Genomic DNA, 72,089 nt, shown 5'->3' on the forward strand with positions numbered 1-72,089 from the left:
TTGGCCTGGCAGAAGGGTTACAGTTTTATATGGAACTTTATGAGTACCTATCTCATTAACACAGTTATTTGATTTAAAAAGAGTTGTATCATTCAGGCTAAGCCGATTTTGAATTCAGAAAAGATCGTGCTTTGGGTTTATTTAAAATGATATAAATATCAATAGGCTTTACAGGACAGTGGCCATTGGTAATTCACTTTTTCAAGCTGGTACAGTTGAAAAGCAATATCTTGCCTTGACAAATTAGATCTCCCAAGAGATCTTAAACCTAGTTGGAGTACAGGATCAGGGTCAGGTTATGTTCATTGTATCCTTAGAGATGTCCCTCATTCAGAATGTGCTGCTTTTAAAGTAAAAGCTAATAGAAGATAGTTACAATCCTCTATTCAATAATCCTGAACTCAAGAGTCTAGTGCCATAAGTGCCAAGCAAACCAAAATGGGGGGCAAGAGAAGCAAGGATATTTCATTTCTAAGATCACTAACAGCAGTCAGTAACATTTACCCTAAGAATAAGGGACATTTTTTTTTTCAAATCTCGCATGACTTAACCGTATATCTTTATGGAAAGCTCTAGCCGCTATTTCAATTCAGGTAGCAGTTAATGTACAAACAAAACTGGTCTTGGACCATCAGTTCTACACAAAGGCCAAATTAAAATTGCCAAAAGCTCCTCTATACCTTTACCTCCCATGTTGCACTGGTTTATAGTGCATATTTCTTTTTCCCCCCTCCGAAAGAGATCCTTATCATGTACATTGGAGAATGTCTGAGTTTTTAAAAGCCATACTCTACACTGACAATTTAAATTTTATAGGGATTAAGGGGAGGAGGATGCCCTGGGACATTAGTTTTTATTAAAGATAAGCCAGAGCCTCAAAGATCAGATCTGGATTTCAAATATGCCAATATTCCATGTCAGAGAAGTGGGCTTGGGTACAGCTCCATCATTTCAGTTTAACCCTTCTGGAAGCAGTTTGCCAACCTGAAATACTTATCGTCAGTCAGATGGGGCAGTGGAATAGTGGAGGGACTCTGGGTTTCTATTCCTGGCTCTAGCCAAGTCGCAATTAGTGGCCATCACTTTTATCTTTGCTTCCCCTACTCACTGTGTCTGTCTAGTCTATTTAGATCGTAAGCTACTTAGGGCAGAGATAATCTTTTATGTGTATGTGCAGTGTGTAGACCAGGGGTCTCAAACACACGGTACGCAGGCCACATGCGGCCTGCAGAGTTATTTCCTGCGGCCCACCATAGACACCAACTCCACTGGCAGCCAAGCTCCCCTCCCCGCCACCACCTCCCCCCATCCCCAGCATGCCGCGTCCCCGCTTATCCGTTTGGCAGCGCTTAGGACTTTCCAGGAGGGAGGGGAGAGGAGTGGGGACACGGCGCACTCAGGGGAGGAGGTGAAGAGGCGGGGCCGGGGCAGGGATTTGGAGAAGGGGCTGGAATATGGGCAGGGAGGGGATGGAGTTGGGGCGGGGACTTTGGGGAAGGGGTTGGAATGGGGGCATGAAGGAGCTAGTTGGAGCTACCCTCTTCCCAAGAGATGGTTGCTTTTCAGTTGACACTACGTGGGCTTGATTCTTCAGCTCCTCTATGGGTCTAGTGCACACCTAAGAGTTTCACCTGCTACTTACTTGAATGGAGCTGCACCTGCTTACATGAGATTCTAATTTGGCTCTCATTGCATTGACAGATCTGCATGCATACAGACTGCAGGACCAGTACCTATAGGTATGGATGGGAAGTCCATCAAGGTCCGTTTCATAAATAAAGACATGTTACCAAATGATTTATTGCATCTCAGCGTCTCCTGTATATGAAAGGACAGATGCTTATTGTACTTTCTAACAGAATTTATTCAACTGCAAAAAGAATTCTCTGTTGAAATTTTGAAATTTTGCTACCTGCTGTATTCAATAGTCTTTGATATGCAGCTCCTTTTATTTGCTTCTTTCTGGCTCCTTTGCATAAAAGTTACAACAACATGCATGTATGTTGGCAAAGCACAATGGTGGCATACGTTGCCTTTGAATCTGGCCTTAAGATTGCCATTTTCCTTTGCATTTTGGGGTAAAGGAGAGGAGAAAATTAAGCGATGCTTATGCAATTGACTCTGTGCATGCATTGTGGTCTACACACAGAATCATAATATTGGGAACTAATTTTTTTAGTATTAAGGACCAGATTCTGATATTCTTATTCATATGCTGAATAGCGTCTTATTCAATTGAATGGTTCCACTGACTTCCAAAAGACTGCTAATTCAGTAAGGGCCCTTACTTACTTGTTGAATAGTACCTATGCATTAGCATCACTCTTTCAAGGCCTGAATGTCCTGTCTTCAACGTGATTCAGAAGTAGCTCCACTGAAGGCAGTGACATCACACTGGATCAAGTGAAAGGAGATTAAGGAGTTGGTATTTCAAGTGAGTTTTGTACCAACTTCAATTCAGGATCCATAGCCTGGGTATGACGGAAGTACAAGTATTGTTCTTACTTGATTCATTAAGTCTATTACTTAGGCTTTATTTGCTATTACTTAAGTGAGCAGACATACCAAATAGGAATATCATAAGCTCTGCAGCAAAATTTACTACATGCCATTAGATCCAGGTAACACCATATAGGGTAAATCTACTGGTCATTAACCTAGACACTGAAAAGTTTAGAATGTCCATACCAATTAAGTGTGGCCAGATGCTGCCATCATTACCTATATTGACTTGCATCTGACTCCTCAAGTAGCCCCCTTTGAAACATTGGGCTGAACTTACATTATGGTGCCACTCAACTGAAGTAAGGGTATCTGAACCCAACCCTTAGCCTGAATGCTGAGGAAGACCCCAGATATTGCCTACACAACACAAATGCAGCAGTCCTACAAATTGCAGTGCATGGTTTCAGAACTATCACTTACTAGACAGCCTGTGGGAGAGGCATTAATATACCAACAGGGAATCAGTTACTGAATAATAGCCATCTAGGGAAAGGTTAAGAAAAGGATAATTGAAAGATCAGCATGGCTGTGTAACTATACTTTTCCGAAAGTGATTCAGCCAGAAAACAAATAGAGTAGGCAAATCAAAGGTGGCTAGGTTCCTATGGAGCACAGTGGGTAGATCTTGAGCTCCAGGAAGTAACACTGTCCTTGAGCACAATGAATTTTTCCCCATCCCCGTCAGCTGTGCAGTATGGGCCAAAGTTCAGCTCCCATTTAAGCAGCAGAAGTGGCTACAATTTCACAATAGCACAACCCCTGGCAACACCAAAGGGAGCCAGTATCTGCATAAACACCAATGGGAACTGCCATTTGCAGTTGTAGCCATGTCAGTCCCAGGATATTAGAGAGACAAGGTGGGTGAGGTAATATCTTTTATTGGTCCAACTTCTGTTGGTCAGAGACGCAAGCTTTTGAGCTTACAAAGAGTTCGTCTTCAAATCAAGGTGGTCTCTTTCGCTAATAGAAGTGGTTGACTAAAAGATATTACCTCACCCACCTTGTCTCTCTAATGGGAATTTGCTAGCAGCTGAGCACTCTTGAAGACTCTCGGGTTTCAGGGTTGGAGTAGCTTTTAAATGTGGTTATTTTATATATTAAATTCCTTATGTTTGCATGGTGCTTAACAGACATAAGAGTGACAGGTTCCTGGTCCAAGGGAGCTGTGATCAAAAGGGTTGATGAGCAATCTACAGATGACTTTCCCAGGTACTCATGCCATAAGTAGTCTGGTATTAGAGAGCAAGCACTGCCACATTAGCCAAGTAACATCATGACAAATGTACTACGATTGCCAACTCAGACTGCCTATGTTACATTCCTCCACAAGAAGAATGGTTGATAGATCTGGTTGAAAAAAATGTTTCAAACTTTGGGGAAAATGTTGGAGTGGTGACTGTTTCCTAGGGTTCAAGATGGACCCTTTTTTGCATTTAAAAAATATCAAAGTATCTTGACAAGTCTATTGAAACTTATCAAAACTCTGCTTACTAAAACCAGGCTCAGTGAACAAAACTTTAATGACATCTGCAATAAAAAACCTGTTGCAAATGTTAAATAAGTGTTCCCATATGGCTTGACATATCCTGTAACCAGCCTCAGTCAAAATGTGTCAAGAATTACTGTTGTGGGCATATTAAACAAGGTGGCTGGTATTTACCCTTAGGGGAAGATAGCAGGGAACAGAAAGCAAAAATCACTGGAGATTAAAAGTTTACAGGAGCATTGAATCCTAAGAGATGCATGGGCAATAAGTTACAAGACAACCTACATACTACATTAAAAGAACATACCATTGCAAAGTCAAGCACTCAAAAGTTAGGAAGCATCCGATTTAAGGTTGCATATGCACACAATTAAAACCAAACTTTCACAAGTGGTTACAAGTGACTTGCCAGGATCACACAGGAACTGTATGACGAAGGCAGGGAAAGAATCCAATCCTTCAGAGTGGCATTCAGATTCCTTAACTCAGAGACTCTATTTCCCTCCTTATTTACTACACACCTTCCAACTACTGCAACAAATGAGGCAAGGACCTACAAACATTCTAATTACCAACCAGTATTCCAGACCATCCAGTATTCATTCCCAGAGTACCGTCCATCCTGTGCACTGAGACAGGAGACGTGGAGAAATCTAGTGGTAATTGTGTAATTAAAGACTAACAGAATGCCAAGGCACAAGGAGGGTAAATCAGTGCTGCACGGGTACCCTTAATTCTGGCATTTCCTAACCTGAGTGCTTGACTTTGCAATGGCATTGTTCTTTTAATGTTGTTCTTGTGTAACTTTTCAGGCTTAAGAAACCAAAGTGAAAATCCCATCATATTGACACCCACATGGTTCATCAGCAGGGTTGTAACCTTGAGATCCACAGCACAGACCTCCACCACTTAAGCAAATGTAACCAATAGCAGTAGTATGATTCTTCCTCTATGTAGACCAGCAGTTTAGGGCAATGTGACATTTTGCCAGCAGGTTTCACAGATTTTTAATGACAGCAGAGGAGTGGTGAGCCTCTGGACTCTTGGGTTCCATTCCAGGTTCTAGAGGCAAGCATGCTCCAATGGGCAGACACTCCCCTCCAGTCTGTCCCTGTCCTAATCCATCTCTATTCCCTCAGACTCCTCAACCCAGTCCTAGTCTCCTCATGCAACAATCCCAGTCTTCCCCTCTGGGCTCTTGTTCAAACACCAGAATTTCTCCCCACTCCAGGCTTCTTGCCCAGCCAGCCTCAGTCTTTCTACCCCATCACCCACGTTATATGAAGCACTCTTCAAACACGTCACTCCTGCCCAGGTACTGGTGGGATAATTTATACCCCACACTGCTGACTCTCAAGTCCACTTCCCAGGTCCTGCTCCACCTAGGTTGATTTCATACACATCTCATTTCCTTGTGAGTTTGGGCATGTGAATCAAGTCCGACCATCTTTAGGAAATGGTGCAAATCCTTCCTCTTTGAGGAAGCCTTTCCACCGTAGGTGACACCCAAAACTCAATCCTAGCAAAGCAAACCGTACCTCAAGCAGAGTTAACCCAGGAGAGAGGAGTTCCAGAGACTCCCTGAAGTCCTTTGGGTACTTTGCTATTGGTTTTATGTGGAAGGCCTCAGATACTGTGGTGATGGGTAACAGTATTAAGCCTTAGATGGATAGTTTCTGTATTTCTCCACTTCCAAAGTTGCCTGAATTATCTTGGACAAAAAGAAAAAATTACTTGCCAAAATTAGGCTATCCCATCCTACCATCTCCTCCATAAACTGATCAAGCTTAGTCTTGAAACCAGATATGTCTTTTTCCCCACTGCTCCCCTTGGAAGGCTGTTCCAGAACTTCACTGCTCTGATGGTTAGACACCTTCTTCTAATTTCAAGTCTAAACTTCCTGGTGGCCAGTTTATTATATCCATTTGTTCTCGTGTCCACATTGGTACTGAGCTTAAATAATTCCTCTCTCTTCCTGGTATTTATCCCTCTGATATACTTATAGAGAGCAATCATATCTCCCCTCAGTCTTCTTTTGGTTAGGCTAAACAAGCCAAGCTCTTTGAATCTCCTTTCATAAGACAGGTTTTCCATTCCTTGGATCATCCTAGTAGTCCCTCTCTGTACCTGTTCCAGTTTGAATTCATCCTTCTCAAACATGGGAGACCAGAACTGCACACAGTATTCCAGATGAGGTCTCACCAGTGCCTTGTGTAATGGTACTAACACCTCCTTATCTCTACTGGAAATACCTCGCCTGATGCATCCCAAGACCACATTAGCTTTTTTCACGGCCATATCACATTGGTGGCTCATAGTCATCCTGTGCTCAACCAATACTCTGAGGTCCTTCTCCTCCTCTGTTACTTCCAAGTGATGTGTCCCCAGCTTATAACAAATTTTTTTGTTATTAATCCCTAAATGCATGATCTTGCACTTTTCACTATTAAATTTCATAGTGAAATTTATCTACAAGATCTAGGCTTGATACTTATTCTCTGCATTTTATGTCGCCTTCCTATGCTTTTGATCTTTCCCATACCTCCTAAGTTTACACTCTCCAACATAGTCAGAATTTAACAGAGAAAACCAAAACTGTGACTAAACCTCAGAACTATAGAATAAACAAACTAGGAAAATGCAACCTAGATGGAGCTACTATAAGGTGGGTGCATAACTGGTTGGAAAACCATTCCCAGAGAGTAGCTATCAGTGGTTCACAGTCATGCTGGAGGGGCATAACGAGTGGGGTCTCACAGGGATCAGTTCTGGGTCTGGTTCTGTTCAACATCTTCATCAGCGATGAAGATAATGGCACAGAGAGTACACTTATAAAGTTCGTGGACAATACCAAGCTGGGAGGGGTTGCAAGTGCTTTGGAGGATAGCATTAAAATTCAAAATGATCTGGAAAAATTGGAGAAATGGTCTGAAGTAAATAGGATGCAGTTCAGTTAGGACAAATGCAAAGTACTCCACTTAGGAAGGAACAATCAGTTGCACACATACAAAATGGAAAATGACTGCCTAGGAAGGAGCACTGCGGAAAGGGATCTGGGGGTCATAATGGAGCACAAGCTAAATATGAGTCAACAGTGTAACACGGTTGCAAAAAACATCATTCTGGGATGTATTAGCAGGAGTGTTGTAAGCAAGACACGAGAAGTAATTCTTCCACTCTGCGCTGATTAGGCCTCAACTGGAGTATTGTGTCCAGCTCTGGGCACCACATTTCAGTAAAGATATGGACAAACTGGAGAAAGTCCAGAGAAGAGCAACAAAAATCATTAAAGGTCTAGGAAACATGCCCTATGAGGGAAGATTGAAAAAATTGGGTTTGTTTAGTCTGGAAAAGAGAAGTCTGAGAGGGGACATGATAACAGTTTTCAAATACATAAAAGGTTGTTACAAGGAGGAGGGAGAAAAATTGCTTCTTGTCCCATCCTCAGAGGTTTAGAAGAACAATGGGCTTAAATTGCAGTAAGGGAGGTTTAGGTGGGCGATTAGGATAAACTTCCAAACTGTCAAGGTGGCTAAGCACTGGAATAAATTGCCTAGGGAAGTTGTAGAATCTCCATCATTGGAGATTTTTAAGAGCAAGTTAGAAAACCCCCTGTCAAGGATGATCTAGATAATACTTAGTCCTGCCAAGAGTGCAGGGGAATGGACTAGATGACCTCTCGAGGTCCCTTCCAGTCCTGTGATTCTATATAAGACCAAATTCACCACTGATATCGGTGAAGTTGTACCTGCTTATGCCAATGGTAAAACTGGCTCATCTTTAAAAAGATATACAAGTTTTGTTTTAGTTTAGTAGCCAGTGGAGTCATTGGGTACTGCTACACCTTGATTATGGCTTTGGATTCATAACCTACAGAAACACAGTGTTTATTCTGATTACTTGTAAGCAGCCTCCTTTCCTGCTCCTCCCCTTTTAAGTAGCTCTTGCACCAAACAGAGAATAAAAAATATAAGCTAAAACATATGGACTAGAGCTGCTCACACATTTTCTGTTGAAACATGAAATAGTTCTCTTTTGGAAATGTTGCCACAGTGTCTCCTGGGAGTTGTGATTTGGGTGCATCACGTCCCCATTCTTGTCTATGGGCCTTCCTGGCTGGACTACATCTCTTATGACCCCTGTCTCCACTCTCTAAGACGTGTAGTTACCTTTTTTTAAAAAAGGCCACAAAGGCCATGAGCTCAGTGGGGATCAGTGCTTTTATATCTTTACACATGCATATTATCGCCCATCAACATATACCTATGATGTTAATGCTGAAGTGACTATTAAATATTATGACACCTTTTTTCACTCACAAGTGAGTAAAATATAAAGATACTGATGCTGGAAGAGACATTATCTCATGGGAACTGGTTCTAATCGGTATGGCTAGAATGCTGGAAATTTCAGTAGTGCCAACCCTGTGGAATTTTATGCTATAAAAACCATTCTCCAAGAAACATGCAGTAAAAAAAGCTGTATATCGGGGGGGTTCAACCTTTTTCTTTCTGAGGCCACCCAACAGGCAATAAAAACTCCATGGCCCACCATGTGCCACAATAACTGGTTTTCTGCATATAAAAGCCAGGGCCGGCATTAGGGAAGAGGCAAGCAGGGCAATTGCCTGGGGCCTCATGCCACATGGGCCCCCACAAAGCTACATTGCTCAGGCTTTGGCTTCAGTCCCGGGGGGTGGGTCTCAGGGCCCGGGCTTCAACCCCATGTGGCAGAGCTTCAGCTTTCTGCTCTGGGCCCCAGTGAGTCTAATGCTGGCCCTGCTTGGTGCCCCCCCCATTCCGAAACCTGTTCACGGCCCCCCAGCGGGCCTCAGACCCCTACTTGAGAACCACTGTTGTATATGGCACATTAATACAACCCTGTTCAGCAAGTGCACTTGTGCAGATTGCAAGGTCTTCATGGCTGTAATATGGAGTTTTGTCTGTTAGCACCCCTTTGTGGCAAGATAGAGAGTTACACCATCCTGGCTCCATCCCCTTATGTCACCACACCCAATTCCGCAGTAGTCAACTCTATACTCCAATCAGCCCTAGGTTTCTTGGGTTTAGGACCTTCTTCTCAAAGGCCTGGCTGGAGTAGGTAGGGGAACCCAGGCACACCCACTCCACTCGGTGCCAGCTCCAGGTCCTTGTCTGGGACAGCCAGAGCCTTCTCTGTCCCTTGCTGCTCCCTGAGCTACTTCCTACCTCTTCTGCTTTGTGGGCTTCCCAGCCTCTTGTCCTGCTTCTCCCTCTTGGGGGTATTGGTTTATCTGGCAGCGTCTCATCAGTCTGCTGAACGGATCCTTTCTCAGCAATCCCTCTGCTTCCCTGGCAGCCACCCCATCCTCCTGCCTTGCAAACCTTTTATCCTCACAGTGGCGGTGGGGCTACCAATCAGCTCTGGCTGAGAAGGTAGGCAGTTGCTTCTTAACCCTTTGGCTGCTAAACCAGCATGGGGTGAATAGACCCCAAGACAGGGGCACAAACTGCTTTTTGTTGTGTGTCCAATGTTAACCCCAAGTGGAACTTTAAGACATTACATAACAGTAATAAGTACAGAGGCAGCCACTAATCTCAATGATGCTTTTCGGGGTAAAGTAAATTACAAAGGTGTCATTGAAAGCAAAACTTATTCTAGTTTCAGATGGACCAAAAGCATTAAGGACTGGTCCTTGTAGGTCTATATAACAGACATCCTACCTCTCTGGCATGGAGATGCATCTTCTCCCTTGTTTACCCTCCAATGGTTTTCCTACAAGATGTGTGACAAAAGTCACCTCACCCACTGTGCTTGTATGGTCCCCAGTTTTTTTCTACTTTGATTATAAGCTTTTCGGGGAAGAGTTGTGCTTTCTTACATGTTTATAAAGTACTTAGCACACTTTGGGGGTCTGAATATATAATAAGCAAGTGATGTGCAGGTTCTCAGTGCCTTGGATTCAGGCCCAACTAGGAATATCCTGAAAGGAAGCAAAGAGATAAAGGAAAGTAATGCAAGACTACCTGGATTGCTAAAAGTTGTTGTGATTTGTTTTTTTTTTTTTTGTCTTTTGTTTTAATCTGAAGAGTGTTGCTGGGAATTAGATGCCCTATTGATTTCAGCAGCTTTAAGTGCTATCAAGCCTGCAGTATGAGTGTGTGAAGTCAGACCTGAATACATCTCTGGAATGTGCTAATGAGATGGGGATTTATACAAGATTGTTGTAGTGTTTTTTATGTAAATGAATACTTGAATTCAAGTCCACTTATTAATCAGAGACAAGTGTGACTTTTCCTTAAGAGTCATGGTTAGAGCGCAAGTGGAACTGATTTACTTACTCTAAAATCGAAGTTTTAATTACTGAGTGATCCACTTCATTCTTAGGCCTTGTATATTTCAAGAAAGTTTTTTTGGTATAACTAGTTCAGTTTGGGTTGTGATTTTTTACTGAAATAGCTTTACTGGTCTAAGCCCTAGTGCAGATGTGGTTGTACCAGCATGATGGTGCCTTATACCAGTTTGGGAAGGAGAATTGGCTATGCCAGTATAACTGCATCCTCACATTTGGGGATGGTTATGCCACTTCATACTAGTATAAATAGATCTTTCTACTGTGGTCTAGGCCTTTCCCCCACTTTGTGCCATGCAGAATTTGATCTTATAACGCTAGAGGGGTGATTACTGTTATGATAAATAAAGATTTATCCAGGGAGCAGTGATGTTTCTAGTTATTAGTACCCATAATGGATATACTCAGACACTAGGTTTGATTCAGATAGCCCTAAAGGCCTAGAAACTTGTCTAAAGTTTTCCTAGAACCTTTTCTTATTCAATCCTCTTTCCTCCCAGTTCTGTGAGGTTCCTCTTCCCACCCATCCCCCCAAATCATTTTAATTCTCACCCCTCCTTTTGAGCACCCAGTCCAAAACTCACTTAAGTCAAAGTGAGTCATTCCATTGAGTTCAGAGGTCTTCGGATCAGGTCCTCGAAGAGGATATCTTTGATACATGGGGCAGCACGGAGGTGTGTTTACTGACACAGCAGATGCCCAGGGTGCACTGAAATGATTAAGGTAGGGCCAGTCAGTACACTGGTTTCAATGAAAAACTACTTGCCAGCCTGAGCATCACAAAATCCAGCTGAGATAATGGAGAAAACTTGTCAGGAGCAGCACGACCTGGTTGCCAAATCCAGAAACCATCGAGTGCTTTCAACAGTTCACCAGGCTTGCTTTACCATGTTTTCTTACCAAACACAATGCAGCCTTACAGCTGGTTTTTCTTTTACATGGGTCATTTTGCTAAGAGATTGGTTTAGTCTGCAGCCCCTTGCCGCTGTACTTGCCAACCCATTTAAACACACACATTTCTCGGCCGAACACCTCTGGGTCCCCAATCCTAGCCCTGTACATGGTGTAACTCACAGAATCATTCTTAGAATGGCGGATGGTTCATAAAAGGAGCACAAGTATTCTCTTATCTTCCCATCAGGTGCATCCATGCCTCAATTTCTCTGCCTCAGCAGAGAAGGACTGTTTAAGAGTGGTGGCAAGATTTAGTCTTTTGGCCAAATCAAAATTCCTTCCCCTTTGGGTTAAGCAAGGGTTGAAATGGAAACCATCACAAGTCAAATCTTCTCCTCTCAGTTGCAAGGGTTCTGCAGATAGTTATCCTTCTCTTAGTCACAGGGACTCTCCATGGCCTTCTCCTTAGGGACTGCAGATCATCCTTTGCCTCTTGCAGCCAGGCTGTCCTCTTGCTCTGCAGACTGGCAGGCCTCCCTCTTAGCCTTCACTCCAGACCTTGCACAAGTTTCTTCAGCTGAGAACAATTAAAGTAAAGGACAAAGAAACTACAGAGTTAGCTGCAAGTTTCAGGTCAGCAATATAGTCCTCTGCCAGGATTGTGCAGGGCCTTGAAGCTTCTGCTGTATCTTAGTTCTGGTAGCTGCTCAGCACAGATATTTTCCCAGAATGGGGAAAGAAGGAACAGGACACACCCCATTAGACAAAGGAGCAAGCTGTGTCCTCTTCAGTCATAACCACCTGTCTTCCTCAGCCAAAGAGGAATCATCACTGATAAAGTTTGCAGATGGCATGGTTTATAAGTACCTACACAGGGAACAAATATTTGATAATGGGGTCTTCAATCTAGCAGAGAAAGGTGTAACATGAACCAATGGCTGGAAATTGAAGCTAGACAAATTCAAACTGGAAATAAGGTGTAAAGTTTTGATGGTGAGAGTGATTAACCAGAGGAACACTTTACTCAGGGTCATGGCACACTTACACATCTGCCACAGGTTAGTGAAACGCCCACAACCCTCAGTAATTACCAAATTCTGGTGGGGTTCTCGAGTGGTACAGCATCAGCCTTCTGATGGCCAGTCTTCCGTCTGTTGGTGGGGACCCCAAGATGTGTCCACAGAGTGATCCAACTAGCCCAGACTTATTTATTGTTAGTATGAGAATAACATGCCAGTCAAAAAACAACTTGTTAAGCATGCAATTTCAAAGATTAAGCAAGAAGTTTCGTTAGACCATTAATTAGACAGATGTGTTTTTGCAAAGTCTGCCATGACAAACGCTTCCCAGAGAGCAAATATATTCCTATAAAAACACTTTTCTCAGCAATTCCAACAGAGATCTTATCAGGAAGGATGCAGAGAAAGGCTCCCTTCTTGTGATCACTCAAACCCCCTCCCCTGCCTCCTGAGTTATGCTAAGGCTGCTGCACATGCCCACTAAAGGTCTACTGACTTGGCTGTTTTGGGCAATAAGCATGATAATCAATATTCCACCTACCAGTAGTTGTCCAGAAAGTTTACTGATCCACAGAAATCTCCCTATACCCCTGCACCCACACTCAGCCACCCCTCCTCCCTGTCCTCATGTATCCCTGCACCCCCACTCAGCCACTTCTCCTCCCCACATGCGGGGGACATGAATTTTGCACATGTGCAATGGCACAGAATACCCCCAGGAGTAGAAGATGGATGCAGCCTTAAGTAAAATATATTTCTTGCAAGAAGGAATTATTGCTCTTTCACAAACAAACACAAACTTGGGGCAAGAACAACACATTTGCTTTGTGTTGCTACTATAATATGTACCGAGGTTTCTACATCACACGCTGAACTTGCACGAGTGTATAGCACATATATAGCACTTTTCAGCCACAGATCTCAAAGTGTTTTCCAAAGGAGGCAAGTATTATTATCCTCATTTTACAGATAGGGAAAGTGAAGTGACTTGTCCACGGTCACACAGTAGTCTAGTGGCAGAGATGGAATGAGAACTCAGGTTTCCCAGGTGCTAAGCCAATGACCTCTCCAGTGGGATATATGTCTTGAGTGTACAGAAAGGTGAATGTGGAAACCCTGCATGGGTTTTGTGCATTCAGCGACTTGCACATGGAAAACTGGCAGGCACAATTTTGGAGTCCAGTTTTGAAGCTGCCTAAAAATGTTGGCCTTATTTGTCTACTGTCCGTGAACAATTAAAAGCAAGAATATTAGGCCTCAAACTTTCAAAAACTTATAACATGCTTAAACTTATGCACATGAGTAGTCCTGTTAAAGTCAATTGGACTACTTATATGTGGAAAGTTTATCACTTGCGCAAGTCTTTGCAGGACTGGGGCCTTAATAAGCCCAGTATGTAAATGGAAAATAAAATAAATAAATAAATAAATAAATAAATAAAAATAGAGGAGTGATCATTATTTTTTTAGCAGTTCTTCTGGTATTTTGACCATCCATTTCAAGATAATTTTAATAAACATCTATTAAAACCAGTAAAATATTCACGGGCTTTCATATAATTCCTAGTTAACCCTCCCCCGGAAAAAGAAAAAAATCGTGCAACTGACATCACATTTGCTCCCATCACATTGTTCACTCTACTTACGTATTACAACTCTTCCCTTCATCCTTTGTCTGGCTTGTCTGTTTAGATTATATACTGATCAGAGAGCAGGGGATTGTCTATTACTCTGTGTTTGTGCAGTGACTAGCACTGATCTTGATGGATCCCTAAGCACGACCATAATAAACTTGATTAATATAATCAACATCTATGTATTTAGCTCCAATTAAATACAGAATTGTACTTAATTCTACAGAAAAAATAATGTCTAACTTAGATGTTTGGAAGTCTACTATTTTATTGCACATGCAATCTTATTACATTCTGGTCATATAGCTAACATAACCTATAAAAATACAGTTTGAAGGTGTCATTGAGAAGCGAGGTGAGACTGTAACACTGGACTTTTTGTTGATAGATTTACATTTTCTAACCTTGCAGTGCTGAAAAATACAAGCTTGATATTTCTTGGAACCATAAGGTCTAATTGCCAGTTTTTGCTTTGGAAGCCTGCATAACCTCAGTCATCTATACACACTCAATCTTTTCAGCTTTTTGAGTACAGGCATGTTTCACAAACAGCATTACATGTGCTGGCACTTCAGAAGATTTGCAACGAGCCAGATTTATCATTGTTTCTGCTCCATTGATTCTGTTGTTTCCATAGGGGTGTTTTCGGCAATAAGGAGGTAAATGGTGGGGGGAAAATGGAGGAAAAAATGCCACAATGTAGTTTAAGCTAAAGATAGTACATAGATAGTTATATAATAATAACTTTACATTTATACAGGGCCATTCATGTGGAGGACATTAAACACTTTTCATACTGCTTATAGAGTTGTCACTTACCCACGAGTGAAATGCAGCCACCTCTTGGGCGGGAATTGGCAGCCACACTGTACAACGGGATTTTTTTTTAAGGATACGGATTAAAGAATAATTTATTCACTTAAAACTTGAATTTAACCACGATGTTTTTCCTACTCTCCAGAAAAAGGAACTTTCAGCTACTCTCGTGTTGTGTTGTTGTGGGCAGGTCTGCAGCTGCCAGCTATCACTTTTAGAGGTTGCTGCATATCAGTGGTGCATGAAATTACCCTTTGTGTATAGTTCATAAAACAGACTGTTAGTTTTGTAAAGTCCATTGCCTTTCTCCTGGCTGAGAAGTGTTATATATTAATGTACGTCATTTACACTCATCCGAGGAGCATGTGAATTGCTAGGACCGTGGAGTCCATTTGGTCTTATCCATTTGAGTACCCCTCAGTTTAAAACTCGTTTATTTCTCAATTGCTTTAATACAATAGTTCTAGTTTTGTTCAATTAATCTGTCACTTGGCAGTCTGCAGTAGTCAATGTCATGCACGTGATTTTCTTCCATTGCTTAATAGCAGCTCATTGCTGGGTAGCATTGCTTCTAAGCACAGTATTTAACATCTGTGGTCCTCGGGTTTGTAGTTCTACTAACTAAAAATGCAGGGAAAGAGGGCATACTTTGATGGAAATACTGAAATAGCGTAGGGTTAAATGCTTGTCACATGAATCTATTAAAAACCTCTCCCTTTGATTTTGCTTGGGAACAAGCATTTACTCTTCAATTAACAGCTAACGTATTTCATACTTGTTTCTCTTTCTACTCTCTTCATCCCCAAGAAGTTTGGTGCTTTTAAATCTTTGTATTCCATTCTTTGCATTTAGAGCTTAATGCATCTGATATAACATTAGGTCATATGAGTGACAATACCTGGAATGGAATCTGGAGGAAATGCATGTACAACACCCAAATGAAATGCCTTAGACACATGGCTGTTTTATGTGCCCTGAAAAGTTACAGCTATGTTTCTTTGCCTCCAAATGCGTGTTGCTTTATATGTTCCAAGGAATTCTAGCTGTATTGTTTGTCTAATTTATTATGAATCATTCATTCCATCTAAATCACTATTTCAAGCATCACTCTAGAGCAGTGAGTATTCATGCAACCAAAAAAAAGAAAAAGAGAAAGAGCATAGAGTTATAATTGAAATTATTTCTCGGGCTCATTTTGTGTCAAAACAATAAGTCTGCATCTGTGATCTCATTTAAACTACATTTATCATATTTTTGCCAGAACATATTGTGAAGCTGTAAACAAAAAGACCATGGAATGATAATCTCTTGGGCAGGAGATGGAAGAGGAGAATTGTTTTTAAAAAATTACACAACTGTAATTCATGAAAGTGTAGAATTTTAATCAGTCTAAAATGTTTTGAGTTTAATTATTTGCTGCTGGGGTATTTGGCTAACTATTTTTATTAACTGTTGTTTAGTAAGTAAATAATGTTGTATTGCTTACTGCATTCAGTATCATGATTTATAATTAAATGAAATGGCTGTTTTGTCCCGGGACTCCTTGCTGGGCTGCTAACAGAGGAGCAAACAGGTGGCAATTCTGGTGGCAGTTTTGGTGACATGAACACTGTTTGCACTAGGAGATGGGCTGAAGCCATCAATCATCTCAGATAGTTCACCAAGCAGCCTTCAAATAATAACTAGACTGATGCCTGTCTACTGAGCAGTGAAAAATATCAAGGTCTCGCAGGTTGGCTCCCCCGTTCGAGGGGAAGTCAGTCATTTAGTATCTGAGTATATTGCTAGTGTAATGTGTTTTATTTACACATATACACCAGTTTGGGAGCAGAGCTGGTCACAAAGAGTTCTTGTTGGGATCCTGGAAGTGGGCGGGCGGAAGCCTGCCTGCTGCTAAAGGACCTCCCCCTGCTCACTGCTAAAGGACCTCCCCCAACCTTGGGGATCGTCCCCCAGCCTAAGGGGAGGATCCACAAGGTCTGGGATCTCAATTAATTACAAGGGACAACTAAAGATATAACAGGGACAGGAGTGAGGTCACAGGGCTAAACAAAGGGAACCTGATGGGGACACCGAGCAGAGAAACCCGAACAGTGCCCACTCCTCCTCGAAGGTGACAAGGGAGCCAGCAGACGCCACTCAGAGGGACTCCGCCCAGATACATGAGCAGACAGAGGATCAGAAATAGGCCCTGCCGTTGCAGAAGACCCCGTCAGCCAACCTCCTCCCTCTGGTCTTGTAGATGGCCATTTTAGCCAGTGCTAGGAGGAGGCTGACAAAGAGGTCCCATGACTTTGTGGGGCCACGGATAGGGAGTGCGTAGATCATAGAATCATAGAATCATAGAATATCAGGGTTGGAAGGGACCCCAGAAGGTCATCTAGTCCAACCCCCTGCTCGAAGCAGGACCAATTCCCAGTTAAATCATCCCAGCCAGGGCTTTGTCAAGCCTGACCTTAAAAACCTCTAAGGAAGGAGATTCTACCACCTCCCTAGGTAACGCATTCCAGTGTTTCACCACCCTCTTAGTGAAAAAGTTTTTCCTAATATCCAATCTAAACCTCCCCCATTGCAACTTGAGACCATTACTCCTCGTTCTGTCATCTGCTACCATTGAGAACAGTCTAGAGCCATCCTCTTTGGAACCCCCTTTCAGGTAGTTGAAAGCAGCTATCAAATCCCCCCTCATTCTTCTCTTCTGCAGACTAAACAATCCCAGCTCCCTCAGCCTCTCTTCATAAGTCATGTGCTCTAGACCCCTAATCATTTTTGTTGCCCTTCGCTGGACTCTCTCCAATTTATCCACATCCTTCTTGTAGTGTGGGGCCCAAAACTGGACACAGTACTCCAGATGAGGCCTCACCAGTGTCGAATAGAGGGGAACGATCACATCCCTTGATCTGCTCGCTATGCCCCTACTTATACATCCCAAAATGCCATTGGCCTTCTTGGCAACAAGGGCACACTGTTGACTCATATCCAGCTTCTCGTCCACTGTCACCCCAGGTCCTTTTCCGCAGAACTGCTGCCTAGCCATTCGGTCCCTAGTCTGTAGCGGTGCATTGGATTCTTCCATCCTAAGTGCAGGACCCTGCACTTATCCTTATTGAACCTCATCAGATTTCTTTTGGCCCAATCCTCCAATTTGTCTAGGTCCTTCTGTATCCTATCCCTCCCCTCCAGCGTATCTACCACTCCTCCCAGTTTAGTATCATCTGCAAATTTGCTGAGAGTGCAATCCACACCATCCTCCAGATCATTTATGAAGATATTGAACAAAACCGGCCCCAGGACCGACCCCTGGGGCACTCCACTTGACACCGGCTGCCAACTAGACATGGAGCCATTGATCGCTACCCGTTGAGCCCGACAATCTAGCCAGCTTTCTACCCACCTTATAGTGCATTCATCTAGCCCATACTTCCTTAACTTGCTGACAAGAATACTGTGGGAGACCGTGTCAAAAGCTTTGCTAAAGTCAAGAAACAATACATCCACTGCTTTCCCTTCATCCACAGAACCAGTAATCTCATCATAAAAGGCGATTAGATTAGTCAGGCATGACCTTCCCTTGGTGAATCCATGCTGACTGTTCCTGATCACTTTCCTCTCATGTAAGTGCTTCAGGATTGATTCTTTGAGGACCTGCTCCATGATTTTTCCAGGGACTGAGGTGAGGCTGACTGGCCTGTAGTTCCCAGGATCCTCCTTCTTCCCTTTTTTAAAGATTGGCACTACATTAGCCTTTTTCCAGTCATCCGGGACTTCCCCCGTTCGCCACGAGTTTTCAAAGATAATGGCCAAGGGCTCTGCAATCACAGCCGCCAATTCCTTCAGCACTCTCGGATGTAACTCGTCCGGCCCCATGGACTTGTGCACGTCCAGCTTTTCTAAATAGTCCCTAACCACCTCTATCTCCACAGAGGGCTGGCCATCTCTTCCCCATTCTGTGATGCCCAGCGCAGCAGTCTGGGAGCTGACCTTGTTAGTGAAAACAGAGGCAAAAAAAGCATTGAGTACATTAGCTTTTTCCACATCCTCTGTCACTAGGTTGCCTCCCTCATTCAGTAAGGGGCCCACACTTTCCTTGGCTTTCTTCTTGTTGCCAACATACCTGAAGAAACCCTTCTTGTTACTCTTGACATCTCTTGCTAGCTGCAGCTCCAGGTGCGATTTGGCCCTCCTTATATCTTTCCTACATGCCCGAGCAATATTTTTATACTCTTCCCTGGTCATATGTCCAACCTTCCACTTCTTGTAAGCTTCTTTTTTATGTTTAAGATCCGCTAGGATTTCACCATTAAGCCAAGCTGGTCGCTTGCCATGTTTACTATTCTTTCGACTCATCAGGATGGTTTGTCCCTGTAACCTCAACAGGGATTCCTTGAAATACAGCCAGCTCTCCTGGACTCCCTTCCCCTTCATGTTAGTCCCCCAGGGGATCCTGGCCATCTGTTCCCTGAGGGAGTCGAAGTCTGCTTTCCTGAAGTCCAGGGTCCGTATCCTGCTGCTTACCTTTCTTCCCTGCGTCAGGATCCTGAACTCAGCCAACTCATGGTCACTGCCTCCCAGATTCCCATCCACTTTTGCTTCCCCCACTAATTCTACCCGGTTTGTGAGCAGCAGGTCAAGAAAAGTGCCCCCCCTAGTTGGCTCCCCTAGCACTTGCGCCAGGAAATTGTCCCCTACTCTTTCCAAAAACTTCCTGGATTGTCTATGCACCGCTGTATTGCTCTCCCAGCAGATATCAGGAAAATTAAAGTCACCCATGAGAATCAGGGCATGCGATCTAGTAGCTTCCGTGAGTTGCCGGAAGAAAGCCTCATCCACCTCATCCCCCTGGTCCGGTGGTCTATAGCAGACTCCCACCACTACATCACTCTTGTTGCACACACTTCTAAACTTAATCCAGAGACACTCAGGTTTTACCACAGTTTCGTACCGGAGCTCTGAGCAGTCATACTGCTCCCTTACATACAGTGCTACTCCCCCACCTTTTCTGCCCTGCCTGTCCTTCCTGAACAGTTTATAACCATCCATGACTGTACTCCAGTCATGTGAGTTATCCCACCAAGTCTCTGTTATTCCAATCACGTCATAGTTCCTTGACATCACCAGGACCTCCAGTTCTCCCTGCTTGTTTCCAAGGCTTTGTGCATTTGTATATAAGCACTTGAGATAACCTGTTGATCGCCCCTCATTCCCAGTATGAGGCAGGAGCCCTCCCCTCACAGACATTCCTGCCAGTGCTTCCTCCCGGTATCCCGCTTTCCCACTTACCTCAGGGCTTTGGTCTCCTTCCCCCGGTGAACCTAGTTTAAAGCCCTCCTCACTAGGTTAGCCAGCCTGCTGGCAAAGATGCTCTTCCCTCTCTTCGTAAGATGGAGCCCGTCTCTGCCCAGCACTCCTCCTTCATGGAACACCATCCCATGGTCAAAGAATCCAAAGCCTTCTCTCCGACACCACCTGCGTAGCCATTCGTTGACTTCCACGATTCGACGGTCCCTACCCAGGCCTTTTCCTTCCACGGGGAGGATGGACGAGAAGACCACTTGCGCCTCCAACTCCTTTATCCTTCTTCCCAGAGCCACGTAGTCCGCAGTGATCCGCTCAAGGTCATTCTTGGCAGTATCATTGGTGCCCACGTGGAGAAGCAGGAAGGGGTAGCGATCCGAGGGCTTGATGAGTCTCGGCAGTCTCTCCGTCACATCGCGAATCTTAGCCCCTGGCAAGCAGCAGACTTCTCTGTTTTCCCGGTCAGGGCGGCAGATAGATGACTCAGTCCCCCGGAGGAGAGAGTCCCCGACCACCACCACCCGCCTTCTCGTCTTGGGAGTGGGAGATAAAGAGGTGAGGGGAAAAGAGCAGCCAAAAACATAACAGGATATCTAAGAGGAGCCGGAATAGGGGCTACAACCTGGCGCACGCCACATACAGGTGCGCCAAGGTCTCCCTCACACCGCAGAAGGAGCAGGTGTCAGGGACGGGGGTGAACCACACCAAGAACACGCCCGTGCTCATGGCTCCGTGAAGGAGCTGCCAACTGATATTGCAGTCAATCTCCTCTTTCAGAATGCTAGAGCCAGATATGAATACTCTGTCCCAGGAAGCAACTCTGCCCCAAGAATTGTCACTGTGGTGAAGTGGAGCTGAATGTTAAATCACAAATTATGAGGACAGTTTTATATACATAAACACATAAATTCATAACCACAGTTTGCATACATATTTCATAATGACCATCAGGTTCAGAACATTACAAGCTTACATAAGAGACCTTACTTGACATATATTTATACACAGTAATATTGTATACAAACAGTTTATTCAATTGCATATTCTTTGGAGTACAGATGCTTTGTTCTCCCCTTGAAGTGTCTGGATCCTGATTGTCACAGAAATGTAGAAATAACAGCAAATTACCTGTAGCTTCTCATTTCCTTGCTGAGTCCAATCACCCACTGCATTCAAATGAATGAAGCAATTTTCACGTTTGATTAAATCTTTGCTTTGAGAAAGTTCATTTTTCCAATAGGAAAATCCAGACTTGATAAAAACTGTATCAGCTCCCATTCCCCCAGTATTTTCAGGGGGTGAGTACAGCCTACAAGGAAAACAAAAGGCCTTTTCAGCTTTAACAGAGAAGGTGCTCACAACTCTGTCAATCTTTGTGTTCCCCTGGACTCTGCAGTAGTGTCACAGTCCCTGGAGTCCATCTGAAGTTTCTCCCTCTCAGTTCTAGAGTAGCATTTCAGTTTCAGGCAGCCCATCCACACGCTCTCATGCTCTCCAAAAGGAGCTTTCTCCTCTCTCTCAGCCCTGGTCCACACTACAAACTTATGTCGGTATAACAATGTCACTCAAGCGTGTGGAAAACCCACACCCCTGAGCGATGCAGTTAGACCAACTGAACTCATGGTGTAGACAGTGCTATGTTGACGGGAGATCTTCCCCCATCGACATCGCTACCACCTCTCGGGGAGGAGAAGTTCTCCGTTGGCGTAGGTAGTGACTTCACTAAGTGTTACAGCAGCACATCTGCACCAGCGTAGACAAGTCCTCAGTTCGAAAGGAACTCTCTCCCTTTCTCTCTTCTTCTTTTCCCTCTAAACAGGTAGGCAGGGTCTAGGCACAGAAACTCCAGCATGGAACATGGTGTCCGCACTTTGCTACTCTGCAAACTTTGTAGTATGCCTTCCTGCAAAGGCCCTCTTTGCAGTCGTTTTCTTACCAGTGTGACACATCTTTTATTAGAGCAGCAATATAATGCGGTCTCCACACTTTGCTTAGCTGAAAGATGGTCAGTAACACACACCTCAGCCCTTGACAGCTACCAGAATTGTGAGTACTGCTGTGTGGCCGTAGGCTTACAATCACTCATATGAGGCAACTCAAACAAAGAAACAAGGTAAAAACATGGAATGCATCTTATTTCTACAGGCAGTCATAGAAATTTCCAGGGGGGGGGGTCAGTGCCTCCTCATAATACCCCTTAGATACAGGCTTCTATGCCTGTGAGATGCCGATTGTCTCCAATGCTGAGCCAGAGATCTACCTGCATGGAGTTCATTGCAGCATCAGGGCCTTGAAGAGCTTTTTGAGAGAATGGACAGATTTCTTACCAAGCAGACTATTTCTTTTTGCTTCTCCATCTCCCCTTGCAACTAGGGTTGAGCTGCTCCTTTACTTTTTAATGGCCTCATGCTCTGTTGTTTTTCTTAAATTCTCAATAGATCATTTCATTGGGATTATTTTATTCATTCACTAAGATCTTGGAAGAAATTCAAAAAACTCTTTGTGTGTATGTGTGTGTATTCTCCACTCCAGGCTGTCCCCTGGCATCCCATTTCAGCATACTGGACTTCACTAGCCTATTTCTGTTATTCCCAGAAAACAGGGTTGGGTGTAGTAATAGTAAATAGTTGCCTTCTCTCAGTAGCTCAAACAAAACTTACCACTGTGTGGATAAGCACAAATTCAAAGTATCATTCCTCTCTTTAGTGTCAGTTTTAGGCATAGGCAGGAAACAGCTGCACACGATAATATATTTCAGTAGACATCATGACTCTGAGTTCTTCTCCATGAAGAAATAATCATGTGTGTAGAAGACCCATGCACTAGGTAGACTGTTACTGAAACTGAGATGCTGGAAAGGTCTGGCTAGCCAAAAGATTTTGTATCCCAAAACCCCATCCATGGCACCAGGTGCTTCCAGATGGCCAGAAGACAAGTTCCTTTCCCTAGAAGGAAAGTGAGGCAAGAGAGAAGTGTTTCTGTGCCATCCAGCAAACCCACTGAAGGATTCCAGTGTCCCAGTGGGCCATGACATGGTGAATAAAGAACTGTGGGAGCCATGGAAAAACATAATATAAGTGATATTAGGAAAAGGCTATTGATGCAGAAAGTTGCTTCTCAAAATTCTGTTCTATCTGGGTACCAGTAAGTTACTGCAAGTAACACAAAGAAAAGAAATTGGGAATGTGTGAGAAGGAAGATAGGGAGTTGTGACAGGATCCCTGAGGTACAATCTGGAACTGGGGTACCGCTGTGCCTCCTTAACTCTCCAGCCTGGGCTGCCTCTCAAAATACTTTGCTAATGACAAGCAGCAAACCCCTCCAGGTGCTGTTATCACTCAGCACAGCAGCATGTGGAGCCCCACACCCAGCTAGATTGCATGAATGCTCCCAAAGCCACTCATGAATCACACAGAGAAAGGTGCCAGCCAATTCCCCCATCTCCCCAGCCTTGCATTCCAGTGCTGGACCATACTGCCCAGGTCAGAAGCCTGACCAGTGTAAGTTTATAACCCAGTCCGCCCCTCCCGCAACGTGGAGAGGATGTGCACCAGTCTTTGTACCTGAGCTGAGATTTCCCAAGCACTTAACCAAACCACATTGTTTTAGGTAAAATATAAAACAGATTTTTAACTACAAAAGATAGATTTTAAGTGATTATAAGTGGTTGGCATAAGAGGTCGGAGGTAGTAATCAAAGAAAACAAAAGATAAATGCACAATCTAAATTTTAAACCTTATTGCATTAGGCAATATTTAAATCCAGCAATTTTCTCACCCCACTGGATGTTACAGTTCATAATACACAGGTTTCCCTCTCAAAACCTGGATCAGTCACCTCAGCTGAAGTTTTCATCTTCTCAGCATTCTTGTTGCTTCCAGTGTAGGTGGGGGAGGAGAAAGGCAAAGGCATGTTGCCACTGTTCCCTATTTTATATCCTTTGTCCATGTGCCTAGAAGACACTTGGCCAGACATGTCCTGGTGGGCTTTGCTGAGTCACTGGGTTGAGCAACCCCCCTGGTGTGGTCTTAGGCAACTGAGTCACAGAGTTGAGCAGTCCCCATTATGCAGTGCTTGGGCAGCTGTCATTGAACTGTAAATCCCTTGATTAGAACTCCCCTGTTGATTAAGGGTCATTGAACACCCTCCTGGCTGCGGATCCTTTGTATGTCATTAGTAAGGCTACATTTTAGTCACATGTATTTTTAGTAAAAGTCATGGACAGGTCATGGGCAGTAAACAAAAATTCATGGCCCATAACCTATCCATGACTTTTACTATATACCCCTGACTAAAACTTTGGGGGGCGGAAAACAGGAGGGCATCCTTGGGGGTGCCATGGGTGCTCCGGGGGTGTGACCCAAGGGGATGCTGTGGGTGCGCAGGGGGGAGGGGTGCAGCCCGGGTGGGCACCGTGGGTGCTGGCGGGGGAGTTGGCGGGACTAGGGCAGGTTCCCTACCCAGCTCCTGGGAAGCAATGACATCAAGCCCCTAGCTCTACGTTCTGCCTCTACTCCACCCCAAGGCCCAGTTCTGCAGCTCCCATTGGCTGAGAACCACGGCCAATGGGAGCTGTGGTGGCGCTGCCTGCAGGCAGAGGCAGCACATGGACCTAGGAGCTGGGGGAGGGGAGTTCCTGTCGCCATTCTGGGGAGCCCCCCCAGGTAAGCACTGCCCCACACCCCAATCCCCAGCCCTGAGCCTCCCCCTCAACTCTTGCTGCTGGGGAGTGGGGGTCCCAACACTGCCCCAGCAGCAGCCAGTGCAACTGGCCCAGGGGCTGCCTGAGCTGCTCAGGTGGCTCCCAGGCCAGCTGCATGGCTGCTGCAGAAGTCACAGAGGTCATGGAACATCATGGAATCCGTGTCCTCTGTGACCTCCATGACAAACACAGAGCCTTAGTCATGAGCAAACTTACAGCATATTTCAGTAACAACCATACATCAAAATTTCATAACTTTATACACACTAAGGATTTACATATTTGGACAGAACAACAGGTTTCTGCAGATCATGACCTTTCATATGATATCTTACATGGCATGCTTTGTATGGAATGTCACAACCATATATGAAGGATGATTATGGTGGTGACAGGGTACCATTGCAGTAATATGCTGTCTGTATCAACTCATGAACTTTGTAAAGTGTGTGTTTTCCTCCCTGGTGGGTTTTCCCAAATTCTCACATCTGCATTTATATGCAAAATCTATGCAGGCATAAGACTATATAGCAGAATCTATTATCACTACCAGAGGGCTTTGCACGCATAGCAACACTGGATTCCAGTGTGAAATTCTCCATAGCAGCTAGTGCAGATAATGTTTTGAGATCATTTGAGCTACACGCTGGACATTAAATTTGAATAGTTGTCTGTCAGACTATAATTTCAGGTGCCTTATTTTCTTGACTCACTTCTTTTTCTGCCTTCTCAAAATTGTTAGGGTGAAATTGTGAGCTGGTGTGAATGTTTGTTTAACCTACTAGTGAGTGTGTGTTATAAAGCCCCTCTGTGCCTGCCCACCAAAGCTGCAGCTAGCAAAGGGTGGCTTTTTTTTTAGCTCAAGCTGCAGCAGCTCATGCTTTTAGCTATGGAGATCCCCAGTTCAATCCCCAGTATGTCGGCCAATATGGCAGCCATCATGCTTGCCACAGGGATATTAGAGGAAGAAAGAACCTGCTTATATCCCCAGCCTACCATGGGAATGGGCACGCAGGGGGAAGTGGATAATACCCATCTGGTACTCTCTACCTGGAGCAGGAGTGAGGAGAGTAGACAAGAGTGGGACGGATGGGTGGAGCTTCGATTCGGCCCCCTCCCAATGTGCTGGTCACAAGAGCTGAAGCTGCGGTAACTGATGCTGAGGTTGACCGGGTTGCCATCAGAGACAAGGATATAGGAGGGAAACTTTAGGACGAGATATTAGCACAGATGAATATTCATCCTGATGTTAGTATCAGAACTGCTTTATCCATTCGTACGTCATTCAGTCAGGGAGCTGAAACAATATCATGTGACTTTGGTGACGAGTCACATCACAGCGCAGATTGTATGACTCTCACTGTGGAGTTGCTCATTTGGACCCAGCAAATTTCACCCAACACAGCATTTATGCACCTGCTTAACTTTAGGCACATGAGAAATCCCATTGAAGTCAATTGGACTACTCACCTGCTTAAATTTAAACACGTACTTAAGGGATTTGCTGGACCATGGCATCAGTGACCAATTTTATTACTGTCAAAGCTCACGAAGGCCTGGGGGAACCAAAGCGAACAAGCCATAGCTTGAATATTGCTCATGAAAATTATTTGGGGATATCTTACGCATAACAAATGCATTCACAGAAATCTGGATTGGTTTTTAAATAAACTGTGAACAGAAAAAAAGGGGATGAAATTCACAGTGAATACCATTTGTGGAAAACACTTATGCTTTTATAGTTTGTACCACTGTGTTCTAAGCCCAGTGCTTCCTTGAGAAAAACTACTCTACTGCCCTTTGTTTTGAAAAGCTATTGATTTTAAGACACAGTGGAATAGTACAGAGAGGAGGGAACCATGTTTATCCTGTTAGCACCATTAATCAGGCCAGGCTTACTTGTCTATACCTCACAGAAGAACAAGTCTACCAGAGATATAGATTAGATAAATGGAGGCTATTGGGCCTTTGTGAAGTGCTAAAGAAGAACTTATTCAGGGAAGCCAGGCATATCACAATATACTTAAAGAGACCTAACAGGGTACGTCTAGACTTAAAATGCTGCAGCTGCCCCGCTGTAACGCTTCAGTGTAGACACTGCCTTGCTGACAGGAGGGGTTCCCACATCAGTGTAAGTAATTCACCTCCCCGAGAGGCGGTAGCCATGTCGACGGAAGAATTCTTAACTCGACCTAGCTCTGTTTACACTGGGGGTTAGGTCAGCCTCACAACGCTGCTCAGGGGTGTGGATTTTTCACACCCCGAGTGATGTAGTTAAGCTGATTTAATTTTCTAGTGTAGACCAGGCCTAAGTCTATAAAATAGATTGTGCCCTTAGGTGCAACTCTGAGCAAGGGATGCTGCATAAACTGGACCACTCAAGACGCAGATCTCAGGGAGGCACACCCCGGGGCACATTTTCCTCCCTGCTTCTCCCTTGCTATGAAAGGAGCATGGAGTAATTTGCTGTTGGCCTATATCAGCTGCCAATTATGATGGGGGGCGGGAGTGAGAAGCTCCCTGTGAATGGGGGAAATGGGTGGGAGGCGGAGCAAAAGGAGCTACTGAAACTCGGGGCTGGGGGGTACAGCCAGCTCCAGGCTGGGAAGGGTGGTGGAAACATAGATCTGCTCTCCCAATATTTCCACTGTGGGGATGGCAGCCTCCTGTCCGCCCCACCCCTGATAATAGCACACACACTTCCCTGAACTGGCTCAGCTGTGCTGTTCAGTATGTTGAAGACAGAGTCCACTTCCTGCTTCCTTGCAGTCAGTAGCAGGTGTGCGATACCTGCTGACTCCTGTTTGCCTACGGACCTAGCAAAGAGCTGGGCAAATAATTGATTTTTTGTTCTGAGAAAGAAAGAAAGAAAGAAAGAAAGAAAGAAAGAAAGAAAGAAAGAAAGAAAGAAAGAGTCAAACTGAATTTGAAAATTCCAAAAAATGCTGGCAAATCGAAAAAGTCCATTTTGGATTGAATGAAACATTTGATGGTTTTAAAGGGCTAGAGCAGCAGTTCTCAAATTGTGGGCTGTGACCCAGTTTTTATGGGGTTGCTAGGACTGGCTTAGACTTGCTGGGGCATGGGGCCAAATCTGAAGCCCGAGCCCCACCGCTTGGTGCTGAAGCTCAAGGGCTTCAGCCCTGAGTTGTGGGGCTCAGGTTGCAGGCCCCTGCCTGGGGCTTAAGCCCTTGGGCTTTGGCCCACCCCCTGCACCTGGGGCAGTGGGGTTCAGGCAGACTCAGGCTTCAGTGCCCCCTCCTGGGGTCGTGTAGTAATTTTTGTTGTCAGAAGGGGGTTGTGCAATGACGTTTGAGAACCCCTGGGCTAGAGTCTCAAAATGGCTGGATGTGGAGGATCCAGTTCATGTCCCTGCTCCAATGACTATTTAATAAGTTGTACCCAGTGGAACAGCTTTGAGTGGAGAGATGAAGAATACCCCATAGCCCCTTGGTGAGGGCACTCTTCTGCAACATGGGAGACCTATGTGCCAATCCCTTCTCCATATCAAGCAGAGGGGAGAATTGAACTGGGGGTCTCCTACCTTCAGATAAGTGCTCTGACCACTGGGTTAAAACTTATAAGAAAGGTAACACCTCCATCTTCTCTGGCACTCACTTTTTGAATGGTGCCTCAGTTCCTCCCCCGAAAAATGTGTCAAATTCATAAATATTTTTGGAGCCCTGAAAAATGCAGGTTTTGGTGAATTTACTATTTGCAGACAAATAAATAAATAACATTCATCCAGCCCTAGTAGTAAGGTGATGGTCTTACTCCTCTGCACGGGTATGCAGTCCAAGACACAGTCTAATTCTATGTGCTTTAGCATAAATAGCATCACCATTATAGGAGCATCTGAAAACTTACTGAAGGGCAAAGATAATAGAAGGCAAAGGTGCATGAAAGAGCTTGAGCCACACTGACAGCGATGTGGCCAAAGTGATGAAGCTGAGAAACCTCTCACCAGCACAAAAAGGATTAGAGAGCGCCTATGGGCCCAGCCAGCCCTGCCCCGCAATACCTGCAGCCTGTGCTAGGCCTGGAGGGAGAAGAAAAGGAGAGAACCTGTCTCAGTTGGGGGCTAACTTGGGAAGAAGCAGGAGCTAGCTGCCTCCCTGCATGAGGGGAGCATCAGCAGGAGCCTGACTGCTGGGACAGTCACCGGGAAGAAGCGCTGCGTCCCTGACCGAGGTGACACTGCTGAGAAGACAAAGGAGCATGTGAGTGAACTGAGTGAATGAACTCTAGAGACATTGTGGGTTAGGCCCCTCCATTCTCATGTCTGCCTTGCCCAGAGGGACCTGAGGCCATGGCAGGATGCCATAAAAGGCCCACAAGGTGGGTGTTGCTCAAGTTGAGCCACTACAGACTGGACTATAGTGACCACGCCCTACACTGAAGAGACAGGGGTAGGAAGTAACCCAGGGCAGTGGACTTAGTCTCTCTGCTGGAAGGACCTGCTGATGTTGCTTCACACAGGGCCCTGGGCTGGAACTGTTACCCAGAGTTTATGAACCCAAAGCTCTTGGTAAGTTTTACTCTTGGTGTGAAGGTGACAGGAAACGAATCAATGGAGACACGGCCGTCCAGCCGATAGGTGGCTGGCAGAAACAGCGCAACACAAGAATGCGCTCACATAAAGCATTACTTTGTTTAGTCTCCAGCACCTACACACGTCCGCAACAGGTCAGTAAAACACCCCCCAAAATCCCAGATTCATATTTACCCACAGTCTTGACTCGAGGAGGTCTTGAGTGGATAACTGCAAACATCCAGTGGCCGGCCTTCCATCCGCAGGGGCACTTGAGAGGTGTCCAAGCATTCAAGTGTCCATCGAGCTCAGATTACTTCCTCTTTTTATACCCAATTTGTTAAAATTCCGTAGCTTGTTCATCAAAAAAACAAAAACTGCTGAGCTGAAGCTAAGGCTGTATATACACTAGCACTTTTGTCAGTATAACTTGTGTCAGTCAGGGGTGTGAAAAGAACCACACCCCGACCGACATAAGGTTCACTGACAAAAGTGCTGATGTGGAAGACACTCTCCCACCAACATAGCTCCCGCCACTCGTTGGGGGTGGTTTAATTACGCCGGCAGGAGAGGAGCTACACGGAGACCTTACTGCGGCACAGCTGTACCGCTACAGCCGTAAGGTCTGTAGTGTAGACAGAGCCCTAAAGTGTGGAGTTTTGCGGCCTGTAGTTTTCCTTCAGATAACCAGCTGTCATTCACATAGCAATAGTTAACTATTGCCAGACTTTCCATCTTGAAAAACTGCATGCTTTGGAAAAATGACTTAGGTCAGGAGGGCAGAGGGTCATGTTTACTCCTCAAAGTCAGTCACTTCACTCTCCCCTCCTGGTCTGTTAGTTGTGCTAAGGTTTCAGAAAGGCCTTCTTTTAGCTGCTTTCAGCAATAAGCAAAACAATTGGAATTCCAGCTGCTGGTCGTGGTTTGAGCGTGCTACTGGGCTCTAGGCTATCAGAAATATGCTCCTGCGGGAACCTGGTGAAGAGGGAGAACTCAGGTCCCCCTACCAGACCTCCTTATAGACTGAATCAGCTCTGCTATGGAAGCAAGAGGCTGAAAGTTAGGTGCACGAATCACTAGGCTTCCTGACCCTCCAAGCACCCTATTACAGTTAGATTTTTGCTTGTTGCAATTTTCAGCTTGGATTATTTACTTACAAGGAAATAGTTTTCAAGGACAAAAACTGCTGTTTGCTAAGTGAACTTAAAACACTTGAAGTTAGTGGGGAGCTTTATCTAGATAAGGACAGGAATATTTCACCCACTGTCTTAATTACTATAATAACGATCTGTGGAGCCAGTAGAACTGCCTGTACTTAAGGTTTATGCATATAGACACACATTCACAACTAAGAGTGAACTGAACTTGCCAGTTTTAGCAATGAATCACTTAAAAAACATATTCCACCCCAGCTCTATTCAGTCCTGCACCAGTGACAGGTTTAAGGTCCAATATCTTGCAACCCTTCAGGAGCTATATGCCCTTGGAGGAAATTCTGAAATATCATACATTAAAATAATGGCCTCTTAGGCATAGAAATGCTATAGTCTCCCTCACAGGCCTGTACAGTTAATATCACATTATCACTGAGAGCTGGATTTACACGCAGAGGGATAAGAAAAATAATACCAATAAAGCAGCTAAACTGAGAGGAAAGATGGTCTTGCAGTTAAGATGGCATACAGAATACACTTATAAAGTTTGTGAACGATACCAAGCTGGGAGGGGTTGCAAGTGCTTTGGAGGATAGGATTAAAATTCAAAATGATCTGGACAAATTGGAGAAATGGTCTGAAGTAAATAGGATGAAATTCAATACGGACAAATACAAAGTACTCCACTTAGGAAGGAACAATCAGTTGCACACATACAAAATGGGAAATGACTGCCTAGGAAGGAGTACTGCAGAAAGGGATCTGGGGGTCATAGTGGACCACAAGCTAAATATGAATCAACAGTGTAACACTGTTGCAAAAAAGCGACCATCATTCTGGGATGTATTAGCAGGAGTGTTGTAAGAAAGACACGAGAAGTAATTGTTCCGCTCGACTCCACACTGATTAAGCCTCAACTGGAGTATTGTGTCCAGTTCTGGGTGCCACATTTCAGGACGGATGTGGACAAATGGGAGAAAGTCCAGAGAAGAGCAACAAAAATGATTAAAGGTCTAGAAAACATGACCTATTAGGGAAGGTTGAAAAAATTGGGTTTGTTTAGTCAGGAAAAGAGAAGACTGAGAGGGGATATGATAACTGTTTTCAATACCTAAAAGGTTGTTACAAGGAGGAGGGAGAAGAATTGTTCTTCTTAACCTCTGAGGATCGGACAAGAAGTAATGGGTTTAAATTGCAGCAAGGGAGCTTTAGGTTGGACGTTAGGGAACGGCCAATGGTGGAGTGGGTGAACGGCCAGCAGTGGAGCAGCCGATGGTGGAGCGAGTGAGCGGTGGCAGAGCAAGCAGCTGATGGAGTGAGCGGTGGCAGACCAACCAAGGCAGAGTGAGCCAAGCAGCCTTCCCCCACAGGTGAGAGGTGAACTCATGCGAATGCACCTCTGAACTTTGGGTCTTCATTGACCAAGGAAAACAACTGTGAGTGGCACATTGAAGGAACTTTTGTTGGTTGGACTTTCTCGCCTCAATGTGAGAACGTAAGGCAGAGGACATTGCTCAAAGTACTCTGAGGTGGGTGTTTTGTGCATAGTCATATGCTTCTGAATCATGCTTGCAGTGTTTTCCAAATTAATGATGGGTTACTTGTCCCTCTTTATTAAAAGTTTATTTTCTACACACAGACTCAGTGCTTGCAAAAAGGGAAGTATTGCCTCTTAGAGGCACCCATGGGTGGTGTGTAATTTTCCCATGTTACTTATCCAGGTTTCCCAGGTGCTTGAGCTGGTTCTGGGTTGTATTGTTAAAAAGGAACCGCTAGATATTGAACCCAACCCTTGCCACTGCTGATTCCACCTGGCAGAAGGGTTACACGAATGAAGTGTGGAGTTATAGGCCACAAGCATGACTGAATTACAGCAATACATTTTCATGATCCCACCCAGCGCGACAGCTTTGCTAAATTTTGCAAATGTTTCTGCTAAACAAACCTGTCTAGGGAAACAGTTATGCATAAAAACAGACAGTTCCTAATTGGATGTATTTTTTCCAGTTTGTATCTGCATACCAGCTTCTAACTGATACACGTGCTTGTAAGTCAAGGCAGCACATGATTCTAGTCAAGCTATCTGACAGAAGTTGCATGATGGAAACTGATCAGGGACTCTTAATACACTAGTACAGCTCACCTAAATGAAATTATGACAGATTTAAAGAAGCAAAAGCAAGAGTGAGGGATCTTCTGAACCTCTTTCCAAGGCAGTCAGTTCTCTTCCATTTGATTTAGCACTGCCTTCTGCAAGACACTTATCAGAAGCTTGCTGATGAGATGAATCTTGTTGATTTGATGGTCAATAAAATGGATTTAGGCTAAAGCAACTTTGATTATGTTCCTTTGGAATGATAGGCTGTTATTTAATTGAGGTTGTAATGGCCGCAAAGTGTCATGTTTATTTAACTAGGGAGGAGAAAAATCAGCTACTACAGTCTGCTATTGGGAAGCTCACGTGGGACTAAGAACTCAGATGGCATTATTAAGGGATGGACTGGAATGCAAGTACAATCCATTCTGTCAGGCATGTCAAACAGCCTCTGTACAACATGCTCTAATTTAGGTTTTCAATAAAGGAGGTAGGTAGAGCGACAGCAAAATGGATTTTATTTTCGGCACTGAGTCTACTAGCTTGAAGCAATGAGAGTAAATCATCCTAATTCTATACTGCACTGTCCAAAGCATTTTCTCACTAGATTCTGCACAGATTACCTTGAAATGAGATGGCAAAGCTGGCAGCTCAAAATACCATGGTGTAGGTCATAGACTTGCTAAGTAGGGTATCTCAGAGAAGATGAAGCAGCCGTTTCACTTGCTGTTGGATTTAATCAATGAAAGGTCCACTCTTTGTTGAGCTTCTGATTTTTAGTCTGCGGGAATCAAAACGCATGTGTTTGTAGGGGTTCTTCTCAATCAGCCAAGAAGAGGAAAAACCAGAAATAGCCTAGCATGGGCAAGACGTCTAAAGGTATTCGAGCCGCTAAAATAGCATCTAGTCACCCAAGAAAATGAATAAAGGGCAGTTTGGTGCACAGGGGATATCTAAAAAGAGACATGAAGGGCAGATAGGCTAGGATTTTCAAAAGCAGTCAGCATTGGCCTAGACCTGCTCCCATTGAAGTCAATTCCTATTAGAGCTGATTGGAACATTTTCGGTTAAATGAAATTCCGTCAAAATATGCTGTTCTGTCAATGCCAAAATGTTTCACATAGACATATCAGTATCAGTAACATTTTCGCCAGGAAGCCTTTTAAGATCAGCTCTCTGGTCACTTCTGATGAGAGAGAAAGAAAGGAACTGAAAACTTTCGCTTTTCAATCTGCAAGCAGCCACTGCAACACAATGGTAAAAGCATTTGAAAGGTTTTGTTTCCATTCCAATGCAGAATGAAAACAAATTTTGAAACCTCAAAAGTTGTGAAACAGAATTGCTGCCCTCTGGAAAGCTCTACTCCTGTTAGAGTTAGGTCAATGCTTAGTGCTTCTGAAAACCCCAATCCTATTTTCTAGGAGTCTGTCTCCAAGCACTGAGCCCTTAGGTGCCTCAGTGGTATTGGTTTGTCCACTAAAGATTCCAAAGCAACTTACTAGGTGGCCAGTAATGTGTAATTGTTTCCTTGTACTCCCCCGTCTGTCTGTTTCTATTCACCTGTTCTCTCTTGTCTTATATTTAGATTGTAAGCCCTTTGGGGCAGGGAACAACTTTTGTTCTGTGTTTATACAGCACCTAGCACAGTGGTGTACTGGGCCACACTGGGCGCGCCTACACCCTATTACAATACAAATAAATAATAATATCTTGTTATTTATTTGCTATGAATATATTTCTTACCTCCTGTGCTTGCATCCAAGTGATTTTCAAAGGAGTTTTTAAACCTAAAACAAAATAAAAATACAATGATTTTGATGTTTTTAGAAAAATATTTTAATTTAACAGAGACAAAAGTTTCTACATCACTACAAAAATGCTCTGCTCCAAGAGTAGCCCTAAAACATCTGATATTCAATGTGGGCTGTCCTTGCAATGTGATTCCTTGGAGCACTCAGTTCAAGATTGGTCCTTCTTACAGTTTCATTAATCTGTCATCACACAGTTTGGTAGAACTCAGAGGAACAGCCGTGTTAGTCTGTATTCGCAAAAAGAAAAGGAGTACTTGTGGCACCTTAGAGACTAACCAATTTATTTGAGCATAAGCTTTCGTGAGCTACAGCTCACTTCATTGGATGCATGCTGTGGAAACTGCAGAAGACATTCTATACACAGAGACCATGAAACAATACCTCCTCCCACCCCACTCTCCTGCTGGTAATAGCTTATCTAAAGTGATCACTCTCCTTACAATGTGTATGATAATCAAGTTGGGCCATTTCCAGCACAAATCCAGGTTTTCTCACCCCCCCCTCCAAAAACCACACACACAAACTCACTCTCCTGCTGGTAATAGCTTATCCAAAGTGACCACTCTCCTTACAATGTGTATGAAAATCAAGGTGGGCCATTTCCAGCACAAATCCAGGTTTTCTCACCCCCCCCCCCAAAACACACACACACAAACTCACTCTCCTGCTGGTAATAGCTTATCCAAAGGGACCACTCTCCCTACAATGTGCATGATAATCAAGGTGGGCCATTTCCAGCACAAATCCAGGTTTTCTCACCCCCCACCCCACACACACAAACTCACTCTCCTGCTGGTAATAGATCATCCAGACTGACCACTCTCCTTACAATGTGTATGATAATCAAGGTGGGCCATTTCCAGCATAAGTCCAAGTTTAACCAGAACGTCTTGGGGGGGGTAGGAAAAAACAAGGGGAAATAGGCTACCTTGCATAATGACTTAGCCACTCCCAGTCTCTATTTAAGCCTATTTAATAGTATCCAATTTGCAAATGAATTCCAATTCAGCAGTTTCTCGCTGGAGTCTGGATTGGAAGTTTTTTTGTTGTAAGATAGCGACCTTCATGTCTGTAATTGCGTGCCCAGAGAGATTGAAGTGTTCTCCGACTGGTTTATGAATGTTGTGGGGGGGGGGGGCGGAGGGTGAGAAAACCTGGATTTGTGCTGGAAATGGCCCAACTTGATTATCATACACATTGTAAGGAGAGTGATCACTTTAGATAAGCTGTTACCAGCAGGAGAGTGGGGTGGGAGGAGGTATTGTTTCATGGTCTCTGTGTATATAATGTCTTCTGCAGTTTCCACAGTATGCATCCGATGAAGTGAGCTGTAGCTCACGAAAGCTTATGCTCAAATAAAGTGGTTAGTCTCTGAGGTGCCACAAGTACTCCTTTTCTTTTTGGTAGAACTGGAAGTCTTAGCTCCAGAGAAGTCCAGCGCTTGAAATGTAGGGTATTGCAATATGTAATGAAGCTCTCCTAATGGCATTTCCATAGCTATAACAGCTACAGGATGTTCTTGCATAGTGTTCTTCCTGTTTGCAGTTAATAAAGTTGGCCCTCTTTGTAAACATCTCATTCTAAGTCTTCTCCTCAGGAAAGCTTAAAGATACCAAGAAGGAAGATTAATTCCTACATTATTAACACTTCCCTGCTGAGGGAAGACAGTTTCTGAGCTTTTATTTTAATCAGCCCTAAAAGTATTTCTGAGCCTGGTCATAATGGCTGAGTTTATTGGACATGAGTATCTCTATAATGAATCCTACAAGACATTATGGAGCAGATTTCTTGAGACTAAGAGTGGAAGATGACAAAAATGTACCACCCTGTTTGGGCCTCTTTCTCTGTTTTTTTCCAACTCTCATTTACCAAAACCTTGGATCATTCAGTTATTCATAGATTCCAAGGCCAGAAGGAACCATTGTGGTCATCTACTCTGATCTCCTGTATAGCACAGGCCAGTGACTCCCCCAAAATAATTGCTAGATTGGTCCTTCTAACAAAATATTTCCTACATGATAGCTTTTAGAAAAACATCGTATCTAGATTTAAAAATTCTCTGTGATGGAGAATCCACAATGACCATTGGCAAATAGTTACAATGGTTAATTAGCCAAACTGTTAATAATTTACACTTAATTTCCAGTCTGAATTTGTCTAGCTTCTACTTCCAGCTTTTGGATCATCTTGTATCTTTCTCTGCTAGAATGAAGAGCCCATTTTTAAACATCTGTTTCCCTTGTAAATATTTAGAGACTGTAATCATGTCACCCTTCGCATTTTCTTTGTTAAGCTAAATAGATTGACCTTTGTGGCAACAAGCCTTATGGATGGGGTAGGGGAGTGATAGATGTGATATATCTTGACTTTAGTAAGGCTTTTGATATTGTCTTCTCATAACCAAACTAGGGAAATACAGCCTAGATAGAGCTACTATAAGGTGGGTGCATAACTGGTTGGAAAACTGTTCCCAGAGAGTAGTTATCAGTGGTTCACAGTCAAGCTGGAAGGGCATAATTAGTGGGGTCCTGCGGGATCAGTTCTGGGTCTGGTTCTGTTCAATATCTTCATCAATGGTTTAGATAATGGCATATACAGTACAATTTTAAAGTTTGTAGGTTTCAGAGTAACAGCCGTGTTAGTCTGTATTCGCAAAAAGAAAAGGAGTACTTGTGGCACCTTAGAGACTAACCAATTTATTTGAGCATGAGCTTTCGTGAGCTACAGCTCACTTCATCGGATGCATACTGTGGAAACTGCAGAAGACATTCTATACACAGAGACCATGAAACAATACCTCCTCCCACCCCACTCTCCTGCTGGTAATAGCTTATCTAAAGTGATCATCAAGTTGGGCCATTTCCAGCACAAATCCAGGTTTTCTCACCCTCCGCCTCCCCCACACACAAACTCACTCCCCTGCTGGTAATAGCCCATCCAAAGTGACCACTCTCTTCACAATGTGTATGATAATCAAGGTGGGCCATTTCCTGCACAAATCCAGGTTCTCTCACCCCCTCGCCCCCCTCCAAAAACCACACACACAAACTCACTCTCCTGCTGGTAATAGCCTATCCAAAGTGACCACTCTCCTTACAACGTGCATGAAAATCAAGGTGGGCCATTTCCAGCACAAATACAGGTTTTCTCACCCCCCCCCTTTTGTAGGCTATGCCAGCTGGGAGGGGTTGCAAATGCTTTGGAGATAGGATTAAAATTCAAAATGATCAAACTGGAGAAACGGTCTGATGTAAAGAGGATGAAATTCAATAAGGGTAAATGCAAAGTACTCCACTTAGGAAGGAACAACCAGTTGCACACATACAAAATGGGAAATGACTGCCTAGAAAGAAATACCACAGAAACGGATCTGGGGGTCATAATGGATCACAAGCTAAATATGAATTAACAGTGTAACACTGTTGCAAAAAACATTCTGGGACGTACTAGCAGGAATATTGTAAACAAGACATGAGAAGTAATTCTTCTAATCTGCTCTGTGCTGATTAGGCCACAGCTGAAGTACTGAGTCCAGTTCTGGGAGCCACATTTCAGGAAAACTGTGGACAAATGACTGGGAGAAAATCCAGAGAAGAGCTACAAAAATGATTAAAGGTCTAGGAAACATGACCTATGAAGGAAGACTGAAAAAACTGGGTTTGTTTAGTCTGGAGAAGAGAAGACTGAGAGGGGACATGATAACAGTTTCATAAAAGGTTGTTACAAGGAGGAGAGAGGAAAATTGTTCTTCTTAACCTCTGAGGACAGGACAAGAAGCAATGGGCTTAAATTGCAGCAAGGGCAGTTTAGGTTGGACATTAGGAAAAACTTCCTAACTGTCATGGTGGTTCAGCACTGGAATAAATTGTCTAGGGAGTTTGTGGAATCTCCATCATTGGAGATTTTTGAGAGCAGTTTAGACAAACATCCCTCAGGGATGGTCTAGATAATATTTAGTCTTGCCAGGAGTGCAGGGGATTGGACTAGATGACCTCTCAAGGTCCTTTCCAGTCCTATGATTCTATGATTCCTTGAGTCTATCACTATAAGGCAAGTTTTCTAATTCTTTAATCATTCTCATGGCTCTTCTCTCCTATTTATCAACAACATTCTTGAATTGTGAGCATAAGAACTGGACACAGTACTGCAGCAGTGGTCACACCAGTGCCAAATATAGAGGTAAAATAACCTCTCTGCGGCTACTCAAGATTCTGCTTTTTATACATTCAAGTGTATTAGCTCTTTTGGCCTCTGTGTCACATTTGGAGCTCATGTTCAGCTCAGTGTTCACCAACACCCCCAAATCTTTTTCAGAGTCACTGCTTCACAGGATAGAATCTCCCATTCTGTAAGCATGACCTACATCTTTGTTCCTAAATATATAAGTTTAGCCATATTAAAGCAAACATTGTTTGCTTGGGTAATGCTGACACACCCTGATCATCGACATCTGGGATCAAACGTGGAACCTCTGGCATGTAAGGCATGAGCCTCTAGTGCATGCGCTAAAAGACACGTCTTTAAACCAAGGTTGTAGCATGCTCATCAATCTATAAAAAGAAAAGGAGGACTTGTGGCACCTTAGAGACTAACCAATTTATTTGAGCATAAGCTTTCGTGAGCTACAGCTCACTTCATCGGATGCATACTGTGGAAAATACATAAGATGTTTTTATACACACAAACCATGAAAAAATGGGTGTTTATCACTACAAAAGCTGGTACCAGGTGGGGTGGGGGGAGAGAAAACCTTATGTAATGATAAACACCCATTTTTTCATGGTTTGTGTGTATAAAAACATCTTCTGTATTTTCCACAGTATGCATCCGATGAAGTGAGCTGTAGCTCACGAAAGCTTATGCTCAAATAAATTGGTTAGTCTCTAAGGTGCCACAAGTACTCCTTTTCTTTTTGCGAATACAGACTAACACAGCTGTTACTTTGAAACCTGTCATCAATCTATAGCTTGTGTAGGAGCCACTAAATGGGGACAGAGCACCACACCAAGCAGCATGGGTTACATACTTCCCATAGCTGAGGAAGCACATCCTGAGCTTCAGAGACTTCCTAGTTGATATCCAGGACGAACCCCCACTTGTAACACCGAGAGACCCCAGTCATCGTCGGCCGGGATCAAAACTGTTACCTTTGGATCTTAACACATGGGCTACTACTGCATGATCTAAAAGACCCGCGTCTCTTAGCCACAGCTGTAGCAGGCTCATCAATCTCTAGGTGGCCTAGCTGCCACTAAAGGGGTTCGGTGCGCAACATCAAGCAGGGATGCGTTCTACTTGGACTCAGTTTACCAAGCAATCCAGCTCACTCAGTATCAGTGACCTATCCTCTTCATTATTTACCACTCCCCCAATTTTTGTTTCATCTGCAAACCTTGAGTAATGATTTTATGATTTCTTCCAGGTCATTGATAAAAATCTTAAATAGCACAAGACCAAGAAGCAATCCTTGTGGGACCTCACTAGAAACACAACCGCTCAATGATGATTAAGGTTACGATTTTGTCACGAAGGTCATGGAGGTCACAGACCCGCAACTCTTGGCCCCTCAGGGCAGCGGGGGGGACTCACAGCTCCCAGCCACCATGGGTGGTGCGGGGATGCTCAAACCACAGCTCCCAGCCGGGGCCCACACAGCTGCCCAGCACCGTGATTTTTTCTTTATTGCCCGCAACCTGTCCATGACTTTTATTAAAAATATCAGTGACAAAATGGGGAGGGAGAAGGCTTCAGCACCCATCACTGCTGTGGCTCTGGGGTCAAGAAGGAAGCAGAAACCAGGAGCAGGCAGGAATGCACGGCTCAGGAGTCAGGAGAGATCCATAGTAGCCAGTGGCATTGGAACAATTTTTATAGTGGGGGTGCTGAAAGTCACTGAACCAAACTATAAATCCTGTATATGATGGAAACCACTTCAAGCCAGGGGGCACTGCTGCACCTGCAGCACCCCTAGTTCCAGAACCCCTGAGAGTAGCAGGCAGCCAGCCAGAGATTCCTCTAGTTGCTCAGACAATTTCCTCTTGTTACTTCCCGGTTTATATAGCACTCGTCAGCCAATCGGGGGGTTAGATGTTACCAACCAGAACCTCTGCGAGTGGGGCCCTCTGCGAGCTAACCCTTTCCTGGCCCCTTCCCTGGTTACTCAGGTGAGCTGCTGGGTAGTAGTCATGGCCTGAACACTGCCTGGGGTTCCATAGGCCTTGGCTTGAGGCCAGCAGACCCTCACAGTTCCAATTTATAGTCATTTCTATCAATTTCCCCTTTTTCCATTTGTTAGAGAGAGAGAGAGAGAGAAAGAGAGAGAGAGATCACTTCCCCTCTAATCCAGGTCGGTATTTTAACCAATATGGCCTTCTTCCTCAATTGTAGAATTGTGGCTTTTGGGGCATCTAGTAAAGTGTTCTTAAACAACTCCCAGTTATCATTCAGATTTCTTCTTCATGGATAGTTTCGCTCATAATTGTTTTAGGCTTTGTGAAACTGGCCCTTTTAAAGCACCAAATATATATATCACTGGTCTGACTTTATTTCATTTGCACAGTATAAATGTGATCAAGTCACAATCACATGTACCTAAGTTACCATAAACTTTTATGTCTGTGATCACTTCCTCTTTATCTGTCAAAATGAGGTCCCCTGGGTTGGATTTTGGTTTAGGAAAGTTATTCTATAATATTTAGAAATTCCAAGGATGTTTTAGGACTGTCAGCATGAGACCTCCAGCATGTGTCACTCAAATTGAAGTCCCCCATGATCATGCAGCCTTTTATCCTACACATTATAGATAAGTGCATAAGGAGGCGATCATCCAGTTCCCTGGTGTTATTTGGTGGTCTGTAGCAGACACCGGCTAGTACCCCGTGCCACTTTCTGGGGTTGTCCAGAACTGTAGGTCACCATGTTACCCCAACCCTGCCTCAGCAAGAAAGAGACTTGTTGGTGCTAAACTGTGTGTCTGTTCCCTAACAGTCAGTTAAACACCCAAACAAACGTCTCAGGACTCTGCCAGCCCTTACTTTGTCTTTCAGGTTAACTCTTGTGTGCTCCAGTACCTGAACCCCAGAACCAATCCCTTGGAGTGTCCAGCCCCTGGCACTAGAAACAGTAATCACCAGGTAAGCTATCCCCAAGGAGACAATGTACACACAGCTGGAAGGTTACAACTCAGGATCAGGTCCTTTATAACAACACAGCACTGTAACCTATTTATGGTGAAAACATATATAAGTTTAACAAAGAACAGAGATTCACACATTCAAATGAGTATTGAGCAGGAATAATGGAAACAAATAGTTACAAATAAAACAAAAGTATAACATGCTTTCTAGAAGGTAAAACTTAATATACTACAACACTTATATAAAGTATTTTCTCACTCTCTAAGTCTTTCTATACAGCTTCCTAGTTTTCAGTCAATCTAGGATCCTTCACATTTCCCCCCTCCATCAAGGATGTTCCTCAATTAAATAGATCACAGGGTGTTGTTCTTGAACACCCCTGTGGTAGTCCAATAGACCTTTGAAATGCATTCCTATTTATTCCCCAGTACGTTGGCGCCAGGCTGAGTTCACATTCTCCTGTCAACCTGTTTTTTCCCGTTGACTTGACAGGCAAATATAGCTCCCATTGTTTTTTGGCTAACAATGCTTAATCTACGTATGACAGAGATAATTACCTTTTCTCTGATCTGGAAGAAACCTGTTTCTCCTTTTGTTTGGTTACAGACCTTAAAGCCTTTAATATTAGTAGGTATGCATCATTCCTCATGTAGTGTTAATACATACACTTCACAATGATATTAATGACCACTGTGTCACCAGCATTCATTTGATACATCACATGACACTCTTTGTAGGTAAATACTGAGACAGCAATGTGTTAGGTGTAGTCAGTTTATCAGGCCTGATAGGAATTGCTGACAGAACAATGATCCCTTTGTCAGTTGGCATTGAGGGGGTCTTACGGTCACAACTCCATCTTGTGCTTTATCTGTTAGGACATTGATCCATAAGCACTCAAGATCATTTTCTTCTGAGTTATCAGTGACTCGGAAACAGGTAATGCCATTTTTGACATAGAGTGCCACTTCTGCTCCCATTTTTCCCACTTGATCCTTCCTAAATAGGTTATAAGCACTGATTTTAACATTCCAATAATATGAATAATCCCAACAGCTTTAAACATTCTTCTTCTTCAGCATGCTTCCGAGGTCACTAAACTGTTATCTGTGAGATATCCTATCATGCAGTGTCATTAGTGCCAATATCACCAATAGATCCTTAGTATTGACTTTAGAACTCTATCCAATCTTAGAATGATGTTTCATGTCTTGGCTACAGGAAGACGGCACACCATCCTATTGTCTGCCTGTCCTTTGCAAAATGTTCTTTTGATTCTTCTGAGTATGGCATGTCCAACAAGGATTCTCTGTCTTGCTTGGATGGTTGGATAACTCGTTGTGGGCAAGCTTAAATGTCTTGTATGTTGGGACAAGCTGTCATCCACAGGTGTGTCCTGTACATCTCTCTGTTCCCTTGGGCCAACTGGATCTTGAGAGATATCTTCCACAATTTCCATGTTGAGGACCTGGTATTGATTGTGAACTTCTAGCTGTGTTGAATTCCCCCTTGTCCTTTTCTGTCCGGTCACCACAACCCACCCTTTTCATCTATCACCAACTGTGTAAAATGCCAACATGACCCAGGGGTGAAAGTAACTTAACCCCAGTTACTGGTACTCTGGAGTCCTGAGCAGGGGGGCATGGCCTCAACCAGAAGAGGCAGGTCCTTTAAATACCCAGGCCCTTTAAATCACCCCCGGAGCTCCCAGCTGCAGAGGCAGCTGGGAGCCCTGGGGCGATTTAAAGGGCCCCAGGCTCTGGCCACTGCTACCGCAGCGGCACTCCGGGCCCTTTAAATCACCGCTGGAGCCCTGCCACCACTACCCCGGGGCTCCGGCAGTGGGGCTCGGGGGGCGCTTTAAAGGGCCCAGGGCTCCCCGCAGCGGCCAGAGCCCCAGGCCCTTTAAAGCGCTGCCGACGCCCTGCCGACACTACCCCGGGTCTCCAGCAGCGGGGCTGGGCGGGGCTTTAAAGGGCCCGGGGCTCCCCACAGCAGTCGGGGAAGCCGGTCTGGTCTGGCATGGCGTACTGGCTCTTGCCGGTACGCCATACCGGACTGGACCGGCTTACTTTCACCTCTGACATGACCTCTTGCCTCTGGTTGTTACGCAGTGCCAGGCCTCCTCTCTGACTTCCTCTTTCTCCAGCTCCTTGGTGGGCAGCTTCTTTCTTCCTTGAAGCTGGAGTACTGATGATTCCAAAATTTGGCTGTCTAGGAACTCCTCAGTTTCTCTGATTCTCAGTAGCGTCTATGCTTGCCCTGCCAATGCAAAAATCTTTTCTTCCTGCAGAGCCACCAACCTTCACTTCATACACAGGAAGTCCCTTTTTGGTCTCAAGTGGAAAGAAAACGTGGCACTTCCATTGCAGGTCACCGCCACTGTTCCATCACTAGCTATTGTGGAATCACATGAAGAGCTGAACCTGGAAGGAAAGCCTTGCACACTCCCTCCAAAATTCCTCTACTAGCTGCTTCTGTTCATGGCTCTCGATTTCACCTGGCAAGTGACTTTTTTACCGCGTCTTCCTCCTTCTTTCAGCTCAGCTTTGCCCCTCAAACTCAGGGAGTGAACCACTCACTCAGAGACATCAAACAGTGGGGCTGATCAAAGCTCCAAGACTCAGAGCCTGTGGCCCTTACCAAGACACCAACAAACAGACCTGTCTCAGCTGCTTACTCAGCACCCCTGGCCCAGCTACACAGCTTGTAATGAGAGAACAAACAAACAAAAAACCCACAAATGGGCCAAACATACCCCTGACCAAGTCCCACTAGCTCTCAGCACAGAGTAACCAGTTTTGTATATCCAGTCTTTGTTTTTGTTGGAAAGAATATTGTCACTTAGGACATTAGGCATTTATACCAGTAGCTCTACCAATAAATGCTATATAGCAGCCATAAATGGTAATGAATGTGAAGGTTAGTGGCTTTTGAACCCACACAAACATTATTTATAAAGCTGTGTTTTTGTCATATTGAATTGTCAGGGGTATAACGGCTTTGTCATGCCCAAACTATCAACATTCATTTAACTGCAGTAAAGATGATAGAAATGTTACATATTTCAATTCACTGACTGAGCCCCTTTGTTAATCTTTCTCTTTACATTGCATTATGGTCATGATGTTTCTATAGCTACTGCATATTAGTAGATGGGTCAACCATGGTTCACGTTGATATGGTCTTGGAGTTTAATTAGTAGGCATGTTCCCCTCTTTTGTGGGGCGTTGGCTGTATAAGGAGAGATAAGGGGCAGCAGGAGAGTGGGGGAATGGTGGAGGGCCAAGGGGTAGAAACAGGAGAGAGGGAAGACAGAGGAGAAATGAAGGTAGAAATGGAGGAGAGAGGTTGGGAATGGACACAAGGAGGGAGTGAAGGAGGTAGGGGTGAGATGGATTTAGGGCAGGAAGGTGGTAAGTTATGGTGGGAGGGAGGTGTCCATGTATATGTGTAGGGAAATGTTGGAGGTACTGAGGGATGCTAGATTCCCAGGAAGTCCTCAATAGGGCAAGATTGTCAAGTTGCAGCATGTTGTTGTGCTGGTCCTGGCATAGCCCAGAAGGGAGACAGTGAATCAGGGAGGGAGTACACCTGTCGCAGCACACATTTCCCAATTTGCCAATGTAGCTGTGTCACTGGACACCTTTTGGGGGAGGAGAGGCAGAGTCCAGGCTCTGCCTACTTCCTGCCCCCACCTGTGCCAGGCAGGGCATGTCGTAGCTTTGGGGCGTCTGCTTGCCCCTGTCTGAAGGAAACAGTGATAGAAGATACCAGCACAAGGCACTTGGAGGGCGCCTAATGAAGGTGGGCAGCCACAAGCAAGCCCATAGATAACAAAGAGTCATGGCACAAGGCTGGAGCTGCGAAGGTTAACTACTGCTGGGTTGTGGGCACATAGAGGGAAGTTCCTGTGACTATCAACCATTTTATAGGCCTCCTTTATAGGTTATAATCAGCCCTGCATGTGAAAAAACCTTTGTGGCACCTTTCGGTGCAGGCCTGAGTGAATTGCAAATTGGATGGCTCCTGCATCTCATCTCATCACTGGATCAATTCCACAGGTAGCACTCTCCTGTTAAGCAGCTCACACACTACATTATCTTCCCCAGGAATAGTAGGTGTCTTATTGCCTGGGAAAGGAATTCTGTCTCATTAGGAAGAATGGTTAATTTAGTTAATATAGCCCCAACATGTTCTTTCAGAAATGCTGACCCAAGAAACTGTAATGCTCAGGGAAGTGGATGCTAGTAATGAGCTTGAGCACTGCCCAAGGTGTTAGCTGTTATTAAAAGGTAACCTTATAACAAAGAGACTCTTAAAGAAGCAATTGATAAGAACAGGGAATAACAATGAAGGACACAAGTTTCAAGCACGGCTTGCTTGGGGCTTTTCAGTGTTTATGTTTAACAGAATGTGACCCTTCTTTGGGAGCTGGAATTATTTCCGTGACCAGTGAGATGCAATAGAGAGGTAGTGCTGACCAATGGGTGCACATCATGTTGCTTCTGACTTCCAAGATACCAGATAACTATGGGCCAGATTCTGCCACCCTTGCTTCTACTGAGTTGTGCTTTACTCTCTTATTTCAAGGGCACTACTTGTACAGCTCCTACTCAGCATGAGTAAAGGTTTCAGAATCTGCCCAATGGAACTACTTGAAGAGTGAGGCACTGCTTAACATGAGGAGGAGCGGCAGAATCAAGCGCTACGATTTCACCTCTGGACGCCCACATTCAAATTCTGTTTGATCACCAGTGAAACCACGGGTTGGATTTTCCTCTCACTTACACTGGTGTAACTCAGGAGTAATTTCAGTGAAATCAATTGAGTTACACTGAAGAGACTCAGGACTTAAGTTTGGTGCTTTCATTCATGAACAAATCCATGGACTAAACATTTTGAGACTTGCATATACTGTTTTAATAGCACCAATGGAAATATTGCAATGTAGGGGTCATCTCCCCAAAATATAAGACCCAACCCTGCAAACAACTCCCTATGGAACAAGACTATTCATGTTTGTAAAGTTAAGCATGTGCAGATTTTGCACTTCAGAAATGAATGATCTGCACAGGTGGATTCAGTCTGAAAATGAGGAACAATGTATCAGTTGGCAAAAATTGTAAATATCTATTGCCACAGGTAGTGAACAGAAGTGGTCATTTCTCATTGATAACCCAAACCACTCCTCATTTGAATGATTTACCTTTGTACAAACTCTGCTCTGCCAGCCAACCTTGTCTATAGGACAGAAGGCACAAGCTGGACAATCCCAAGAACATTTTAAAAATCAGCTCAAGTGTTTGAACTATTATTCTTATACACAGAACAGACATGGGATGAAAGGAACAAAGAGCCAGAGAGATGCCAGTGCAGCTATGACTGTCTCTCTTGCTGTTACTCTTTCCAAAGATGATTTTTCTGGAAATAACATTTTGTTCCCTCTGAACTCGCATATACTAAGTCAGATGCTGTTGACAAAAATAGCTGCAAGTTACTGTGTGGAAAGCCAGGGTGTGAATCTGCAGCACACCAGATTCCTGGGCAGTAATATCCCATGTGGATGCTACTATAGTGTAGTGAAAGTCCTGGAATACAGTTTGACTTACTGCTAGTAACTCTGGGACTTTGGCTTATGACTAGTCACTGTACAATCCGGGACTTTCACTATGTTATAAACACGTCCACACCAGGTGTTACTTTGTGGCAAGCTGGTGCACTGTAGACTCCTACTGTGGCTTGCTGCTCAGTAATTTTCCATGTCGACAAGCCCTAATTTATTGCATCCCCCATATAAGAAACATGGCTGCATTGTGCAAAAATTACAGCATGCTCCACTGCACATGAGCCCTCTGTGCTGTCACCAGATCTCCAAACACCAGGACAGCAAGACAGAGCGTTTGCCAAATATTATTGCACATATATAGACTGAGATATGGAAGATTATTGCTGAACTTCTTATAATTCTGGGTAATTTATATTTTCTACTTGATGGTCTCATAACACTGGAAACATTATCACCAGGCAAACACTGCAGTGTTGTGGGCTATTGCAATACAATAGCGAGAGAGAGATAGACAATTCATGTATCAGTGATATCTGTAAATAGATATAGGATTTGGATGGTTCTTTTTCCCCACTTGGGATATCATCAGGCCACTCCTTTAACACCCTCACTCCCCTTCTATGGTTTTGTACTGTCCTCTGATTGGTCTCCACATACTCTTCATCTTATGTTGTGCTTTTCTGTGTCACTCTATTCATCCAGGCAGTAACTGAGTGAAAGTCAAGAAAATTTCTCAATCTCACCTGCGTTTCTAGAATTAGACATTTGTTCCCAAGAAAGCTACAGAAACTGATCATTTCTGTTATCTTTTCAGCCTCCTGCTACTAGCATGACAGGCATAGCGCTCTCCATGGCAAGGGAAAGATAGAAAAGAGAAAGACATGGCAAACGTGGGGGTGGGAGAGCGGAGAGAGAAAGTGGTAGGGGAGGAGAGATATATACAAAATGACGAGTGAAAGATGGGAAAAAAGAGATTCTTCCTACTTGGACCAGGATACCCAGTCACACACAGTTGTCTCTTTATCCCCTCTGTTTTCTCTTTATTTCCTCTCCAAGAAAATGATACAATTCAAGCACTCTCTATAGTATTTTTCTAATCTGTCTTTGTAGCCATTTAATACCATGCTTGTCACCATGGTTTCTGAGATCCCAGCCTTAATGGCACCCTATGTGTGTAATGGTGGTTATAAATCCCAGATTTCATGGAGGCTGATATCCTTCCCAAATCCCAAAATAGTATTCTATCATATTCTTGTTACTTGTTTTATGTGTAGGGGAAGTTCTGGATATACTCTCAATCGTGTCGGTTTCATTCAAATCCCACTGGATTGGTTACTGATAACATATTCAGATGTTTGGTATTGACTAAACAGTATGAAACATAGTGACATCACACATGTTATATCTTGGTAGTAGCGGCTATTCAACTCACAGAACAAGAAAAGAAAGGTGATATAGGTCATGACTATATCTTATTTCCTGGAATATATGAGATGTTCAATGACTGCTATGTGATGGCGAGCACTTTCAGTGCATAGGATTGGACTTTAAGTTTGTTTGGGTGAGACAGAGAATACTAAGCCAAGTCTGTCAAAGAGCCTTCCCTGTGTACCATAATATATAACACATATGGCTATTAAAGTACATCACTGAGGGCTTGTCTACACTACCGGCCGGATCGACGGCCAGCAATCGATCCAGCAGGGATCGATTTATTGTGTCTAGTATAGACACAATATAATAATATAGATATAATAAGTATCTATAATATAATATAGATTCTGTGGCCTGCATTGTGCAGGGGGTCAGACTAGATGATCATAACGGTCCCTTCTGACCTTAATATCTATGAGTCTATGAGACACAATAAATTAACTGCCAATCGCTCTAGCATCGACTCTGGTACTCCACCTCAATGAGAAGCGCAAGGGGAATCGACGGGCGAGCGTGTCCTGTCGACACACTGCAGTGAAGACACCACGGTAAGTCGATCTAAATACATTGACTTCAGCTACGTTATTCACGTAGCTGAAGTTGCATAATTTAGATCGATTCCCACCCAGCCCAGTAGTGTAGACCAGCCCTGAGAGGCCAATATTGGGCCTGGCTGTGGGCTGGCTGGGATTTTTCTCTTCAAACATAGCACAGAAGATCCTACATTGCACGTGACACATCCCTCCTCAAAGATAAATGAAGGGAAATGGCTAAAATGACTTGCTGTGATAAGCACAGATTGGTCTGTGATTTGTAGGCAATTTACAGTTAAGTTTCTGTGTAACTGAACCAGTCATTTATAGACAGCTGTTTGCCCTGAAATGCTTTGGAATGGACTGGTAGCAATCAGGCACAAGGGCAGGATTATTAATACTTACATAGGCTCTCAAGCTTATCGTTCTCCGGCAGCCAGTCACTGAATCACACTGAACATTGTGCAGCACGCAGGGAATCTAATATTTCCTTGCAATTTGTAACTTCCATCTTGCAATCATAAACCTATTGGATTTTGAAATGCATTCTAATGTCCTTGTGCCCTTTTAGGCAGGATCAAATTGGAAAAATAAATTATGATTTTAAGTTATTACAAAAACCTAGGCTTGTGTGTGTGTGTCAGAGAGAGAGAGAGAGAGGGAGAGAGAATATTGCAAAAAGCAGTTTGTGGAAAATGTCAATTTTGATCATGTTCTTAGTCTACAATGTCTTTCTTATCTTCATTGTTTGTTGTACATGTCAAAATGATAATCACCAGCCACCATCAATTTGCTTGATAGGAAATTAGCATAATAGATTGTACTTGCTCCCTACAATAATTTGGTTCCTCCGCACTGACATTATTTTTAATTACCATACCACCTAGGAGTCCCAGTCTTGCCCACCAGCACCCAGCTGTGCTAGGTGGTCTACAAACACAGAACAAAAAGATGGTCCTTGCCCCAAGAAGTTTACACTCTAAGTATAAAACACAACAGATGGAAACCAGCAGGCAATGGAGGCTGGTATCATGGGCCTATCAGAAGCAAGCATCATCATCTCAATAAGACATGAAAGATGATAGATAAGGGTGGGGACTGACTATGAAGGGCTTTGCAAGTGAATATAAGAAGTGATAGAGATAGGGGAGCCAACGGAGAGATGAAAAGTGAAGGATGACGTCAAAATTATAGGCTAGGAAAGTGATCTTTGCAGCAGCATTCTGAATAGATATGAGCGGGGAAAGATTGCATTTGTCAAGACCAGAGAGAAGGTCATTGCGGTAATTGAGATGTGAGATAATAAGAGCTTCAATGAGAGATTTAGCTGTGTGGATGGATAAAGAAAGGTCATATCTTAGAGCTGTTATGCAAAAAGAATTGGGAAGATTTAAACCTTGCCTAGATGTTAGAACCAAGAGAGAGGTCCATGTTGAAGATGATGTCCAGGTTACAGGCCTGAGTGACAGGCAAGATGGTGGTGTTACCTACAGTGATATAGATAATAGCAGGGAGGACTTAATGGGGAAGATTATGAGCTCTGTTTTATCCATGTGGCTCTTCAGGCTGATGACAAGAAGGTACAAGAAGATGTCAGAGACAGGCTGTGATTTTAGTCTGGACAGAAGCTGACAAGTCTGGAGTAGACAGGTACCTCTGTGAGTCAGAAGCCTAGAGATGGAATTTATGTTGGTGGATGAGATTATCCAGAGATAATCCAGAGAAAAGGACCAAACACAGCCCTGTAGAACCCCCACAGAAAGAGGGAGGGCGCATGAGGCAGATCCTCCAAAGGACAACTACAGACAGAGGAGGAGAACCAGGAGAGGACAGTCATGTAAGACAAAGAAGGACAAGATTTCAAGTAGAAGAGCGTGGCTGACTGTGTCAAAGGCAGCTGAAAGTTCAAGTAGGATGAGGATGGAGTGCTGGTTCTGAGCTTTCACTAGGAAGAGATCATTAGACTCTTTGGCAAGAGCAGTTTCAACGGAGTTCATGGGGCAGAAGCAGGATTGGAAAGGGTCTGGGATGGAATTGGGTGGTAGGAACTCCAGACAGCAAATGTAGGCAATGTGCACAATGAGCTTAGAGATGAGATGGAGGAGGGAGATGGCTCGATAGTTGGAGAGGCAAGTGGGATCAAATATGGGTTCTTTTTAAGATGGAAGAGACTAGAGCATGTTTGTATGGTGTGGGGAAAGAGCCAGAGAAAAGTGAGTAAGAAGAAGAATCAGAGAGAGGATGAGACTGGGTTGGAGGGAGATTGGGAAAGGGGATGGGATCACGGGGGAAGTGCAGGGTTAGAGAAGGAAAATAGAAGAGACACTTCTGCATCTGGGACAGGGGAGTAGACAGGAGTTGTAAAAGGGGAAGGGGTGGGGACGGCTATCTGAGGGGAGGAAGAAGGTCACATTGTATTTTGTCAATTTTCTCTTGGAAGAAATCGGCAAGATCCTGTGAGAGACGCTGCAGTGATGTTCTCTAAAACTTCCTTGAGTTGGAAGGATTAACATAGCTTGTTGCACTTTTGCGTTTGGAGAAGCGTCATACTCAGCAGAGTTGCCCCAAGGTGGATGCTGTGAAATGTAGTTAGCCAGATCATAGGGTCCTAATTCTGCATGGTGCTGATCACCTCTTGATAGATCTGAGTTCCTGCAGCTCCCACTAAAGTCAATAGGATGTGTAGGAGGCTGCATGATCTAGTCGCTAGAGCACTGAACTAGGACTCACGAGACCTGCATTCTGTTCCTGGCTCTGCCACTGGCCAGTTGTAACCTTCGGTAAGTCATTTCACCTCTGTTTCCTCTCCTACATTTTGTTTGTCTTGTCTACTTACACTGGTAGCTCTTTGGGGCATAGACTATCTTTCACTTTATGGGTGTCATTTGGGACTCTTAGGTTCTATTCTTTCCTGGGTATCTGGCTGGTGAATCTTGCCCATATGCTCAGGGTTTAGCTGATTGCCATATTTGGGGTCGGGAAGGAATTTTCCTCCAGGGCAGATTGGAAGAGGCACTGGAGGTTTTTCACCTTCCTCTGTAGCATGGGGCACGGGTCACTTGCTGGAGGATTCTCTGCTCCTTGAAGTCTTTAAACCACGATTTGAGGACTTCAATAGCTCAGACATAGGTGAGAGGTTTTTCGCAGGAGTGGGTGGGTGAGATACTGTGGCCTGCGTTGTGCAGGAGGTCAGACTAGATGATCATAATCGTCCCTTCTGATCTTAATATCTATGAATCTATGAATCTATTGTTAGAAATAACAAGAAGAATCGGAATTGAAGGCTCCTAGCACTTTCTTTCCCTCTCTCCTTCTCAAGAGGAGCTCAGCACCTTGCAAATTCAGGCCCTCAGAAGGCTATACCAGAATATCCATTTGTTCTCCATTTAGCATAAGGCCTGAGGCCAAAGCCAAAGTCCTGTTTTATGAGAGAGTGGTTACTAACAGCAGGGTGGGGGAGGCTGATGGGGGAAGATGGAAGAAGACCATGGTGGGGAGGGGTGTGGAATGGAAGAAGAGCATGAAAAGATTACATCAATGGAAAGGTGTGATCTTTGAGTGAGAAAAAGAGTTGAAAGAATCTAACACATTAAAACTGTTCAAAGGGAAATTAGAGGCCACGGGTCTTGAATGATCATCCACATGGACTGACTCCCTTGAGGGACCTATCAATGATGTGCCTAGAAGAGGGGAAGTCAATATCACTGGCAAGATCCAAGATATCCTACAGGAATAAGTTATTAGGTTGGCTGATAGATTAAAGTCAGTTTCAGGTTGGGTGGTGGGGCAAAATCTGTGGTGTCATGGATAGGGCACTGGACGCAGAGTCAGGAGACCAGGCTGTATCGCCAACTCTCCCATGTCACCTCGGGCAAATTTCTTTCCCACTCTGCTTTCCCTCCCACTCTTTGGGTTAAATTCTATGGCCTGTGTCACTCAGGATATTAGAGTAGATGATCAGATTGTTTCCTTCCGGCCTTAAACCCTATTTAAACAGGGAGATATTCTCTAATCAAAAGTCAATATGGTTTAAGTGGGGGGGCATTTATATTTAGTTTAGCCATGTCTGAAGATGCCACGAGTGCTGGGGAATTCTGAACTCAAACAATTCATTGGAAATATTGTTATTAAGCTGTAAGTGCAGAGATACAGCAGGGCTATGGTTGGAAATGGATCTTCATACACTTCACTGGATTTTATCTGTACTCTCATTTCTTAGCTCTATAGTTACTTGTTGAATTTTAACTCTGAGAAAATATAGTGTTTAATAAGAAGGGAGTTTTTCTGAGACTGGAATATTTCCCCCAGCTTTGCCGTATACATGAAAACAATCATAGCACTTTCCCTAGGGAGAAATGATGATTTCTGATGCGGCACCTCCATTATTTGCTCCTCCCAATAAACCCATATATTTTATACTTGTCACGGTGGAAGTGCATTAACCCTTTCACTGATGGCACATTTTAATCCAGTGCTAGCTACATAATAATCTCTAGAAAAATGGTCGTGCACCAGGTGCAACAAGTAGACTGCCAACAAAACATTAAAACAGTCACACGGCAGCTTTATCTGTTTGGGTTTCTCCACACAGTACAAAGACCCCATTCCTAACAGCAGTGCTTGGCACCTTATACAGTCAATCCATATCCAGAACCCCCAAATTCTTAATGACTGGATGTTCCAGCAACACCTGCCCTGTGCTCAGCAGGGATGACTGGGAAGGGTTACTGTCACTGGCCCTAGGCCTGCGAGCTTTGGTGTGTGTGTAGTAAAGTGGTCATCAAGGAGTTAACTGGGTTACTCAGTGTTGTGGGCTGGAGCAAAGCTCTACTCTTCCCTTACTTGCTGTAGCAGAGGGACACCACTTCTGGTCTCATGAAAAAAACATTTAGTTTGCCTTCAGTGTAGTCCCATGGCCTCCAATCTTTGAAGTACCTTGTCCAGTGTTGACAGATGATCAGCATCACTTCTACCTGTGATGAGGATATCAGTCCTCACAACACAGGGGATATCTTTCAATGAATGTCTAGGTGCTGGATGATATTCCATATGGCAATCGATTGTACAGGTATAAACCCTTGTGAATGTTTAGAGTGGTAAGTTTCTTACAATCCTCCTCCAGTCTCATCTGCTGGTACGCCTGTGACATTTCTAGGGTACTAATTTTTGACCCCCACCAAACACGGCCAGCAAGCCCTCCATCCATGGAAAGGGGTAATTTTCTAACTTGGAGACCTGATTCACTGTGACTATAATCTCTGCTCATGTGAATGGCTTTACTTGATTTAACCTCGGACACTATAGATGTGGGCAGGGGCGCCGGAATGGGGGGGGGGCAAGGGGCCATGATCCTCCCACTTTTGAAAGTGGGAGGACCTGGCCCTTCCACTTTTCGCCAAGGGCCTGGCCCCCTGCCCCTCCTCTTCTCCACGAGGCCCTGCCCACCATCCCCGCAGCTGGGTAGGCTGGAAGCTGGATCCCAGCCCGGAGAGCCTGGGCAGCTGCGGGCAGCCATGGACCCTGCACATACTCGGTGGGTGGGGGTCCGAGAGCAGCCCCTTGCCCATGTCTCTGCCCCCCAGGCTCCCCACCCAGGGCAGATGGATGGGCCACGGCTCCCACATTGGCCCAGCTGTGGCTCTTTGGCCACCAAGACCTCACCCCCAGGCCAGACTGAAGCTGAGTCGGGGTAAGAGCAGCTGTGGGGATCCGTGGACCCTGCACCTGCCCTGGGCAGGGTCCTGGGGGGTGGGGACATGTGCTTGGGGCAGCTCTTGGGCCCTCCCACCCCAGGCAGGTGGAGGGTCTACAGCTTCCTGGCCTGGCTCCAGCTTGGCGGGGGGTAGGGCCTTGGGGGAAGAGGAGGGGCGGGAGGGCATGCATGAGGCCAAGACTCATTGCCCCCCAACTTTTAGGGAGAATACATTGTCCCTGGGTGTGGCTCATTCAGAAAACTGCACGGTGAAGTGATACCCTCTTTTTCCATCCAGTCAAACACAGTCTCAAACTTTTCTCTGAGGGCATAAGGCACTAATCTTGCTTTAAGTATTTTAGCCTGACCCCCGCCTGGATATAAATCCTGGCTGTTACACCATCCAAAGTCGCTTACCCTTCTTTTAAAATGGCTGGGTCAGCATCCAGGACTTCCTGGAGTTTTGATGTATTGCTTGGATCTCATTTGAAGATTTCCTCCCAATTCAGATTTAGTTCTTGCAGCCAATCTCTGTCAAACAGATTTTGCCCTGGTCCCAGTGTCACTAGGACTGGTAACTTTTTCTTTTGGCTTTTGTATTTTACAGGGACAAGCACAGAACCTAGCACCTGGATGGGTTCTCCAACATAGGTATGCAGGATCACTCACTCCTGCATTCACCAGTGGGCTCAGTCCTGCTTTGCACTGATGATACGCATATTTATTATCACAGTAGCTGAAGCCCCTGTATTTATTTCCATTTGTACTGATTGTTTAACTCTACCACTACTTCTTATGGTCCCACTTTCTTCCCTTGAGACTGTATATAGTGACCACATCTTCCTCTGATTCTTCCTCCCCTCAAGGTAAAAAGCCCTCTGCTCTTTTGGAGTCTACCCTCCTGAGCTTGAGATGCTGTTTAATAGTCACCTCTGCGTTTTCTCACTAATTGTCCAATCTTGAGGCATTTATGACATCGGGCCATTTTACATTTACAAACTGAAGCAAAATGAGCTCCTTCACACCAGAAATGCCCCTCAGGAGCCCAAGTCCTTTTCAGCTTGCTTTGCATTTTGTTTATTGAGTCAGTTTGATTTGCCCTGCCTTCTAAGTGGAAATCTTGTAAGTTTTTCACTGCTGCTTCCATTGCTGTTGCTAATTCTACCACTTTGGGCCAGGTTAAGTTCCCCTCTGCCAGCAACTGTCTTTGACTTTTCTCATTATTAATACCACAAGCAAATCTGTCCCACAGCTAGGGTTGCCACCTGTCCAGGATTTCCCCAGGATCCCAGATTTTGTGTCTTATCTTAACTTTGGGCTCACTTAGGAGCTGCTTTAGGAGCCTAAACCATGGAGTGCCCCTTACTCCCTTGTGTGACCTACCCTCACTGCTGCTGGGGGGAAAGCAACCTCTGTAGAGACAGGAGAGTGGGAAGTGGACAGACGGGGCAGAGAGTGGGTGAAGCCTTGAATCCATCCGTCCAATGCTCCAGCTAATGCTACTAAACCAGCACAGAGAAAGAAGTAATGTGCACCAGGTATAGAGATGACACAGATCACTTTCCCTACTGGAGAAAAGGGGGAACCAAGGACACCCTGTGACATAATAGCCTTGATTCTCACTGAGTCACAGTGAGATTCTTGAGCCGTTCCTAGACAATGCCCCAGGCTGACAGTGCGATTGATACAAGCACTCCCGCTGAGGATGTGCACCGCCGACATAAGGAGCCACTTGCAGACACGCACAAGCGATGAGATTACCGCAGTGGCTGTATGCCTATGTAAATTAGGCTGATTTAATTTCGTAGTGCAGACATGCCTTTAGACACGTTCTTAAATACCTTTTTGAAATGGGACCATCTGGAAAATTTCTAAGTCATGCATCTCAAAAAATTTTATTCTGACTTAATTATACCGAGGATCACTTTCTCTCAGTATATATTAACTCTTGTCAGCCAGATATTGAACTCTGGATTTGGAAGATTTAGATTTATGTAAGTTTTACAGGAAAGTTTGACGCAGATAGGCATAATTAAGAGATATTTACATAGTTTCTAATCTTCAGCACTTCAGGCAGTTTTCTGCATCCATAAAAAGGAGCAGAGCAATATATAACAGCTATGCAGTCTGCTGTCATTATCAGCTCTCTACTAACAAAGATGAAAGTCCTAAGGCTGCAATCTTTCTCCTGCTAACAATTTCTTCTCAATCAAATGCTCACGATTTTAGATTCTTCTATTGTATCCCTGATAGAAGAGGCCCTACCTTAAACTGAAGTGTGTGCTTTTTAAGAGGAGTATCACCTTCTTCCTTTGATTGCTTTTCAAATCTTCCTGAGCTAGTCTTGCTCTGGAAATTGCAGATAATGAGAAACTATAGCCATTTCTCTCCTGGGGGCACTCAGTCCCTTTATTTTTGACATCCTTCACATATTTTTTTTTTCTGGGTTTATTCAAAAATGTAAACAGCGCCCACGCAGTCTGCATGCTTAGCTCATCAGAGCTCATTAATGTACCCAGCGTGCAGCTTTCCAAGTGTGATTTCAATCATGTCATTTATTTATTGGGTTTGCTTGGCAATAAAGGGGCCCATTTATTTATTTTTTTTAAAAAAGCATTAAAATGACATCATGATTTCAAAATGCTATCGGATGAAAACAGTAAAATGGCTTATATCTCAAAGGATCGGTGGGATTTTGACTTGGGAACTGGGGTTAGCCTCTATTAATTATAATTAAAGAGGCCTAAAATCCCATTGAAATAGTCACCCAGGAAGAAACTATCTATAGAAAGAATAGATGCAATGCATGTAGCCAGCCAGTGGGTCATTAGAAAAGGATGGTGTGGGGTTAATGGACAAGGCTCACCTCTAGAGACCATGCAGCCCCATCAGAGGAGCCTGGAGCAAACAGCATTTTCCAGGTTTTAAAGGCAGGAGTTGGAGTAACACTATGTGTCAAACACTTGGGGTAAGCAAACAGGAGGGGGCTGTGGGTCCCTGGAGAGAAGGAAAGGCAAAAAAAGATATCTGCTTCTTGAGACAGGGTCTGGAGTTGTTTATCGGGGATTTCTGCCTATGCCATTTGTTTCTGCTGCTCTTCAAGGAAACAGGACGAGGATACAATTTCATAAACAAACAAGTTACACTAAGAAAATACCCTGATTCTATGTCACTGATTTCTCATTCAAACAGAAACCACCCAGATTTGGCCTCAAATTTGGCTGCTGCTTGGCCAAAGGGGAAAGATCACTAAATATTTATCATTATTAAATTTGTTGTTACAACAGCAGTAGAATTGCCGCTATGTATTTTAGTATTTGTCTAGATGGTGAAAATATTTTATTTTATGTTCTGTTACTTATTATGGACTGGCTATTTTTGCCTGAACTAAGCAAAGAGTTTAAGTAAATTTGTGCTCCAGCAGAAAAAGGTTTTTAAAATCCTTTGGCATTTCAGACAATTACAAACACAAATGCAAACAAAACCAATCATTGCAGAAGTTCAGTGCCACATTAACCCACACACCTAGAGACTAGAAAGTCACCTTGGTGTAAGAGGCCTTTGCAAAGACTATGCACCATGTAAGTCCCATTTAAACCTAAGTGGAACTTAATAATGCAGATGGCTTGTGCTGATCCCCCTGCGTAAAGGCGAACTTCATTCCTGGTTCACTAAAGAGGTTTGCAATGTGCTAGGGAGGGAGAATAGCTGGTCCCTCAATCCATGTACTGACTATTACAGCCCCAAGGGAGAACTATCAGGAAGGGGCGTTTATCCAGCAGAGCCAGTTAGTATGTCTGCTTCCGTTGTTAAAATGCAGATACAGTGAAACACACACCTTTTCAGATTATTGGAAAAATATATATCACTGCACTTTGCATCCCTGAGGCCCACTCTGTTTCCTTAGCTTTGGATCAGGCCGTGGGCCTTCAGAGGGAAGCAGGACAATTCTCATTAGCGATACTGGGAGACTTTATCCCATGGCTGCTGCTAATTTTTGATCTCAGGATATCATCCACTTTATGGAAGGGTTATTGCTATGTTTGAGGCGGTCACGGGGCAATGACTCACTGGTGCAGCACCTCCTGTTGGTCATCCTGGGAATTAGCTCTTCCAGCCAGAAGCTCCCTCTGCAGGCCAGTGTCTCACCTGCCGCTGGCTCCCATATCCCTCCCAGGCCCTGGTGCCCTCCTCATCAGGGTTCCACCCCAGCAGTAACCCACAATCTGGGTCTCCCCACTCAGGGGAACCCCCAAACCCCTATCCCCACCTCAGTGGCTACTGCCAGTCACCATCTAGCCCCCGTTCACTGAGGCCAGACTGCAGTCTGTAAAGGCCACTCATCATTGGCGAGAGTGATTTGGACCTGCTGTCTCTGCCTATCCCTGGGCTGCCCCTCTGCAGCCCCAGTACCCTCTGCGTGCCTTTAACTCGGCCTGCAGCCTGGGGTTTTGCTAGGCTGGAGCTCCCCAGCTCCCCCTGCCCTTCCCTAGATACCCTCCTCAGCTTCTCAGGCAGCTCAGTCCTTCCCTCTCTAGAGCCAAAGAGGGAGTGTCCAGGCTTCTGTCCCACTGCCCTCTTATAAGGGCTAGCTGGGCCCTGATTAAGCTGACCACAGCTGTGGCTGCTTTACAAGTTAGCCCAGCTTTCCTTGCTGCAGCCCTCTCTGGGGCTGCTTTGTCCCCTTCAGGCGGGAGCGGGGTGGCTACCCTGCTACAGAGGCATAATGTAATAATAATGTCCTACAGGAGCAGCTTTCCCCCTCTTTCAGAAAAATGAATGGGGAGTGTCCAAAGAGGAGGAAACACGCAGGGGTTTCATTAGACAGTTCTGTTGTTTCCCCTGCATAATGATGTGGGGTTTGGCCCAAAGACCCTGCAGATTCCCCAAGGGATTATCAGAAGAAGAGGAGCCAGATCCCAACTTCATTCCTTGAAAAATACTTGCCAGTAACCTTAGGACAGTCCTGAAAACTGACTGGCTTCATGGGATTACCCAGTATGGAGGCCTGGATAAGAAACCAGCATAAGGAGCAAGCACCCTGAGTGAGTCACTTCAGCTCTCTGGCCTCATCTGTAAACAGAGGATGATGATGATGATGATGAGACCTCTTCCCTAAAGTATTTTGAGATCAAAGGCTGAAGAGCGCTATATAAGAGCTATGTTTGCAGAGCAAAGAAAATGTACTGACTGTGAAATAAAAGAGGCATTCAGATTACAAATCTATGCATGCTGCCCTCCTACTACTCAGGCTAAAGGAAAGGACTAGGGTTGCCATGTGTCTGGTTTTCCACAGAAATGCCCAGTTAAAGTGGTACAACCCCTTTAGTGTGGATTCAGTTACATCAGTATAAAACTGCTTATACCCATATAGCTTCTTCCTGGATGTGAAGAGGAATAAACTATACTGCATATGACACCTTTATACTGGTATAATTGTATCCACTCTACAGGTTGTACTAGTCTGACTATTTCAGGGCCACTGACTGAAATGGTTATACGTAGACTAGGGTTTACTTTGGCTCTGCAAACTTTTTCTCACATGCTTAGCTTTAAGCACATGACTACTCCTGTTGGTCTCAAAGGGGACTGGTCACAGGGTTACTAAGTTAAACATGTATGAAAATGTTTGCAGAATCAGGGTCTTTGTCTGGAATGATGAGCACCGATTATTGGTTAGTCTGTCTCAGCATTCTGAAATAGGAATGTTGTGATGTTTCCAATTACAGGTCTCTTCATAGGGTCTTCACATTCCAACAGGGTGAAATGGGTATAAAAGACTATTTCAAAATATTTAAGCAAGATGATTAAAATGGGAAGACACTTAACAGGTGAAGAGAACATTGACTGGGAAAATGTGGGAGGAGGAGGAGAGTTGGTGAAAAGTTGGAACGAGGCACCCCTGCTTTTACATTTTTGGCCTGGGTGGGTCCTGTAAATCTGGTCTAGCCCATTTCCCAAAAGTAGGTCAGAAGCACCAAGATTGGAAACAGATTAGAAGTTTAGAGTCCAGTTGTAAGATGCCATTATTTTTCATAACCAGATCATATCCAAAATGACTTTTCTGATTTTGCCTCAAGCTTCCCCAAAATATTCTGCCCTGATGGAAGATCACTTCTGGTAAACATGGGGCTCTCTGGACTTGTTTGGGTCTATTTACAGAGGGTCTAAACAAGGGTTTTATTGCAAAGCTAGAATCAAATTTGAAGAGATGACGAGAGAAATTCTCTGCTGAGTGCACAATAGGAGGAGACCCACAAAGGATCTGCTTGGAGCTCCCTGATCCTAAGGTTGGCTATTTGGCAGGCTCAGCCCTGTCATAATATTCAGGGGATTATCCTAATCTATCCTCCTGGACTATGGCCTTCAATTTGCAATCTGCCACTCAGGGATTGTAAAGCACAACTCTGGCCACAGCATCTGAACTGTCCACAAGGGGGCTGCAGAGAGGTGGGAGTAGGAGCTGGAAGAATTGTCTGTGCTATAGAATCCTTTAGGCTAGGGGAATCCTTAGCTTGGGAAACTGGCAGCTCTCTATCCCATTTGTCCCACCTTTTAGCAGCAGAAGGTTGGAGAGAGAGAATTTGGAGAGAGAATTTGGCCTTATAAGTACAGAGAGTATATACTCCTACAGAAATGTGCACAGTACAGGTCAGCAACAGGATAGCATCTGAGGTATATAACAGCTCACAGTTCTCCAATACTTTAAGCACACACAGAGAGATTTATTGCTGCTTTGTGTCTCATAAATTAGCTGAATGAGTGTTAGGATTTGCATTAGCATCTCTTCATTGGAATTAACTGTATAAATACAGTCAAAGTTAAGAGCCATATTTTCTGCTGAGCCCGTGGAGGGTGCAGGAGAGCAGGGGTGCTATCAGGGAGCTGGCTACTGCTCCTTTATTCCCCATTTCAGCTCTGGCTCTGATGCAGGTTTGAGCAGCCTGGAGGCTGCTCTCACTTGCATCAGCTGGCTACAGACTGCAAGGAACAATCTAACAATATACCTACCACCTGGGAACTCCTGCAGCCCAGTACACTCCAGCCATTCCCTGCTCCTGTGCTGGGAATGGAGACATAAGAGTCTCCTGGGGGACTCCCCCATGCCATAGGATTGCTCAGCAGGGTACTTTAAAATGGTTTCCACTCCTTGTACAGCATGAGGGAGAAGAACATGACAGAAAACCTGCTCCCCTAAATTGATTGCAGACTTTAATGGAATGCACTAATTTGTTAATGTGATTGTGTCACAAATAACAGAAATGAGGGGCATATTCTGCAAAAGAATCCTACAGCTGAAATATCACAAATAGCTAACAAGAGGGGAGTAGTGCAGGGATTCTAGGAAAGATCATTATAGACCCTGAAAAAGTCTGTACTAATGCTACCAGACTACTGTAACTAGAGTGGAAAAACTTCCAAACTAGGCCGCCTGGAAATAGGAAAGATGGAATCTCACCTGACAGCCCTGATATGATTTGGGGAAAAACTAATCCTCAGAGTAAAATTTGAGGAAAATAACCTTCTAAATTCAGAGCAAACAAACTATGAGGGTGTTGAAGACCATCTTCAGGAACACAGGACTGGAAGGGATCTCCTGGGTCACCAAGTCCTGTCTCCTGCTATCCCAGGCAGCCCTATCATAATGCCATTCATAAATAATTTCAACACAAGTTAGTTTGTCCTTTAGCTTAAATAGCTCCTTTCCCTCCTTGGTTTTTGCCCCTCTGATATATTTATAGAGAGCAAGCATATCCCCTCTCAGCCTCCATTTTGCTTGGAGGCAACAAGCTGAACTCTTTTACTCTCTTCTCATACGAGAGGCTTTCCATTCCCCTGATCGGGGCGTGCACAGGAATTTAAGTTCCACCTCTTTTGGGGCAGGGGGCACATTCTGTGCCCCCACTATGGCCCCGGGACAGAGCAGCTTTCAGCTTCTGCTGTGACCCCGGGGCCGGAAGAGTTCAGTGCCACCCGCTGATTATTGCGGGGTGCATGGGGCTGTTTGCTCCTCTCCTTGTGCATACCCTTGCCCCGATCATGGGAGTAGCCCTTCTCTGAACCCATTCCAGTTTAGATACATCTTTCTTGAACATCAGCCATCATCATCAAATGTGCATAGTCTACTTATGACTGTTGCACCAGCCAGAGTGACCACAGGTGATGGCTTCGTACCAGGCATTGTAAAGTGAAGTTCCCAGATTTGGCTCAATCCGTCAAATCCACAGATTTCTGGAGCAGCCCCACAGGTGATGCCAGGTAGAGTCAGGGTGTGCACCCCTTCACCTGTCAATGAGTGTTTGAAAGCATAGTGTGCTGGATTGTTTTTGTCCATCCCAGGAAGATGGCCGAAGAGCATGCAACACTGTTTGTGAACACAGTGAGTGATGGAAGAAAGGCCAGATCTCTGTGAATTATGGTATTTTGCAGAAAGCTGAACAATTTGATGCTCAGGATTTGGCCCTGACAGGGCCTATGGAATGCCTCCAGCCATTCCAAGTCTGCCAGTAAGAGGGACTTGAACATGGGTGACCAGAACTGAACACGGTATTCCAGACCTTTTAAAAAAGGACAGCTCAAGGCACCACAGCATTGTTTCTGTTTAATGGTTTGTTTGCAGTGCTATGAGATTGGGGCTCCATATTGCACTGTGATTAGTTTCAAAAATGTCCTATGGAAATTATTATAGTACATGAGTCATGAAATATTGGTAAATTCCTCAGAAAGGAAGGTCCTCAGAGGATGGGCTATAGCCTACAATTGGAGCAAAACTCACATTTATCTTAGCTACTGCTCTGGCCTCCATTGCTGTAGTATCTGAGCACCTCACAATCATTAATGTATTTATCCTCACAAAACCTGTGTGAGGTAGGGAAGTGCATTATCCCTAGTTTACAGACAGAAAACAGAGAGAGGAAGTAACATTCCCAAGATCATTCAGGAAGCTGATGACCAAGCTGGGAGTTCAACCTACATCTCTCAAACCCCAGGCTAATTTCCCAACCACCGGAGTATCCTTTGACTTTCTTTAAATAATCAGCATTGTCTGATATATACAACCCAACAACAAACACGGATTTAGCTATATAACACAGTGCTTATATCATGCCTTTCATCCACAGAGCTCCAAGAACTTCACAGATCTGAATTAATTAATCTAACACCATCCATTTTTGGTGCATATAAAAGCATTATTCCCATAGGAAGACTGACAGAAAGGAGTTAAGTGACCTGCTCAAGATCAGTCTGTGGCAGAGCCAGGGGGACTACTGAATCCTCTGTTCCAGGCACCAGAGCAATCTCTACAGCAGCGGTGTCCAATAGAAATTGGATGCTAGCCACACTGCTAGCCACACTTGTGGTTTTGAATTTTCCTTATTAGCCACATTATAAAAAAGCCACATGCATTAGCCACAATTCAATAGCCTATTAGCCACATGTGGCTAGTGGCGAACGTATTGGACACTGCTGCTCTAAAGAAACTGAAAGTTCCTTTATAATGCACTGCGGCAATCAAAACTAGGAGGGGCTCCACGCTTGGTCACAGCACCAGAGCTGTTCGGTCTTGAATCCCAATCACTCACCTGATTTGCAGCCCCGTAAGTGGAAGACAGCCAACAAAATCAAAAAGTATTGGGTTAGGGGTAGAGTCTGGCAGCAACAATAACTGAGTTTGCATTCATAGTTGGCATTTGATTGGCTGCCATTCCAGCCTAGTCAGTGCAGGCTGAGGAGTGCAAAGAGTGGAAATGCCACCCAATCAAAATGCAGGATACTGAAAAAGTCAAAGAAGCAGAGCACTCCTTGATTCTAATTGATGGAATATGAGATATTAGAGACCAGAAAGCTCACGCTCACAACAAAGGTTGTAAAAAGAAAAGAAAATGGCAAAGGGGTAATCCATTTTCCTGACAAAGATTATAACGAGAACGGAAAAGGGCAAACGACCTGTGCTTATTCCTGAAGTGAGCTGTAGCTCACGAAAGCTTATGCTCAAATAAATTTGTTAGTCTCTAACGTGCCACAAGTACTCCTTTTCTTTCTTCAGATACAGTTTAGAAAGAACCGAGCACCAGGAAAAAATAAAACGACTGAGATTACTATTAAAAGAATAAGATATCCTGCACACAGCTATATGTTCTTATAGTCCTGCAACCCTGCTGTGTGATAGTTTGGAAAAGAACTAGACATGCTGGTATAGGTGTAATAAAAAAAAAGTGACTTTACAAAAGATGAGTGTGTGTGACAGTTCTCAGGGCACCCAGGTCTGTGAGTCACCTTGCTACCCCCGACCTCCAGCATGAGAGAGTCTTGCCTATGCCTAGCTGGCTGACAGCTCCCTGACACTACCCACCTTTCAGCCACTCATGCTCATGCCAGCCCTATCTTTGACTTGCAGGTTAACAATAGGAGTGTGCACCCCAGTGCCTGAGTCCCTTTGAAGTATTCCCCTGTGGTATCCATCCCCTGACACCGGCTACTCACAGAAATTCCAGATCCTCTGCCCCCAAGTGAGCAGCATACCTCAGTTTGCCAGTTTTACTTTAAACCACTGCTCCTGCATAAGTGCTTGTAATAAAACCAAAGAAGGTTTATTTCTGAAAAAACTCAAAACAAGAGTGAGTGATGGAGGCAAATGGTTACAATACAAAAGAAATCATAAATCACAAACCTGAGCCTATTCTTAATAATCCACTTTCTTATCTAATAAAGTAGGATTTCCCCGGCAAATTCAGTCTTTTGCAGAGCTGGCTGGCTTAACAGGAGATAGGATCTCATTTTTCATGAGAACCCCCCTCCCCCCATCCCTCTAGTTGTCTCCCCAGTGGATGGGTCCAGAGTGCCTTTCCCCACCCTGTGTTATACCAAAACAGACTTTTGTCTTTATTCATCATCTGGGCAATTTCCTGTCTGTTGTAACGTTCCTTTTTTACCTCCAAGTGGTTTTGATTGTTTGCAGTTGTCTCTGATGGTTTTCCACTGAAAATCTTGGGATGGAGCAAAGCTAGAAAATTGAGCCTTGCATTACATCACTAGCTAACCAGGGCGTGGTGACAAGTCTCTCCTGCTTGAACTGACCATCACTGAGGTTATGTCTACACTACCGCAGTAAGTCGACCTAAGTTATACAACTCCAGCTACATGAATAATATAGCTGGATTCAGTGTAGCTTAGGTTGACTTACTGCAGTGTCTACACCTTGCTGGGTCGATGGGAGACACTCTCCCATCAACTTACCTTACTCCTCTTGTTCCCGGTGGAGTACTGGGGTCAACTAGAGAGCGCTCTGCCATCGATTTAGAGGGTCTTCAGTAGACCCGTTAAATTGACCCCCGGTGCATCGATCGCCAGAGCATGGATCCCGCAGTAGAGTAGACATAGCCTGAGACATATTATCTCCTTGTGACTAACTTCTGCTCCAGATCCATAAAGCATACCTTCCATGGAATTATATTGTTCCTTTGATATTACCCATACACACTTCTCACAATGACTGAGCCTTGATAAGTCACAAGCTTTCTGTAGATACCTCACACATTATTTTTTATGGGTAAATATCCTGCAAGCCATGCGTTTTGTGTAGTGAGTTTCTCAGATCTGAAGTAAGAGTTGTTTGCAAAGAGCAGAGGACCCTTTGCCAAGAATCCTCTGTGTCACAGTATGCAAATTTGTTTTAAAATTATGATGCATTTGTGTGCATTTCAGGTGTGGGGCTGGGTTGGTCACACCTAAAAATATGAACATACTGAATTAGACAATGACTATTTAAGAATTAGTTTTTCAAAATGTCTCAAGTAAAAATGTTTGGATAGGGTGAAAGGTTTTTTATATCTTTGAAGACACTTTTTCATAAGTGCATGTTTGCCATGCAATAGCACAAATAACTTATAAAGTGATCACGGGACTGATGTTCCTGTAATCTCTCCTGGCTGTATTCTCTGTCTGTGTGTGCAACTGATTCCTGTTCCTTGATGAGAACATGTGTGAATCAATAGGAAGTTTGCACCTGAATTGTGTTCTAAAGGATCTGTGGGAACTTCCTGCTGTAGCTTAACCCTTCATAGATTGCCTTCCTTAAAAAAAACCACAACCCACAAGATAGCTAAACAAACAAAGTTAACAACATCTTTATGTTGTTATTACAATTTTAACAGGTTGCTAGTCTTTTTGGACATTTTAAGTCTTCTGCATCTAAAGCATAGTATCTTTAGGCATGTCCATCTTTGTAACACCCTATTCAATCTCTTTCACATAATCCAAACCAAGATCAAAGCATGAAGATGTTTGTTCTTCTGGGATATCTCCTGTCACTTTACTCTTCTTCCTTAGTTCCTTGTTTTCTTTCTCAGCCATGTACTGAAATATCTTTAGGAGAAGTTTACAATTCTTTCATTAAATATTTCCACTTGTTGTGATCATTGAATATATAAGATGACATTTATTTAATCACTTTATGTCATGGTTGAAAGTGTGTTTTAGTGGAGACTATCTAAAACAATATTCCACTTTACCAAGTTATACGCTTTTAAAAACTTTCCAAATATTAGATAGACTTTATCCCTTAACATTCCCAAAAATGTATATAAGGATCCAAATAAGATATTTCTTTGAGATGATAAAATCCAATTTTGTATCCAAAAGATCCAATTTCAATATGCTAAAATACTAACTCATACTATACCAATGCTCCCTATAAAACAATTACTTATATTTTATTTACTGTAGAACACACTCCTCCACGGAGACAGAGTCTGGAAGCAGAATCTGCGGGCCCTGATCATTGGTTAAACCCGCAAAATCTACAACAAACTGTGGTCTCTGTACTCTGGGCTGGCCATGCCAGACCAAAGGGCAGACAAAAGAAACCCTGAAACTAATCCCACAACAACCGCAAAACTAAACTAACATAAAAAAATGAAACCCCATTTCCCTGAAACAGAGACCAGCAAAGCACATTCTGTCTCAACCTCCCTCAATCCTCACTGAGAGAGAATGACTCTGTAGTCCAGTGGTTAGGCACCCTTGGGCAGGGGGAGACCTGTGGACTAATCCCTCTGCTCTAATAACTCTTTCATTATTTATCCAGAGTGGAACAGCTTCAGTGGGAGAGACTGAGATAGCCCCACATCAAAATATCCCTTAGCTCTTCAGAGGCAGGTGACCCCCAGTCCAAATACATTCTGCCTCCTCTAGTAGAGGGGGAAATTCAACCTGGGTCCTGCATATCCTATACAAGTGGTATTCCTACCATTGGGCTATGTTATAAGGTTGGTACTGCAACCTCCTCCTCAATTTTGAATGAGATCCAATACAGTAATCGGCTTCTGAGCACACCTACAGGATTGGGACCAGCACATGACTTGGGTGGCTGAATGCCTATCTCCCCTGGTTTGTGGATTGTTCTGGAGCTTAGGTGGGTGATAGGCATCTGGACACCTAGACCGAGGCAGCAGCAGTGCACATGCTCAGAGGCAAAAATGTAGGTCCTGAGAAAACATTTACTTTGAAAGCTCAGGAGTCAAGGGCATTTAGGCACCTACAGGGTTCGGTGTGAGTTTTGTGGACTGCGGTGGAGCCAAAACTGGGATTTAGGTGCCTAAACCCCAGATTTAGGGGCCTACATCTGGGGTTTAGGTACTTAAGTAACTTTGTGGATCTGGGCCAATGTATTTAACCCATGACCCCAAGCTTCTGGAAAAAATGGAAAAGAATCTATTGACTTTAGTGGGTTTTGAACTAGGCCTTCAATAAACAATAAATAAAAACACAGTATACATCTCACAACATATTTCCATTACAGAACAAATGAAGAGGACAAAGTTAAGGTTGGGTACACAGACTGGGAGCATGAATGGGAGGGGTTAATGTGAGTGATGAATAAGTCTGTGATAGCAGGGAACTGGCTGGCTGCTTTACAATCAACAGAAATATTAATAATGCCTAGTTCTTGTACAGCACTTTTCAGCAGTAGATCTCAAAGTGCTTTACAAAGAAGGTCAGTATCATTATCCTCCCTTTCCAGATGGGGAAACTGAGGCAAAGGGAGGGGTTTTAATGGCCAGAGGTCACCCAGCAAGCCAGCGGCAGAGCTGAGAAAAGAACCCAGGTCTCCTGAGTCCTAGTAAACTGTGTGGCAGATGAGGCAATGTCATGCATTATCCTTGGAAAACATTACTGAATATGCTTAAGTATCTTTGCAGTCCATTCTACTAAATGAAAAGGTTATGTATTACTGAGAGCTCTGGGAAGCGTTATGAACTTCAGAGGTCAGTATTGAAAAATGGGATAGACAAGAATGGACTTTTGGATAAACAGTATCAAGTGTTTGCCTGGGGAATCTCTAGGGTGACATGAATGCAAACTCCCACCAGCCTTTGAAGCTACACCCTGAGGAGGGTGATTGTTTGCTGATCACCTGTTCCAATGTTTGGAGATCAAAGCCCAAGCTGTCTGAAGAAACAGGCTGGTCAGCCTGGGTGGTGTTCTTGTTCTGAGCTGAAGCTGTTATGAACTTGTAACCAGTGAAAATCCCCTTCATGTGGTTTGAAGGGCTGACTCATACCAAAGCCCCTGCTGCAGTATGAGGCCATGATCTCTGGTAAGATTATTAGAATGCCCACATATTCTTTTATTGTTTTGAATACATTTTCTCTTTAATGCTTTTACCTTAAGAATAAACGTGCTTGCTTAGAAAAAGCTGTGTGGTAACTGATAACTGCTGACAATCATAATCTATTTATAGCCTCTGAAGGGAGAAAGCAAAGCATAGATGTTGGCCTGTTTGGGCAGTCTGGTTTACTGGGGTATCACAGTGTGTGCAGGGAACTGTGCAGCCTGGAAAAATGCTGGTCAGGAAGGAGAGAAACTTAGGTCTCTGCCCAAGAGAGGTGACAGCTGAGGAACCAAGAGTCTCGAGTGGGTGCCCTCAAAGGACCACAGAAGGGAAACACAGGTGCAGTTGCCCTGAACTGTTTTAGAACTGTGCTCTATCCACTAGGTCACATTGCCTCTCACTGAAACTTTCCATAAATATTCAAGTGTATTAGTGTTTGTAGCATTGATGAGAGATGGCAGATGGATACAATAAACAGATTATTCTTTATTATTTGAATTGCGGGACACCTAGAGGCCCCAGTCATGGGAAAATTGTGCTGAGCAATGTACAAATACATAAAAATGGTCCCTGCACCACAGATTTTACAATCTAAGTAACGAGATTGGGGCAGAGCACAAAGTACCAGTGAGACTATTATCATTAGTAATCTAAGCAGTAGTCAAGGCACACCAACTATCAAGCCATTGTTGAGTACTTTGTAGGCACTGCAACAGAGAAGACATTAGAATTTCCTTCTTCAATTACATTTATAAGAAAATACATTGCTAGCTTCCTGCTTTATAATGAAACCTTGAGTGAATGGTTGCATTTCTAGCCACTGGGAAAAGAGATAATTTAAATAATCCCATCTTTATCTACAAATGCCTGACTCTTTTGTGATGCTGAAAATGAAAGATTTCATTCATCTCAAATACAATAGTTAAAACAAATGTTTTTTTTTTGTCAAAGGCTGGCTTCTCCCAACTTCAATTAAACTTTACAATGACTTTCATGCATAAGAGACTACACAAAAAAGAACAGTCACTTCCACCTTCTCCGTATCAACTTCATATGGCCATATGGTACAGCCAACACTGTTTCTTCAAGCAAGGCAGAACATTTTGCTATATTTTTTTAAGTTTCTGAAAATTGCACTTTTAACTGAGGGTGAAATTATTTTAGCTTTTGCTGTCATCTTCACTTTATTCCAACACTTAATCTATCCCAATCTACCTAGCATGTTCAAACAAAGCACAGTTCCTATCTAATTGTTTTATTGTGACGATAAAGGATTATTTCACACATGCTCCTTATTAAGTTACTATGTTCAGCAATTTGTTGGCTTCCAGATGTGAAATATGAGTTTAGAAGTAAACTTTTGTATCCAATAGCCTTGGGTGAAAGGACTCCATTCTCCATTCACTCTAGATTTACAGTAAGGTAGGTAAGAGCAGAATTTGTCTCAGTGCCACTTATTCAAATCATTTTTCACTTCCCAGTGAAACACCATGTATCAGTGGTTTTCAACCAGGGGTATGTATATGCCTGGAGGTACACAGAGGTCTTCCAAGGGGTGCATCAGCTCATCTAGATCAGTGTTTCTCAACCTGACCATCGCAGGGGGGTCATGGGATGGTTCAGGGGGTATCACAATTGCAGGGCCGGTGTTAGAGGGTGGCAAGCAGGGCAATTGCCTGTGCCCCATGCCACAGGGAGCCCTGCAAAGCTAAGTTACATGCTTCATCCCAAGGCAGCAGGGTTTGGGCTTCAGACTCCTGAAAGGGGTATGGTAGTCTAGAAAGGTTGAGAACTACTGCCATAGAAGCTGCTCACATCACAACAGAGCTGAGCATGTGTTTGATCTCCAGCCCACTCCAGAATACCTCATGGGGGCTGATTAATGCTATTTTGTTGGGGAGTGAAGAATAGTTCCAATAAGGAGCGAGGAGACAAATTCTATAGATGTCTGTAAATCAAGAGTGGACTGAAGTACAAAGGAGTCGTAGCAGCATGAATGAAAGAGGAAGACTGCTCCTGTAGTTCAGACATTAGACTGGAACTCAGGAGACCTGACTTCAGTTCCTAACTTTAACATAGACAATCTTTGTAATGTTGACAAAGACAGCTAATTGGTCTGGGCTGCATTTCTCCATCTGTAAAATAGAGATAATAATGTTGCCTTCCTGTTCACCTGGCTTGTTGATTTAGCCTGCATGGTCCTTGCAACAGGGACTGTCTCTTATTGTGTGTTTACAGCGCTTAGCACAATGGGAACTTTTTATGGTTGGGGCTTCTACGTGTATTGTACTATAAAAATAATTAATTATTATTTGTATTATCATATTGCCTGGGAACCCCAATCATGGGCCAAGACCTCACTGTGCTAGACATTGTACAAACACAGGAAAAAATAATTTGCATCTCAGAATGACTAATGCCCATGTGAGAGTCTCAGCTGTTCTGCAGGCACACAGACTGTTGGCATTGCTTAGGACAAATGGAGTTTTGACAGGTAAAATGTGCGCCAGTTTCAGGAAAGGAATGTGCCTTCTCCCTGGTATTTTCAAAAGCTGCAGACTCTAACCCCCTGTCTTTGCTGCAAATGCTTCCATGTGATTTTCACCACCAGGTGGTGCTGCTGCATCTTGCCATCCTTTCCTAGTGGCGGGTGCTGCCATGGAGCTACAGGCCATTCTAACAGGCGCGCCTCCTTCATATTGGCACACAAGTGCGAGGGAAGCTACACGGCCACAACTCCAGACATGGCACTTTCAGTGGTTTGGGGAAAACTTTACTTTACACAAGAAGCATCTAAAGAGTGGCGGGGGTGGGGGGGGGGAAGACTAGAGACAATTTT

This window comes from Natator depressus, chromosome 1 (assembly GCF_965152275.1).
Source record: "Natator depressus isolate rNatDep1 chromosome 1, rNatDep2.hap1, whole genome shotgun sequence".
Taxonomy (NCBI): Eukaryota; Metazoa; Chordata; order Testudines; family Cheloniidae; genus Natator; species Natator depressus.